At 38.6% G+C, this 72089-nt stretch overlaps 2 protein-coding genes across 2 annotated transcripts in view; both read left to right on the plus strand.

Annotated features, from left to right (window-relative positions):
• The first annotated feature begins 23279 nt into the window (after positions 1–23279).
• On the plus strand, positions 23280–49807 carry LOC140238593 (telomerase protein component 1-like). Its single transcript, XM_072318494.1, has 23 exons — positions 23280–23353; positions 24964–25201; positions 26526–26594; positions 27704–27810; positions 28440–28573; positions 29070–29203; positions 29795–29890; positions 30929–31081; positions 31578–31714; positions 32439–32547; positions 33151–33258; positions 33865–34038; positions 35586–35773; positions 37112–37287; positions 38511–38806; positions 39434–39562; positions 40631–40743; positions 41889–42021; positions 42776–42892; positions 43447–43590; positions 45187–45267; positions 45985–46143; positions 49589–49807. Exons 2-23 carry the CDS (start codon positions 25010–25012, stop codon positions 49805–49807), a joined length of 3168 nt encoding a protein of 1055 aa, XP_072174595.1. The 5' UTR covers positions 23280–23353; positions 24964–25009.
• Positions 49808–66689: 16882 nt separating this feature from the next.
• The window catches only part of LOC140238976 (N-acetylneuraminate lyase-like), a 17185-nt gene continuing 11785 nt past the window's right edge, over positions 66690–72089 (plus strand). Inside the window, exons 1-4 of the mRNA XM_072318871.1 lie at positions 66690–66772; positions 68423–68480; positions 70874–70949; positions 71545–71640. Coding sequence (XP_072174972.1) covers positions 66714–66772; positions 68423–68480; positions 70874–70949; positions 71545–71640 — 289 coding nt within the window. The 5' untranslated portion in view covers positions 66690–66713. The remainder of the gene's footprint in view (positions 66773–68422; positions 68481–70873; positions 70950–71544; positions 71641–72089) is intronic.

A 72089-nucleotide genomic window follows, 5' to 3' on the forward strand; every position in this document is an offset into this window, starting at 1 on the left:
TTCTTCTTGCTGGAGTTATGGCAGATTCCTGCGAGGAATTAAAGTCAGAAATATGGGGGGAAAACACATCTCACTGTGGAGTCGTCTTTTCAGCAGTCTGCACAGATAAGAGAGACACTATATTTGTAAGACATTCAAGTCAGTGCTTTCTGGTAAAGCCAAGACCTAGGAAAATAAAGCCCACTTGGACTGACACAACGCACAACACATAAATCTTGAACTCGAGATCTCGATACTCGACCTCCAGGTGTCACTGATATGGGAACATTATGATTTGAAATAAATTCGTTGTACAATAGAAGTAAATGAATTCTGTGCTGTGTTTGAACTTGGCGTGACTGACAATTAAGGGGACTCTGCTTGAAAAAGTAGAAAGAAATGCAGTACGATAGATAATTACAGGCAGGTATGGTTGCTTTGGCTGACAAAGAGAGAGGGGGAAATATTACAATGCAGCTGAGAGATTGGAATGGAGAAGCAAATCATGTATATCACAATAGAGCTAAGAGAAAGGCGTTTATAATTTTGAAGAAATGTAAAAACTACTAACAATCTTCCAAAGGAACGCAAACAGTCACACATGTCATGAAAAAACGGCGCCGCTGCATGACTTCCACAATAATTGCACTTTTTTTTCTCCCGCATTTTAGAGATTATAGGAAAGCTTGTAATCTGTTGGAATCAAGCGTTAAGTGTTAAAAACAGAAAAATAAATAAAGGACGAAGTCCTTCACAGACGAAAAAAAAAGTATACAAAATAACAACCCACAAGGAATTCGAAAAAGATATCGAAGGCACTGGTGGAAGAAGTAGAAGATAGTGTTCGCAGATTGTTTAAAGCGGTGCAAAAGAATAAATGGAGCTTTATTATATGCATTCGGGAACAAATCATAAATTACATGGGTTTTCTAATCTATAAACCGTCTCGCTGGATATGTACGTTCACAATATTGTATATAAAACAATTGATAGAAAAACTGATGGTTGTTTTATAATATCGATATTGAAGACTGTTCTTTCTTTATGCAGCTCCAAAGTTCATCGCAATAAATGCAACCTATATATCGAAAGAGTATTAATAATGAAAAACAGATATTGTTTTCACACCTAAGATATATGAATTTTAAGGAAAAATTTGAATACATCGATGTGACTGTAAAGAATATCAAAAGAAACGCTTATTGGAGATCTTAGAGAGCAATATTATTTGGTATCAGAACATTGCTATAATATCAGTACTGACAGTAAAATGATTGGCAAAATCAAAAAGAAGCCAGACAATTACGTACATTATAGGCAAAATGACATTTGAAAGGTATTGCAAATTGCAAATTCAAGTGTAAACGTGAACACTGATTATCATACAGTTGAAAACAAAGAAGCAAAAACAGGTGCATAAAACATACATTTGCATGCAGGCGATGTGTATTGGCTAACACAGTAGAGGGCCTTCTTTACAGACAAGAATCCAGCGCGCATGAAACTTGGCACTTGGTGCGCGCACCTACAGATAGCGCTGATGACGAAATAATGCTTTGCGCCTGCGCCTGTGACCCAGCAAGCAGGTGCGCAAGAATGTGCTATTTTGATTGGCTCGCGCGTTGTCTGGTTACCATCTCCCTGGCACACATTGCACAACAAACATCATTCACTAATGATCTACCGTGCTTGAAAGTACACACTTTTGGTACTCTCCTGCTCCTCTCGGTTCTTTCATAGTGCAGATTATCTTGAAACCTTGCGATTTGTGCTTCCATCGAGTGATTCTGAACTGTATAGTCAGATAACACTTGCATGATGTCAGCTCAAAGAGATCGCCGAGCTAAAAGGATGGCATTGCGACACGAACGGCTTGCCCTCGGGCCGGTCTCCGACCACCAAGCCGAAATCGCCCAAGCCATTCAGGCCTTCGCTGCAATGGGTGACAAAGTAACTGTTCCTCAATATGACGCGGAGGATCAGGCCGATTTGTCGACTCAGAGACTGCGGCGTGTTCGTTGGATGGAGAGAAGATGTCAGAGATTGCACCTCAAGCCAAAATCGCCGGACGGCGATGCAATAAGGCAGGCCATCCAGCTCCACCTCGCCCAAATTTCAGAGTCACAATGTCATAAATCCCTGACAAATCAACACCCAGTCAATGATCAAAACATACCTGCTACATCAGCGAGCAATCATGCCGACTCTGATGATCAGTGGGTCATGAGGAAAGCTTCTAAGACTTCAGGTATAGCTTATTTTACCTTGCAAGCCATGCGGTATACTGAATCTCTCTGCATGGCATTGTCTTCATGATTTTGGAATCCGTTTTTAAGTTTTCCAGATTTTGTTGATCAATTTCATTGATCGGGTCTCCATAAGATAAAGGTCTCTAACGTGTATGATGAGGAAAGAAGTGTCAGCCGTTCCTGATGAAATGCAAAACAAAATATTCGTTTCCATCTCCTATTATAGCCAGTGGTTTTCATAAAAGAAAGCCTTCAAAGCTGACTTGCCCGAACGAAACAAAATAATGTAAACTGGATGATTATTATTGATGAATCTGATATAATCTCTTGCTGTTATTGAGCATGCCAGGCACTTGAAACAAGAGTCAACCGCCTTTGTATTGATCCTCAATTTCCCTGATCTTTTCTTCTATTCCCTTCTCTCATAATAGCCCGCTCTTCAAGCAGAGAAAGAAAAGCTTCTTCTTGCTGGAGTTTTGGCAGATTCCTGCGAGGAATTAAAGTCAGAAATATGGGGGGAAAACACATCTCACTGTGGAGTCGTCTTTTCAGCAGTCTGCACAGATAAGAGAGACACTATATTTGTAAGACATTCAAGTCAGTGCTTTCTGGTAAAGCCAAGACCTAGGAAAATAAAGCCCACTTGGACTGACACAACGCACAACACATAAATCTTGAACTCGAGATCTCGATACTCGACCTCCAGGTGTCACTGATATGGGAACATTATGATTTGAAATAAATTCGTTGTACAATAGAAGTAAATGAATTCTGTGCTGTGTTTGAACTTGGCGTGACTGACAATTAAGGGGACTCTGCTTGAAAAAGTAGAAAAAAAATGCAGTACGATAGATAATTACAGGCAGGTATGGTGGCTTTGGCTGACAAAGAGAGAGAGGGAAATATTACAATGCAGCTGAGAGATTGGAATGGAGAAGCAAATCATGTATATCACAATAGAGCTAAGAGAAAGGCGTTTATAATTTTGAAGAAATGTAAAAACTACTAACAATCTTCCAAAGGAACGCAAACAGTCACACATGTCATGTAAAAACGGCGCCGCGGTATAACTTCCACAATAATTGCACTTTTTTTTCTCCCGCATTTTATAGATTATAGGAAAGCTTGTAATCTGTTGGAATCAAGCGTTAAGTGTTAAAAACAGAAAAATAAATAAAGGACGAAGTCTTTCACAGACGAAAAAAAAAAGTATACAAAATAACAACCCACAAGGAATTCGAAAAAGATATCGAAGGCACTGGTGGAAGAAGTAGAAGATAGTGTTCACAGATTGTTTAAAGCGGTGCAAAAGAATAAATGGAGCTTTATTATATGCATTCGGGAACAAATCATATATTACATGGGTTTTTTCATCTATAAACCGTCTCGCTGGATATGTACGTTCACAATATTGTCTATAAAACAATTGATAGAAAAACTGATGGTTGTTTTATAATATCGATATTGAAGACTGTTCTTTCTTTATGCAGCTCCAAAGTTCATCGCAATAAATGCAACCTATATATCGAAAGAGTATTAATAATGAAAAACAGATATTGTTTTCACACCTAAGATATATGAATTTTAAGGAAAAATTTGAATACATCGATGTGACTGTAAAGAATATCAAAAGAAACGCTTATTGGAGATCTTAGAGAGCAATATTATTTGGTATCAGAACATTGCTATAACATCAGTACTGACAGTAAAATGATTGGCAAGATCAAAAAGAAGCGAGACAATTACGTACATTATAGGCAAAATGACATATGAAAGGTATTGCAAATTGCAAATTCAAGTGTAAACGTGAACACTGATTATCATACAGTTGAAAACAAAGAAGCAAAAACAGGTGCATAAAACATACATTTGCATGCAGGCGATGTGTATTGGCTAACACAGTAGAGGGCCTTCTTTACAGACAAGAATCCAGCGCGCATGAAACTTGGCACTTGGTGCGCGCACCTACAGATAGCGCTGATGACGAAATAATGCTTTGCGCCTGCGCCTGTGACCCAGCAAGCAGGTGCGCAAGAATGTGCTATTTTGATTGGCTCGCGCGTTGTCTGGTTACCATCTCCCTGGCACACATTGCACAACAAACATCATTCACTAATGATCTACCGTGCTTGAAAGTACACACTTTTGGTACTCTCCTGCTCCTCTCGGTTCTTTCATAGTGCAGATTATCTTGAAACCTTGCGATTTGTGCTTCCATCGAGTGATTCTGAACTGTATAGTCAGATAACACTTGCATGATGTCAGCTCAAAGAGATCGCCGAGCTAAAAGGATGGCATTGCGACACGAACGGCTTGCCCTCGGGCCGGTCTCCGACCACCAAGCCGAAATCGCCCAAGCCATTCAGGCCTTCGCTGCAATGGGTGACAAAGTAACTGTTCCTCAATATGACGCGGAGGATCAGGCCGATTTGTCGACTCAGAGACTGCGGCGTGTTCGTTGGATGGAGAGAAGATGTCAGAGATTGCACCTCAAGCCAAAATCGCCGGACGGCGATGCAATAAGGCAGGCCATCCAGCTCCACCTCGCCCAAATTTCAGAGTCACAATGTCATAAATCCCTGACAAATCAACACCCAGTCAATGATAAAAACATACCTGCTACATCAGCGAGCAATCATGCCGACTCTGATGATCAGTGGGTCATGAGGAAAGCTGCTAAGACTTCAGGTATAGCTTATTTTACCTTGTAAGCCATGCGGTATCTCTCTGCATGGGATTGGGTTCATGATTTTGGAATTCGTTTTTAAGTTTTCCAGATTTTGTTGATCAATTTCATTGATCGGGTCTCCATAAGATAAAGGTCTCTAACGTGTATGATGAGGAAAGAAGTGTCAGCCGTTCCTGATGAAATGCAAAACAAAATATTCGTTTCCATCGCCTATTATAGCCAGTGGTTTTCATAAAAGAAAGCCTTCAAAGCTGACTTGCCCGAACGAAACAAAATAATGTAAACTGGATGATTATTATTGATGAATCTGATATAATCTCTTGCTGTTATTGAGCATGCCAGGCACTTGAAACAAGAGTCAACCGCCTTTGTATTAATGCTCAATTTCCCTGATCTTTTCTTCTATTCCCTTCTCTCATGATAGCCCGCTCTTCAAGCAGAGAAAGAAAAGCCTCTTCTTGCTGGAGTTTTGGCAGATTCCTGCGAGGAATTAAAGTCAGAAATATGGGGGGAAAACACATCTCACTGTGGAGTCGTCTTTTCAGCAGTCTGCACAGATAAGAGAGACACTATATTTGTAAGACATTCAAGTCAGTGCTTTCTGGTAAAGCCAAGACCTAGGAAAATAAAGCCCACTTGGACTGACACAACGCACAACACATAAATCTTGAACTCGAGATCTCGATACTCGACCTCCAGGTGTCACTGATATGGGAACATTATGATTTGAAATAAATTCGTTGTACAATAGAAGTAAATGAATTCTGTGCTGTGTTTGAACTTGGCGTGACTGACAATTAAGGGGACTCTGCTTGAAAAAGTAGAAAAAAAAAATGCAGTACGATAGATAATTACAGGCAGATATGGTGGCTTTGGCTGACAAAGAGAGAGGGGGAAATATTACAATGCAGCTGAGAGATTGGAATGGAGAGGCAAATCATGTATATCACAATAGAGCTAAGAGAAAGGCGTTTATAATTTTGAAGAAATGTAAAAACTACTAACAATCTTCCAAAGGAACGCAAACAGTCTCACATGTCATAAAAAACGGCGCCGCTGCATGACTTCCACAATAATTGCACTTTTTTTTTCTCCCGCATTTTATAGATTATAGGAAAGCTTGTAATCTGTTGGAATCAAGCGTTAAGTGTTAAAAACAGAAAAATAAATAAAGGACGAAGTCCTTCACAGACGAAAAAAAAAAAGTATACAAAATAACAACCCACAAGGAATTCGAAAAAGATATCGAAGGCACTGGTGGAAGAAGTAGAAGATAGTGTTCGCAGATTGTTTAAAGCGGTGCAAAAGAATAAATGGAGCTTTATTATATGCATTCGGGAACAAATCATATATTACATGGGTTTTCTAATCTATAAACCGTCTCGCTGGATATGTACGTTCACAATATTGTATATAAACAATTGATAGAAAAACTGATGGTTGTTTTATAATATCGATATTGAAGACTGTTCTTTCTTTATGCAGCTCCAAAGTTCATCGCAATAAATGCAACCTATATATCGAAAGAGTATTAATAATGAAAAACAGATATTGTTTTCACACCTAAGATATATGAATTTTAAGGAAAAATTTGAATACATCGATGTGACTGTAAAGAATATCAAAAGAAACGCTTATTGGAGATCTTAGAGAGCAATATTATTTGGTATCAGAACATTGCTATAATATCAGTACTGACAGTAAAATGATTGGCAAGATCAAAAAGAAGCCAGACAATTACGTACATTATAGGCAAAATGACATTTGAAAGGTATTGCAAATTGCAAATTCAAGTGTAAACGTAAACACTGATTATCATACAGTTGAAAACAAAGAAGCAAAAACAGGTGCATAAAACATACATTTGCATGCAGGCGATGTGTATTGGCTAACACAGTAGAGGGCCTTCTTTACAGACAAGAATCCAGCGCGCATGAAACTTGGCACTTGGTGCGCGCACCTACAGATAGCGCTGATGACGAAATAATGCTTTGCGCCTGCGCCTGTGACCCAGCAAGCAGGTGCGCAAGAATGTGCTATTTTGATTGGCTCGCGCGTTGTCTGGTTACCATCTCCCTGGCACATATTGCACAACAAACATCATTCACTAATGATCTACCGTGCTTGAAAGTACACACTTTTGGTACTCTCCTGCTCCTCTCGGTTCTTTCATAGTGCAGATTATCTTGAAACCTTGCGATTTGTGCTTCCATCGAGTGATTCTGAACTGTATAGTCAGATAACACTTGCATGATGTCAGCTCAAAGAGATCGCCGAGCTAAAAGGATGGCATTGCGACACGAACGGCTTGCCCTCGGGCCGGTCTCCGACCACCAAGCCGAAATCGCCCAAGCCATTCAGGCCTTCGCTGCAATGGGTGACAAAGTAACTGTTCCTCAATATGACGCGGAGGATCAGGCCGATTTGTCGACTCAGAGACTGCGGCGTGTTCGTTGGATGGAGAGAAGATGTCAGAGATTGCACCTCAAGCCAAAATCGCCGGACGGCGATGCAATAAGGCAGGCCATCCAGCTCCACCTCGCCCAAATTTCAGAGTCACAATGTCATAAATCCCTGACAAATCAACACCCAGTCAATGATAAAAACATACCTGCTACATCAGCGAGCAATCATGCCGACTCTGATGATCAGTGGGTCATGAGGAAAGCTGCTAAGACTTCAGGTATAGCTTATTTTACCTTGTAAGCCATGCGGTATCTCTCTGCATGGGATTGGGTTCATGATTTTGGAATTCGTTTTTAAGTTTTCCAGATTTTGTTGATCAATTTCATTGATCGGGTCTCCATAAGATAAAGGTCTCTAACGTGTATGATGAGGAAAGAAGTGTCAGCCGTTCCTGATGAAATGCAAAACAAAATATTCGTTTCCATCGCCTATTATAGCCAGTGGTTTTCATAAAAGAAAGCCTTCAAAGCTGACTTGCCCGAACGAAACAAAATAATGTAAACTGGATGATTATTATTGATGAATCTGATATAATCTCTTGCTGTTATTGAGCATGCCAGGCACTTGAAACAAGAGTCAACCGCCTTTGTATTAATGCTCAATTTCCCTGATCTTTTCTTCTATTCCCTTCTCTCATGATAGCCCGCTCTTCAAGCAGAGAAAGAAAAGCCTCTTCTTGCTGGAGTTTTGGCAGATTCCTGCGAGGAATTAAAGTCAGAAATATGGGGGGAAAACACATCTCACTGTGGAGTCGTCTTTTCAGCAGTCTGCACAGATAAGAGAGACACTATATTTGTAAGACATTCAAGTCAGTGCTTTCTGGTAAAGCCAAGACCTAGGAAAATAAAGCCCACTTGGACTGACACAACGCACAACACATAAATCTTGAACTCGAGATCTCGATACTCGACCTCCAGGTGTCACTGATATGGGAACATTATGATTTGAAATAAATTCGTTGTACAATAGAAGTAAATGAATTCTGTGCTGTGTTTGAACTTGGCGTGACTGACAATTAAGGGGACTCTGCTTGAAAAAGTAGAAAAAAAAAATGCAGTACGATAGATAATTACAGGCAGATATGGTGGCTTTGGCTGACAAAGAGAGAGGGGGAAATATTACAATGCAGCTGAGAGATTGGAATGGAGAGGCAAATCATGTATATCACAATAGAGCTAAGAGAAAGGCGTTTATAATTTTGAAGAAATGTAAAAACTACTAACAATCTTCCAAAGGAACGCAAACAGTCTCACATGTCATAAAAAACGGCGCCGCTGCATGACTTCCACAATAATTGCACTTTTTTTTTCTCCCGCATTTTATAGATTATAGGAAAGCTTGTAATCTGTTGGAATCAAGCGTTAAGTGTTAAAAACAGAAAAATAAATAAAGGACGAAGTCCTTCACAGACGAAAAAAAAAAGTATACAAAATAACAACCCACAAGGAATTCGAAAAAGATATCGAAGGCACTGGTGGAAGAAGTAGAAGATAGTGTTCGCAGATTGTTTAAAGCGGTGCAAAAGAATAAATGGAGCTTTATTATATGCATTCGGGAACAAATCATATATTACATGGGTTTTCTAATCTATAAACCGTCTCGCTGGATATGTACGTTCACAATATTGTATATAAACAATTGATAGAAAAACTGATGGTTGTTTTATAATATCGATATTGAAGACTGTTCTTTCTTTATGCAGCTCCAAAGTTCATCGCAATAAATGCAACCTATATATCGAAAGAGTATTAATAATGAAAAACAGATATTGTTTTCACACCTAAGATATATGAATTTTAAGGAAAAATTTGAATACATCGATGTGACTGTAAAGAATATCAAAAGAAACGCTTATTGGAGATCTTAGAGAGCAATATTATTTGGTATCAGAACATTGCTATAATATCAGTACTGACAGTAAAATGATTGGCAAGATCAAAAAGAAGCCAGACAATTACGTACATTATAGGCAAAATGACATTTGAAAGGTATTGCAAATTGCAAATTCAAGTGTAAACGTAAACACTGATTATCATACAGTTGAAAACAAAGAAGCAAAAACAGGTGCATAAAACATACATTTGCATGCAGGCGATGTGTATTGGCTAACACAGTAGAGGGCCTTCTTTACAGACAAGAATCCAGCGCGCATGAAACTTGGCACTTGGTGCGCGCACCTACAGATAGCGCTGATGACGAAATAATGCTTTGCGCCTGCGCCTGTGACCCAGCAAGCAGGTGCGCAAGAATGTGCTATTTTGATTGGCTCGCGCGTTGTCTGGTTACCATCTCCCTGGCACATATTGCACAACAAACATCATTCACTAATGATCTACCGTGCTTGAAAGTACACACTTTTGGTACTCTCCTGCTCCTCTCGGTTCTTTCATAGTGCAGATTATCTTGAAACCTTGCGATTTGTGCTTCCATCGAGTGATTCTGAACTGTATAGTCAGATAACACTTGCATGATGTCAGCTCAAAGAGATCGCCGAGCTAAAAGGATGGCATTGCGACACGAACGGCTTGCCCTCGGGCCGGTCTCCGACCACCAAGCCGAAATCGCCCAAGCCATTCAGGCCTTCGCTGCAATGGGTGACAAAGTAACTGTTCCTCAATATGACGCGGAGGATCAGGCCGATTTGTCGACTCAGAGACTGCGGCGTGTTCGTTGGATGGAGAGAAGATGTCAGAGATTGCACCTCAAGCCAAAATCGCCGGACGGCGATGCAATAAGGCAGGCCATCCAGCTCCACCTCGCCCAAATTTCAGAGTCACAATGTCATAAATCCCTGACAAATCAACACCCAGTCAATGATAAAAACATATACCTGCTACATCAGCGAGCAATCATGCCGACTCTGATGATCAGTGGGTCATGAGGAAAGCTGCTAAGACTTCAGGTATAGCTTATTTTACCTTGCAAGCCATGCGGTATACTGAATCTCTCTGCATGGGATTGGGTTCATGATTTTGGAATTCGTTTTTAAGTTTTCCAGATTTTGTTGATCAATTTCATTGATCGGGGGCCCGTTTCATAAAACTTGTTATTAGTGACAACTGCCACATTTCTATGACAAATTTGCTCTCAGCCAATCAGATGCAAGGATTTCAGTAGCTTGTCACATCTATGACAACTTGTCACATATGACAAGTTTATGAAACGGGCCCCTGGTCTCCATAAGATAAAGGTCTCTAACGTGTATGATGAGGAAAGAAGTGTCAGCCGTTCCTGATGAAATGCAAAACAAAATATCCGTTTCCATCGCCTATTATAGCCAGTGGTTTTCATAAAAGAAAGCCTTCAAAGCTGACTTGCCCGAACGAAACAAAATAATGTAAACTGGATGATTATTATTGATGAATCTGATATAATCTCTTGCTGTTATTGAGCATGCCAGGCACTTGAAACAAGAGTCAACCGCCTTTGTATTAATGCTCAATTTCCCTGATCTTTTCTTCTATTCCCTTCTCTCATGATAGCCCGCTCTTCAAGCAGAGAAAGAAAAGCTTCTTCTTGCTGGAGTTTTGGCAGATTCCTGCGAGGAATTAAAGTCAGAAATATGGGGGGAAAACACATCTCACTGTGGAGTCGTCTTTTCAGCAGTCTGCACAGATAAGAGATACACTATATTTGTAAGACATTCAAGTCAGTGCTTTCTGGTAAAGCCAAGACCTAGGAAAATAAAGCCCACTTGGACTGACACAACGCACAACACATAAATCTTGAACTCGAGATCTCGATACTCGACCTCCAGGTGTCACTGATATGGGAACATTATGATTTGAAATAAATTCGTTGTACAATAGAAGTAAATGAATTCTGTGCTGTGTTTGAACTTGGCGTGACTGACAATTAAGGGGACTCTGCTTGAAAAAGTAGAAAAAAAAATGCAGTACGATAGATAATTACAGGCAGGTATGGTGGCTTTGGCTGACAAAGAGAGAGGGGGAAATATTACAATGCAGCTGAGAGATTGGAATGGAGAAGCAAATCATGTATATCACAATAGAGCTAAGAGAAAGGCGTTTATAATTTTGAAGAAATGTAAAAACTACTAACAATCTTCCAAAGGAACGCAAACAGTCACACATGTCATGAAAAAACGGCGCCGCGGTATGACTTCCACAATAATTGCACTTTTTTTTCTGCCGCATTTTATAGATTATAGGAAAGCTTGTAATCTGTTGGAATCAAGCGTTAAGTGTTAAAAACAGAAAAATAAATAAAGGACGAAGTCTTTCACAGACGAAAAAAAAAGTATACAAAATAACAACCCACAAGGAATTCGAAAAAGATATCGAAGGCACTGGTGGAAGAAGTAGAAGATAGTGTTCACAGATTGTTTAAAGCGGTGCAAAAGAATAAATGGAGCTTTATTATATGCATTCGGGAACAAATCATAAATTACATGGGTTTTCTAATCTATAAACCGTCTCGCTGGATATGTACGTTCACAATATTGTATATAAAACAATTGATAGAAAAACTGATGGTTGTTTTATAATATCGATATTGAAGACTGTTCTTTCTTTATGCAGCTCCAAAGTTCATCGCAATAAATGCAACCTATATATCGAAAGAGTATTAATAATGAAAAACAGATATTGTTTTCCACACCTAAGATATATGAATTTTAAGGAAAAATTTGAATACATCGATGTGACTGTAAAGAATATCAAAAGAAACGCTTATTGGAGATCTTAGAGAGCAATATTATTTGGTATCAGAACATTGCTATAATATCAGTACTGACAGTAAAATGATTGGCAAAATCAAAAAGAAGCCAGACAATTACGTACATTATAGGCAAAATGACATTTGAAAGGTATTGCAAATTGCAAATTCAAGTGTAAACGTGAACACTGATTATCATACAGTTGAAAACAAAGAAGCAAAAACAGGTGCATAAAACATACATTTGCATGCAGGCGATGTGTATTGGCTAACACAGTAGAGGGCCTTCTTTACAGACAAGAATCCAGCGCGCATGAAACTTGGCACTTGGTGCGCGCACCTACAGATAGCGCTGATGACGAAATAATGCTTTGCGCCTGCGCCTGTGACCCAGCAAGCAGGTGCGCAAGAATGTGCTATTTTGATTGGCTCGCGCGTTGCCTGGATACCATCTCCCTGGCACACATTGCACAACAAACATCATTCACTAGTGATCTACCGTGCTTGAAAGTACACACTTTTGGTACTCTCCTGCTCCTCTCGGTTCTTTCATAGTGCAGATTATCTTGAAACCTTGCGATTTGTGCTTCCATCGAGTGATTCTGAACTGTATAGTCAGATAACACTTGCATGATGTCAGCTCAAAGAGATCGCCGAGCTAAAAGGATGGCATTGCGACACGAACGGCTTGCCCTCGGGCCGGTCTCCGACCACCAAGCCGAAATCGCCCAAGCCATTCAGGCCTTCGCTGCAATGGGTGACAAAGTAACTGTTCCTCAATATGAGGCGGAGGATCAGGCCGATTTGTCGACTCAGAGACTGCGGCGTGTTCGTTGGATGGAGAGAAGATGTCAGAGATTGCACCTCAAGCCAAAATCGCCGGACGGCGATGCAATAAGGCAGGCCGTCCAGCTCCACCTCGCCCAAATTTCAGAGTCACAATGTCATAAATCCCTGACAAATCAACACCCAGTCAATGATAAAAACATACCTGCTACATCAGCGAGCAATCATGCCGACTCTGATGATCAGTGGATCATGAGGAAAGCTTCTAAGACTTCAGGTATAGCTTATTTTACCTTGCAAGCCATGCGGTATACTGAATCTCTCTGCATGGCATTGTCTTCATGATTTTGGAATCCGTTTTTAAGTTTTCCAGATTTTGTTGATCAATTTCATTGATCGGGTCTCCATTAAGATAAAGGTCTCTAACGTGTATGATGAGGAAAGAAGTGTCAGCCGTTCCTGATGAAATGCAAAACAAAATATTCGTTTCCATCTATTATAGCCAGTGGTTTTCATAAAAGAAAGCCTTCAAAGCTGACTTGCCCGAACGAAACAAAATAATGTAAACTGGATGATTATTATTGATGAATCTGATATAATCTCTTGCTGTTATTGAGCATGCCAGGCACTTGAAACAAGAGTCAACCGCCTTTGTATTAATGCTCAATTTCCCTGATCTTTTCTTCTATTCCCTTCTCTCATAATAGCCCGCTCTTCAAGCAGAGAAAGAAAAACTTCTTCTTGCTGGAGTTTTGGCAGATTCCTGCGAGGAATTAAAGTCAGAAATATGGGGGGAAAACACATCTCACTGTGGAGTCGTCTTTTCAGCAGTCTGCACAGATAAGAGAGACACTATATTTGTAAGACATTCAAGTCAGTGCTTTCTGGTAAAGCCAAGACCTAGGAAAATAAAGCCCACTTGGACTGACACAACGCACAACACATAAATCTTGAACTCGAGATCTCGATACTCGACCTCCAGGTGTCACTGATATGGGAACATTATGATTTGAAATAAATTCGTTGTACAATAGAAGTAAATGAATTCTGTGCTGTGTTTGAACTTGGCGTGACTGACAATTAAGGGGACTCTGCTTGAAAAAGTAGAAAAAAAAATGCAGTACGATAGATAATTACAGGCAGGTATGGTGGCTTTGGCTGACAAAGAGAGAGGGGGAAATATTACAATGCAGCTGAGAGATTGGAATGGAGAAGCAAATCATGTATATCACAATAGAGCTAAGAGAAAGGCGTTTATAATTTTGAAGAAATGTAAAAACTACTAACAATCTTCCAAAGGAACGCAAACAGTCACACATGTCATGAAAAAACGGCGCCGCTGCATGACTTCCACAATAATTGCACTTTATTTTCTCCCGCATTTTATAGATTATAGGAAAGCTTGTAATCTGTTGGAATCAAGCGTTAAGTGTTAAAAACAGAAAAATAAATAAAGGACGAAATCTTTCACAGACGAAAAAAAAAAGTATACAAAATAACAACCCACAAGGAATTCGAAAAAGATATCGAAGGCACTGGTGGAAGAAGTAGATGATAGTGTTCACAGATTGTTTAAAGCGGTGCAAAAGAATAAATGGAGCTATATATGCATTCGGGAACAAATCATATATTACATGGGTTTTTTATCAATAAACCGTCTCGCTGGATATGTACGTTCACAATATAGTATATATAACAATTGATAGAAAAACTGATGGTTGTTTTATAATATCGATATTGAAGACTGTTCTTTCTTTATGCAGCTCCAAAGTTCATCGCAATGAATGCAGCCTATATATCGAAAGAGTATTAATAATGAAAAACAGATATTGTTTTCACACCTAAGACATATGAATTTGAAGGAAAAATTTGAATACATTGATGTGACTGTAAAGAATATCAAAACAAACGCTTATTGGAGATCTTAAAGAGAGCAATATTATTTGGTATCAGAACATTGCTATAATATCAGTACTGACAGTAAATGATTGGCAAGATCAAAAAGAAGCCAGACAATTACGTACATTTTAGGCAAAATGACATTTGAAAGGTATTGCAAATTGCAAATTCAAGTGTAAACGTGAACGCTGATTATCATACAGTTGAAAACAAACAAACAAACAAACAAACTGAGCAGCTGCAAGAGGACTTAGAGGCACTTGAGTCATGGGCAGATAGATGGCAGCTTCGTTTCCACCCTGACAAATGTGTTGTAATGAAAATTGGTCGGTCATGTTCAGACTCCCAATATGTCATGAAGAAAGGGTCTGACACAATTGTCTTGGCTCAAACAAAAGCTGAGAAGGATTTGGGTGTTTTAGTGGACTCACAATTGACATTCAAGGACCATATTTCCCAAGCTGTTGCAAAGTCAAATAAGCTGTTAGGAATTATTAGGAGATCCTTTGTATATTTGGATGAGGGTACTGTTAAGCTCTTGTTTAAAGGCATTGTGAGACCCATCTTGGAATATGGTCAAGCTGTGTGGTCACCTTTCAAGCTACACTCTAAAAAATCCCGAGTCAGAACTGACCCGGAACTGGGTCCGTTGGGGTCATACACCGTTCCGGGTCAGAAATGACTTGGAATTTGGTCATGGAGACCCCGAATGGGGTCACCCTGACCCAATTCATGACTCTGAATGGGTCATATCTGACCCCATTCCTTGTCATTTCTGACCCGGAATGGTGTATGACCCCAATGGACCCAGTTCCGAGTCAGTTCTGACTCGGATGTTTTTAGAGTGTAGGTGAACAAAGAAGACTTGAAAGTGTTCAGAGAAGGGCGACTAAAATGATTCCGGGGATTAGGCATTTGTCCTACTCTGAACGTCTACGCCACCTTTCACTGCCATCTCTCAGTTACAGGCGAAAAAGAGGGGACATGATGGATGTGTACAAGTATCTACATGGACACTATCACACAAAGGTTGACATGTTCTCTCATAATAGTAATGGACGAACACGTGGTCATTCTATGAAACTGGGAAAACGGTTTGCAAGGTTAGATGTCAGAAAGTATTTCTTTGCTAACAGAGTTGTTGGTATGTGGAACTCTCTCCCAGAAGAAGTGGTCTCTGCTTGTTCCATAAATGCCTTTAAGAATAGCCTAGACAAGCACTGGAAAGGTGTTGTGTTTGCTTATGACTGATTGGGATAGTCATTACATGTATGTGTATTGGTACATAATACATGCTTTTGGTCTCCAGTAGCTGTCAACTCCTGCCATACACTGTAGGTCATTTTTGGTAATGACACAAATACGCAATAGAAGTTGAGCTGTTAATTGTATTAGAAGGGTATGAGCGCTGGACAATTGCTTGATTGGAAAGAGAGCATCAAGAGAGAACTCTACCTGATCGATGAACAGGCTCTGTCCTACACCATCGTTCCGGAAAAGTAAAAAGTAAAGTAAGTAAAAAAAACAGGTGCATAAACCATACATTTGCATGCAGGCGATGTGTATTGGCTAACACAGTAGAGGGCCTTCTTTACAGACAAGAATCCAGCGCGCATGAAACTTGGCACTTGGTGCGCGCACCTACAGATAGCGCTGATGACGAAATAATGCTTTGCGCCTGCGCCTGTGACCCAGCAAGCAGGTGCGCAAGAATGTGCTATTTTGATTGGCTCGCGCGTTGTTTGGTTACCATCTCCCTGGCACACATTGCACAACAAACATCATTCACTAAATCGTCGGTTGAGAATGATAAGGGCGTTAAGTTGCCACAAAACGCCCTTCTCATTCTCAACAGACGTAATGATCTACCGTGCTTGAAAGTACACACTTTTGGTACTCTCCTGCTCTGATCCTCTCGGTTCTTTCATAGTGCAGATTATCTTGAAACCTTGCGATTTGTGCTTCCATCGAGTGATTCTGAACTGTATAGTCAGATAACACTTGCATGATGTCAGCTCAAAGAGATCGCCGAGCTAAAAGGATGGCATTGTGACACGAACGGCTTGCCCTCGGGCCGGTCTCCGACCACGAAGCCGAAATCGCCCAAGCCATTCAGGCCTGCGCCTTCGCTGCAATGGGTGACAAAGTAACTGTTCCTCAATATGACGCGGAGGATCAGGCCGATTTGTCGACTCAGAGACTGCGGCGTGTTCGTTGGATGGAGAGAAGATGTCAGAGATTGCACCTCAAGCCAAAATCGCCGGGCGGCGATGCAATAAGGCAGGCCATCCAGCTCCACCTCGCCCAAATTTCAGAGTTACAATGTCATAAATCCCTGACAAATCAACACCCAGTCAATGATAAAAACATACCTGCTACATCGCGAGCAATCATGCCAACTCTGATGATCAGTGGGTCATGAGGAAAGCTTCTAAGACTTCAGGTATAGCTTATTTTACCTTGCAAGCCATGCGGTATACTGAATCTCTCTGCATGGCATTGTCTTCATGATTTTGGAATCCGTTTTTAAGTTTTCCAGATTTTGTTGATCAATTTCATTGATCGGGTCTCCATAAGATAAAGGTCTCTAACGTGTATGATGAGGAAAGAAGTGTCAGCCGTTCCTGAGGAAATGCAAAACAAAATATTCGTATCCATCTCCTATTATAGCCAGTGGTTTTCATAAAAGAAAGCCTTCAAAGCTGACTTGCCCGAACGAAACAAAATAATGTAAACTGGATGATTATTATTGATGAATCTGATATAATGTCTTGCTGTTATTGAGCATGCCAGGCACTTGAAACAAGAGTCAACCGCCTTTGTATTAATGCTCAATTTCCCTGATCTTTTCTTCTATTCCCTTCTCTCATAATAGCCCGCTCTTCAAGCAGAGAAAGAAAAGCTTCTTCTTGCTGGAGTTTTGGCAGATTCCTGCGAGGAATTAAAGTCAGAAATATGGGGGGAAAACACATCTCACTGTGGAGTCGTCTTTTCAGCAGTCTGCACAGATAAGAGAGACACTATATTTGTAAGACATTCAAGTCAGTGCTTTCTGGTAAAGCCATCAAGACCTAGGAAAATAAAGCCCACTTGGACTGACACAACGTACAACACATAAATCTTGAACTCGAGATCTCGATACTCGACCTCCAGGTGTCACTGATATGGGAACATTATGATTTGAAATAAATTCGTTGTACAATAGAAGTAAATGAATTCTGTGCTGTGTTTGAACTTGGCGTGACTGACAATTAAGGAGACTCTGCTTGAAAAAGTAAAAAAAAAAATGCAGTACGATAGATAATTACAGGCAGTTATGGTGGCTTTGGCTGACAAAGAGAGAGGGGGAAATATTACAATGCAGCTGAGAGATTGGAATGGAGAAGCATAATCATGTATATCACAATAGAGCTAAGAGAAAGGCGTTTATAATTTTGAAGCAATGTAAAAACTACTAACAATCTTCCAAAGGAACGCAAACAGTCACACATGTCATGAAAAAACAGCGCCGCTGACTTTCGCAATAATTGCACTTTTTAAGTCACAGATCAAACAATTTGCACCTGTATCCTGTCGGAATTGAGCGTTAAGTTTCAGAAACAGAAAAAAAAAATGGAATTGTAGGTACTATAGAAAAGAAAAAAAATAATAACATCTTGCAACGAATTTTAAAGAAGATATCGAAGGTACTGGTGGAAGTATTGTAGTATTCTATAAGCAATGGGCCTACTGATCCATATAGGCCATAGTGTTCGCAGATCGTTTAAAACATTGGAAAATAATAACTGGAACTATAATTATACAATAGGAGACAAATCGTATATCACATGTGGGGTTTCTTTTTCATTTATGTAACCACCTCTCTGGATATGAACGTTCACAATATTGTATTATAATACATATACATAATTATGCATACATATACATACACACATACAAGACTAAGAGCCATTTCCGTTCTGGTTAAATGCTCAAGGCGCTTTACACCAATGCAAAAAGACTGAAAAAATAAATATAGGCCTACCATAAAAGAAGAAAAAGAAGACATGAATGTTTGTCTTCAAAACTCACTGTTAAACAAGGTGTTTCAGGTTAAAAGACGTTATGGAGCTTGAGTCTTTCAGCTAATATGATTGATCGAAAAAATTTGATGGTTTTATGATATCGATAATGAAAACTGTTCTACCCTTATTCAACTCCAAAGTTCATCGCAATACATGCAGCCTCTCAAAAGAATTGGAATAATGAAAAAATATCAAAGTGCTTTGACACATAAATGGTATGATCTTTAAAGCAAAAATTGAAAATATTGATGTGATTGTATGGCAGATCCGGGGTTGGGCCGGGAACTAAGAGGGGGAGAATTGGGGCACAATTATTTTCAAATGTTCTTCTTCTTATTGAAAACGCATGGTCAACTTGTCAGCAGCTTGGCTGGGTATTTTCATTATAGGGTGGTATAGAATATACATTAAAAGGTTTGTACATCACACATGAGTATTGTAACGAGCCAACTTTCGTTACGGTCCTCTACTAGTAGTTTTATTCATGCCTTCTTTGTTTGTATTTCTTTCATGAAGCAGCGCCTTATTCTATTTCTTCACCTATTCTCTCATTCTATATCCTTCCGCCTGTTGCTATGTCTACTTTCTTCTCTTCACTCTCCACCTCTTCTCTTCTCTCACTGCTTCAGAATGTAAGATGAATTGTAAAGTCGCTAGAAGTTTATGCTTTGGCTGTGAATTGTCATAGAAGTCATTAGAGTTGCTTTAATCACGACAAGCATATAACTCATAGCATAACTGATCCGAGAATAGAAATCTGAAATTTAGTCATTGGTTAGTACTCCAATATCGAAGTTTACGGCACTAATGACCTACAGTTGACCTATCCTTAGCTGAATTTGTTTTGCTTAGATACGTGTTATAAGTATAGAAACGGTTAATGCACATTGCATTCAGCAACTTCATACATTCTATAAGGCATTGAAGAATGTAGGGAATACTCTTTTGTTATGAACTGTCGGCCAGGGATATTCTAATAATTGAAGGATTTAGTATGTGTAGCGAATATCTGAGTGGTATCTTACCCCATGTTGACAGAAATATGAAGGAATATGGAGTTTGAATACTATATCTTGTCCTGTACGAAGAATCCAAACACTGCCGATAGATGCGCGTACCATACCCGCGTAGTGTTCATTCAGGATTACAGACCGTCCCTCGTTCATTATCTTTAATATTTTGACTGTCATTTTAATTCATATCCAAAATTCCCTAAATTCTCAATCTTTCAGAAAAATAAGGTGCAAATATTAATACATGAAGAATACTTTGGTGATAGAAATGAATTTTATAACTCTTCGGAAGCTAACTTGCAAAATGATATAAGTTTGCATGCGAGCTTTGGCTTCGCATCGCTGTTATGACGTAGCCACGTCAGCGTGTGATTTGGATCCTTCGTATGTGAAAATTACTACTATTTTGTTGATTCTGGTCAATATTAGAGAAATTTGGTTCGTTATATGTATCTGGTCATTTGGTACATAACTCATAATTTATTGTAACACGGAACCCATATTATGGAAAGTGATATTTGTCGAGATAATAAGATATTTGCGACGTCTAACTAGCACAAAATCTACGGAGTGTACAAGTTCAGCGCTTAGCGCATACCGTAGCTCCCTCCGCGTAGTGATTCCCTCGACGTCCGCATTAAGCCTATATAAGCAGTAAAATTTTTCAGTTCGGGAGCTCAGGAGACTCCCGGAGTCCTGCTCCAGGTAACGAGCTACTCTCTGCTCACTCCTCAACACACTACTTTCTTTCTCCCTCCCCCTCCCCTTATATGTAGAGGAGACTCTTGGAGTTCTACTCCAAGTAATGAGCATCTGCTCACTCCTCTACATATCAACTAACCCCCCCCCCCCTTTATGTTCCTATGTAAAATTTCAATTTATATTTTGGGATTTTTCGGCAAATTCAAAAAGAGTTAGAGACATGCTTTGTATTAGTTTCATGAGATGTCATGTTAGGGATTCTGGCGAGTCAGAAACTAAGGGGAAATAGAAGAACTTGTATTCGCACGAACAATCAAACAAAGTGTATGCATGGTTCGGTATTAGAATTTACGAATTGGCTTAGGCATGCATTAATAAATGAGTATGTAACAGTGGCGATTTTGAAATGTTGTAAATGAAAGATTAAACTTTGATTTTTGTTTTTGTTGAACCTGAAATCTGAGTACTCGTATTACATCCCTGTGTCTTTCCTTGTTTCTGTGTACGACTCACTTGACTTAGTTTCTATTTTCACACACTACACAACCCATACACAACATACACATCTACTACACACACACACACACACACACACACACACACACACACACAAACTGCACATATATTCCTCCCCTTGTATATTCCATCTTCCCTCCACGGTCATATACTTTGACCAAGAACTCATCCCCACCGAGACTATTAGTTTCCGAAAGGTCGATTACACTCTGTATATGTTTTTACCGCTCGGACATTTGGGCTTAACATCTCGCCCACGGAGTTGATCAATCTTTCTGGAAAACACACAACATCTCGGACACTGCTAATAACTCTCGGTCATTATATTATATTCTGTGGTAGTGGCGACAGTGCGCCCTCGACGAACAACAAACAACAACTAAGAAGGGCGCCATACAACACAACAACCAACAACCAAGCCATCTAAGGCCCGCCACTGTATCATATGTCCCGCTTAACGCCTCCGGAGGGAGCCGTCAAGAGTTCTTTAAATGCATTATGAATATACATGTACTATGATAAGGGTGATATAGTACATTAATTTTGCATAAGTGCACTGGGTTGCACTATGCCCTACTTTGAGGGCCTTAAAAGGGTCCAAGACCCCCCATTAAATTAAATTAGTATTCCTCCTTGCTCTAAAAACAGAATTGCCTTAGAATTGAAATGTTTTGTTTGTGACACATTTGGCAGGGCCTGTTTACACATTACATCTTCTTGAAAACAAGTGGTCAAATTATTTATCACAAAACTTTTCAGGCATTATCTCTACTGTAATAAAATATCATATGAGAATTTGAACAAAAGTAGACACCATGTGCCCCCTCCTTTCCCGGGGGTCCCCATCATCGGGAATCCCAGAACCCCAAAATTAGAGACTTATCGTTGAACTAGTATATAAGATTTTACTCCTTTTTTTTTTATCAGACTAACTTGTTCTTGGACTGGATTTCCCCTTTGATGCCAAAAGACAATGTAACAAACTATTTCAATTTAATCATCATTAATATGAATTCTGTACTAGTGATTCATGCAATACCCTTAGTGTAGGTTCACACTGGTTGTAAATGCACATATTATACTGTGACTATATTCTCTGGTGAAGTAACAATTCAGGAGTAAATTTAAAACCCAAAACAAAACAGAAAACAGAAGAAAACCATATGGAATATCATATTTTTACAAAAGTAGCCACCATGCCCCCCTCCTTTCCCGGGGACCCCCATCGGGAACCCGAGAACCCCCAAATTAGAGACTATTTTAAAACAGCTCTTATCCACAAAATCAGAAATCATGTGAACGGTATTTATACCTTCATCGTTCAAGGTTTTGCGTTGTATCACGTTGACCTTTTGGGAATCATTGCTTTGTGAAAGAGTGTGAACTTTTTTCAGATTTTTTTGCTCCTTTTTTTTTAAGAGACACCACTGTGCTCAAGACATATGGCGTAAATTGATAACTGATAGTCTCATATAGTTATGCTAAACTTGTACTGTCCTCTGAATATCGAATATCCAGGCCCATCCAATTCACAACTGTCTCTGTTTTTCTTCCTTCCCCACTTTTTCTTCTTCTTTTTTGTCTCTCATCTCGGCCCTTCCTTCTGCAATATATTATTTTCACTTATTTGTATATAATATGTATCTGCGTATTCTGTATTTTGCGGGACCTTGTTTAACAAGCTCTGGTTTTGTTTTTTGTTTTTTAGGTCCCACACAACTTTCTATGTATACAATGTTTCCACGCAACGACGGGTTTGTGTATATAAGCTGATTTATCTCTGAATGTTTGTTGAAATGGAAATGTATGACTAGATTTATCAGTCAGTAGCAGGAGCCAATAAAAGGGTGTCATTTTCATGACTTGTGTCACGGGCACTGAAGAGAACTTAAAGTTGTTTCAGTGGCTATATGTAAAATCATTCGTTTAGGGACGATCGATTCATCAGACTGGCAGCTGACTACCGGAATCAACAATCACCTGTTCCCAATGACGACGAGTCGTTCGTGCGTGCGCGATGCTTCACATTCCACCTGTATTCTGCTCTTGGTCATCTCCGTTCTCATCATTCAGCGCACTCACCGAGCACTTCTCCGGCCCACTTATACACAGAACCTCTTTGGGCCCATTGTCATCACCGCACACTCGACTTCAGCGTAGCGAGATAGCGTCCGCCGCCCAGCCGCTCAGGGGGGTCGCGTTTATCGGATCGGATCGGAGATCAGAGTAGAGCATTAGCCAAAACTACCTGCGTGCGTACGAACAGCACCGTGTGACATGATAAAGGCTGAAATATACAGGGAAGTGTCAAACGTAAGTTGATGTTTTTTCCCTCTCTCTTTGTGTTTGTTGATATTAATGTAGGGTCTTAATTAGCTGTGGAGTGGCGAGAGGGTTGCATCTATGTGGGACATGGGGGACGTTTAGCCATATAGAAATCTAGCTCGTAGTCGTGTTGTATGATGCTGATGCGGCGATGGGCTATTTCATGATTTAGTATTTCAGTAGGCCTAGGCCTACATATACCATTCCATTATTGGGCATTGCCATTGGCTTGCATTAAATGTGATGTTCATCTTCTGATTACTAGTATAAAGTCTGCCTCCTTCAATAGGCTGAAGATTCTTGTTCATTGACGTCTATAAACGTCTAGACCCCCTAACCAAGTTAAGACAGTAGACCATGTCTTTCTGTATAACGTTAGTTCCACATTTTGTTTTCTAATCAAACTTTCTACCATAACTTGGCATAAATTTAAGCATTTTCAGGGGATTCGTAAATATAATTGTCCCTAGATCTGATAATGCAATAAATGGTGCCTTTGTAAGTTGAAATATTCCAGCATATGTTGAAATTTAAAGCCCAAACAAAGTTCTGGTATGCCTGCAAAAGTTGTCAAATTTTGCTCCAAAATGTGAACGTATGCCTAGGAAATGTGCGGAATAACGCTGTAATAACAAGATATTCGATGGGTAACAACGAAAATGGGAAATATTAACCAAAAACGTTCAGTCTCAGAACTTATCCAAACGGGGTCAGGCTAGACTCGGACTCGGGGATAACTTGGCCTCGCTTTGCTTGACGGCGGGATGAGTTGTATTGGTTGTCCCTCTGCACTGGATTGTACAGCGTTGTACTATGCATATGGGAACGGCCTGTATAAACTACATTGTAGCGTTCTGGCTACTCGCAGTAATGGTCCGGGTTGTTACAACGCGCGCATCAAAAACCTCTTTGCGCGTATGCGAAATTAGTGTGCGCTTCTCAAGCACCTCTAAAAACAATCAAAGACGCTTGATAAACAACAAAAACTTCAAAGACCGCGCGTCTCAGCAACTGAGGTGATGTGCGTATACTACTAGTATACGCACTTGAGGACCGCGCGCTGTCCATTTGTTTTGTACAGGATTAGCACGCACTGACTGTCTTTCCTGTCTGCTCATCAAGGCCTCGTTTGGTACCCGTAGTATAGAGTAATGATGAACATAGCGATCACAAACTGTGTGTAAATTGTCTGAAATAGGGTCGAGTTTTCCCTGAGACCGAGTTAGTCTGGAGCCTTCTGGAATAAAAGTCGGTCTACCGACTTTTATTATTTTTCTCAAAATACTCCAAAACGACTCATCGTTCCGGCAAACCGCGTCAGCCAGGTAAGTTTCTTTGTAGACTCTTTCGATATATTGCAAGCAAATATGAAATGGTGCCAGACGGGTTCTGAGGCCCTTACCAGAACTTTGTTTTCACTTTAAGGCCTTTGTAATAAACATTGTATATAGAATCTACTTTGTAACAGTTACTTGTAATCTGCTAATACTGCTGCACTAACAGAGCTGATTAAATTTACCTGTATCTGATGTTAAGCTAAAAGTGTAATTAACTATTTTTGTCCTTGTTTTACACCTTCATTATTTTACACTTTACAGCTCGACTCGGCATAAGCCAAGGGAGAGGAGTAGAGTGATATCCAGTATGGGTTGTGGTTCTTCAAGGAGTTTACCTTACGAGGTGGATCAGCAATGGGAGAGTGTAAACCGAACTATTGAATCACGTGGTCAGCAGAAGCGGGTGGTTGTACGACGATCTGGCTGGAAAACAGTACGCGTCTTTGTGTCATCCACATTCCGCGACTTCCACACTGAGCGAGAAGTGCTGATCAAAGAGGTAAAGCAAGGTGCCCATAATTCGACCATGACGCCGTCCAAAATTCGGCCACCTTCTGCATGTAAAACTTTTAGGCCCGAATTCACGAAGGTGGTACAAATGAAACCATGGTTTAAACCATGGACAAAAACCATGGAGCGCCAAGTGTCGCATGGAATATTTTTGCTACGAAATCAGTCATTTCGTCAATGAAATGATTATTTTGTAACGAAATGACAACATTTTGTAACTAAATGAACATTTCGTCCACGAAATGATAATTTCGTTAACGAGACGGTCATTTTGTCGACGAAATGACCAATGTCGTAACGAAATGTTCCATGCGACACTTGGCGCTCCATGGTTTTTGTCCATGGTTTAAACCATGGTTTCATTTGTACCACCTTCGTGAATTCGGGCCAGTGTGTTATTGTGTGCGGTTGAATTTTGGCATGGGGAAGTCAAACCTTGGCATTTTTGCTTTACAATACTGTGCAACTAATTACTGTACAAAATTGAAACATCTGTACTGTAATAAATACTTAGTCTTGCCAATCATAATGTTATTTACATGACAATTTAAAAAAAATATGTAAAGGCCTCTTTCATTTCCAGGTTTATGATCTCAAACTGGTCACTCAGTCTTCTGTACTCAAGCATTTTTTTGTATCTCTTGCTTGTTTTTAATTATATTCTATACAGTATATATGTCACTTTAATCTTGAAGTATTTTTAAAGACCTATGCTTCAATGACAAAGAAGTTGAGTTTTTTTTTAGTGTTGATGCAATATTGGCAAGTATAGTGTTGAATTTAGTTTGTTATAGTAATGCCACCTTATCTTCTCTGTGTACTGAAAAATAGCAATGTGTATGAATGAAGCATAAGCTTTGAAATTTTGCCCAAGATAGGATTATAGGAATATTTTTTGTTCCCAATACTTGAGTATTGTCCTGATTTGTTGGGTAGATGTTATCACAATGTTACATCTGTAAGTCATACCGGTTGAGCAGGACAGTTCCATGACATTTGCTTCTGCAACAGTTGGTCCTATGAAATATTTGCACGCTAAGCCAGACATAAATTTTACCCTCAAACATGACCCTAACCCTATCACAGCCCTAACCCTAAACTTAACCCTAAGTCCATGGAGAAAATAAGACCAGAGCAATTGTCGTGTCGCCCCGCAGGACATCTCTAGATTATTATTAAAAATCTGTATCAAAGTTGAATGGGAATGACAGTTTATGTTTGCCTTTTTAAATGTACATGTGGGTCTTATGAAAGTCATGATCTGTTGATAACATGTACAATATATCTGAAAAAGATTTGATGCCATTTTACAGGTCTTTCCAGATCTGAGAGAATGGTGTGAAAAGAGGAGGCTACATCTCGTCGAGTGTGATCTGAGATGGGTATGTTAAATCAATATACTGATGCATCAGAGAGAATAATACTGTAATAGACTGTGTATGTTGCTCATTGTGCCATAGGGTCATTTTTAGCATCCTTGATAGCTTTTGCTGATTACAAGTTGTATCAGAGCGTTTTTTTTTTTTTTTTTTTTTTTTTCCGTCAGCTGATGAAAGCTTGAAGTGGGAGCAGTTACCAGTTAAACCCTGAAGTGGCAGCAGAAGTTGCAATGAAGGCCCTTTTTTTTTTTTTTTTTTTGCTTGTTAGCTGATGAAACACCGAACTGGCACCATAAATAAAAACTGCCCACCCCCCCCCCCCCCTTTGAAAATGTGGTGCCAGCTGTGCACAAGAACAAAAGAGAACAGTTACAAAGTGACAAAACCAGGAAGCATGTTTTCAAATCCTATTCTGTGGAGTCTGCATTGTCATGATTTGAGAACCCATTGTGGCTCACAGGATGAAACCATGGGTTGTCAATCATAAGGTACCTGCATGGTTTATCAAAGGTTGCTGGTTTGAATCCCCTGGCTACAGCAGTTGTGCCCCTAGGTATAAGGTGCTTTATCCTAATTATTGCCTAGACCATAGTAATTGATCCTGTAGTTGGTTGCTTACAAGCATCTGTTGCTTTTTAATGCCCACAGACAATGTAAAACAAACCAATTCAATTTATTCATCACTAATCTTTAGGCGATTCAATACTCTGGGTGTAGGTTCAAACTGGTTGTAAATGTGCACATTACTGTGACTAGTTTCTCAGGTGAAATAATGGAAACCAGAAGAAAACCAAAGAAGAACAATCAAACCAGATGGGAAAAAAATGAAACAGTTCACTCTTTACCCGTGGTAAACAGTCAAAGTTGCTATTGTTATTCAACAAGTGTTTGACAGAAAAACAGTTCTACTGAATTATATCATGGCCACGTATCTAGTTGTCTTTTTACTATTAAAGATGATGCTGTCAATATGCTACTTTAGATTAGTACATGTACCACATGGGAAAAAAACAATGTTTATTGAAGTCTGGATTCTAGCAATAGCATTGGCAAAGACACTCAACTGTACCCTTCATTTACCATGCTAATCTTCTGTTTCCTTTCTTCCACAGGGTGTACCCAAAGATACCACAACTGAAGAAACACTCCGCACCTGTCTCAGTGAGATCGACAGATGTTATCAGGAAAATATTATGCCTTTCTTCCTAAACATGACCAGGTATGTACAGCTTACAATTACCAGAGAGCACTCAGCACATTTCATTTCTGACACATGTCTTGCTTAACTTGTATAATGTTAGGTTTGCCGAATATGCAATAAAGTTAACAGGGTTTTTTTCTGATGGTGTTGAATTGTTGAGGTTACCATGTACTCACTGAGCAGATTTGGTACAGCAGTGTTTGAATGTTTCAGTTTGATTTCTTGATTTAAAAAAAAGAAAGAAAGAAAGAAACTACTACCTTGATAATACAGGAGCATCTAGTATGGCATACATCAAAGTGTTTAGGAATGGGTAGGAATGCGTAGGAATGTGTGCCAAAATAGCGAGTAGGAACGAAAATATACACTCAATCCAATCTACACAAGCCACCCAAGAGACACAAAAAGAGTGGCCAATATAGACAGGTAGCCTGTTGACCAATGCATGACCGATCAGCATGGTTGCAAAGCCCCAAAACACACTGGATTATCCATTAGGCTGCTGCTCTTCATGGGTTTTTGGCTGCTACATGCAGTTGAAAATCTACCATGAGACACAAATCGGTGGTGGCTGCTGTGTTAGACAGCGGGCTGGTATGCACAGTCTCATAGTCTGCTCTTTTATCCCCCCCCCCATGTTTTTACAGTGAGCGATGCGGATGGATTCCCGCCATGGATGATGTGCCCTCTAGTGTCGCAAATGAGTACCGCTGGATCAATGGTCTGTCAATCACTGAAATGGAGATCATGCACGGAGCCTATCGGAAGGACAACCCAAATTGTGAGTCTTTTCTTTCAAACTGAAACTCTCTTGCTAAAAAGGATTGTCCTGTGATATTTGTATCAAAGTTGATGTGTTTCTTGTAAATATTCATGTTTGATGTTCTTTGAAGGTGTTATTGAAAATAACTGATCAAAACAATGTCATGTTTACTTGTACAATCAAGTGCTGACTGATATTGCAAAGTTGACTGTAAATCATATCTGATGTATTGATGTGTGGACTTTGATTGTCTTCTATGGAATGATACGTTCTGTTACGCATAATATTTTTGTAAGTCTCATCTTTGCAGTGGACATAATCTAATGTTATACCAGGCATGTATCATAAAATGTGCATTAGTAGGTATGCTGTACAGGTAGTGATGTAGCTGTACTGAGTGTATTGTGAATGTGATCAGCTTTAAATGAAAGATAGACCAAATGCCAACAGGTTCAGTGTAGTGTTTGTTTTGTTACCTTTTATTCTATGTTATTTGCATTATTTTGTCTTGTAGCTCTGTTTGCCTTGCGGGATGAATCCTTTGTGAGCTCCATACCAGACAAATATCAAGAAGAGTTTGTGGACACAAACCCCATAGCCCCACACAAGCTCAAGGTCCTCAAAGAGATGCTGCAGAATCGTTTTGGGGTGAGCCCTATTATCTCTCTCATTTGTAGTGATGGTAATAATTAGAAACCGATATTAAAATGTACGGCTGTCAATAAGGATTTGCATGTACTCGTTTTGGAAAGAGATTAATACACATACATTGTAGATCAGGACTTTTAATCAGCTTCACATATTTTTTTTTTGAAATACTATGTTTCATACAATAAGATAGATCCAGAAAAGTTAATACTGGAAAGAGTATTTTGACTCGAGCATTGATGAAACACGTAAGACTTGTTTTGCACTAATGAGGATGGTATTGAAGCTTATATATATTTGCTTTTTGAAACTGCTGGAGATAACACTCAAGAAACATATCAAGATATTATGATTATTTGACATGATACATAGCATTCGGGTATCATTTGATATAATCTGTTCATCTAATTTTCTATTCGCATGTCAATTTTTTGTTAGGTTACATACATGATGTATGTAGGGAATGATACAAGATTGGAGTGGAGCTGTTGTGACCCCACCATGTCAAATGGGGAAAGTTGTCAAGTACGACTGTGTCAACAAGAGTTAATGCCAATGTTGTATTGAAACTGTCTTTTCAAACCATTTCAGATGGAGAGAGTTTTTAAGTATGGTTGTACATACTGTGGAGTGAATGCGGACACTGGCAAAGTGGAGCTAGATGGCCTTGATGAATTCAAGAAAAAGGTAATAACTATAGACAAAAACATCCTATTGCAATCACTTAGATTTATCCATCGGTTGTTTATTAATCAACCAAATAAAGAATCACACATCAAAATAGACATCTTACCACTGCAATCTTTAGTTTGTATGTGGGGGCTGTCAGCACTCTGACTTTATACAGTCAAACCTGTCTATAGCAGCCACCCAAGGGAGACAAAAAGTGGCCTTATAGACAGGTGGCCGCTGTAGACAGGTTCTTTAACATGCTCTTTCTCTCCGAGGGAATTGTTTTTAGCGGGCATATAAGGCAGGTGGTCGCTGAAGACAGGTTTTACTGTATTTCTATAACTTCAGAGATATTCTCTCTACTTTGATATTCCATTGGGTTCCTGTGTGAATTGAATGGTGTACTTTGAGTAATACTGACCCACTTTACCAAGGGAGGAAGGGGATACTTCTCAAGTGTGGAGATGGTACACATCAGTATGTGGACAATGGGCTGGGGATATTTGTAGAGAGCGAGGATGTGGAGTGAAAAGCGGTGAAAAATGTTTCATTTATGACTGTAGTCCATGAATTGAAATGGAATCATTTCCCTCAGTTCACCTTTGTGTATTGTGTTATTGCACCACACAGTAAAGATTTTTTTTTTTTTTTCGTTCCAAATATAGATTCCCTACACTCTCACACCAGTGGTAATAAGCTGTTAGACACTCATATGTGCAAGTGGTTGGCAGTATTATAATGGTTAATAAACTTTAAGCAACTGTCCCTTTGTTATTAAGAAAGACTTCGAATCATGACCGTGAAAGTTCCAGTTCACATCTTACATAGATCAATGCAGAGATTTGTGGAAATAGACATGCTATGTGTACAACCTGCTGGAGATGACAATCTCTAATGAATTACGGAGAGCAAACAATATCAACTTTGCCATTTAGTGGCATATAACAAATACCAAACAGGACAAAACAAGCAACAATGAACCGTCACAAAGAACAAACCATTGGGTGTTATCCTCACATACAATGTATGCTGTCATTTCTCCTTGTGCCCAAGGTCTATGACTTCTTCAAGAAGGCTATTGCAGAGCAGTATCCCCTCGACGAAAATCGCCAGCTTGACCCATATGAGCAGGACAAAGAAGCCCATGACTCTTTCATGAGGAGCCGCAGTGCCATCTTGCTTGGGAGGAAAGACATTCTTGAAAAGGTGGGAGGCTATCCACTACCTGCCATCCTTTAACCCCCCCCCCCCCCTTCATTTTCTGTCAATGTTGGTTTTCAGAACTTTGTGTGCAGTAATTGCAGTGTCCCTTGTTGTATGCATGTGTATAACCTGTTTAGGACGAGTCCCGAGTATCCTTGGGCAGGAGTCTATGGGAAATGCATATTGTAGCAAAATCGGTCCATCCTCGGCGGTTTAGTATACAGCACGTTGACTTAATATTCTTTTCAGTTCTAGCCCTTGAATTGGAATAGGAGTAATAAAAGTGAAAAAAAAAAAAGGTGGGGGGGGGGGAGAAGTAATTTGTGTCGCTTTACATGACAAGAGGGTCATATGCCCATGTCAATCTGTTCACATTTTCTTGTGTGTGTGAGTGCATGTTGTGGCTCTGTTGAAACTAATATGAAAGAACATTGGTACTAAGCTAAATGATGAAGTGTATTTGGCCATTGAAGCTATGCATTATGATTTCTTTCACCAGATTGAAGCCCACATTCTTGACAAGGAGCTCTGCTGTCCCCTTCTTCTTCTTGGAGGCCCAGGGAGTGGGAAGTCCTCCCTGCTTGCTCGTGTTGCTGATGTAGCTTGCCTTAGATCTGAGAAAGGAGAGATCCCAAGGTGAGAGAAATATCTTTCAGTATCTTTCACTATAAGTAAATACTGTAAAAGTGGAAATTTTTGGTATTCGTGCAACCAGAAACTAGTGTGAAAATAAAAGCATATGAACGTTTTTGCTTGCCATATGTTCTGGTAGTTGATGTCTTCATTCCGCGGAATAAAAAAACATGCAAAACTCATCTCGACTGAGTGCAAAAACTTAGTCATGCGAAAATATCCACTTTTACAGTATTCTGTATGTGATTCATCCTTTGTCCTTCCCACTGAATTCGAATCATCTTTATCAAATTGTGTGTGCATATATGAGAATGCAGTAGATGATTGTACTCATTTGTACCGGATATGGTCATGATGTTATTTTCTTGTATGTTTTTATGCATTACTGCAAGAAAGACTTCTCCTCCTGAAAATTGGATCTGGTTTCGAATCTGTGTGTTTGTGACCAGTATTTCAGTAAGTAATGGAGTTTAACTTGTCTTTGCAGTTACAAACCTATTGATTACCCTTGATGGGAGATGGATTAAAAAGTGCATAGCAGGAAACATTCATTCGGGAAATCACTTTATATAAACTGAAGAATAAATGAATGTATGGGTAAATCTATGACATGTTTGAATTACTGTGATAGTATAAGAAATGAGAGTGTTGTGGATGCCAGATACAGCAGCTACTTTTCAGGAATAACACACAATAAATGTCCTCATAATCTTAATGCCCATGACAGCGGTGGAGGAAAGTGGCATATCTTCTACCACTTTGTTGGGGCCATCCCTGGTTCCACCAACCCTGAGAGGATGGTCAAACGGCTTCTGAGGGAACTCAAAGTCTGCAACGTGAGTGCCAGGTTTACAAGTCAATTACTTTTACAGTTGTTTTTATGTTTGGATATTTTGTAAAAGATTCATTTGCTGTTACTGAAACTGAATCAGTACAACCGTGTCTGAAGTCATACCCTATATCTTCTTTCGTACAGTTGGGAGAACGTTGTTTGATATATTTTGAATAACTTTATCTCTCATCATGTTGAAGATGTCTTTGTGCATATATGATTGCAGTTACTGTTCGTGATTGTATTTGATGTTGTAGTGATGGTGATGATGATGATTATGATGACAATTTGTTGATAGGGCTGTGCTGCCGTGTTTAAGATTACAATTTATTTTCATTGTCAGAATCAATACAGTCTGTAGATTGAGACAGTGGATAGATGTGTTGCCTGTGGAATGTATTAATATCTGACTGGAGAAATATGTTGTTAGTTTTTGTGCAGTTTTGGACATTCTGCTATTTAGTGTCCATTGGAATCTCCTTGTATGCCCACACTGAAAGGACAGTAACACTCATTCAGTATTCAAATTCCTTGTATCACTAGCAAGCCAGACTAATGTGTGGCAGTAAGACATACAATATTCTTTCAAATTTTTGATGTGAAACAGGATACCAACATGCCTAAGGATTATGAGTCAGCCGCCCAGATTGCAAGCAGTGCCCTATCCAATCCAAACACTGTGCCTACAATAATCATCATTGATGCGTTAAATCAGGTAACTCTTCAGATTCAGGCAGTAATTGCTTTAATTTTGTGTTTTTATGTTTATTTGTTTGTTTGTTTGTTTTTTTCATTTTTGAGTATGTTGCATATTTTTGGAGTTCAAATCCGTACAGCTCAAAGATATTGAAATAGCAAACGGTCAAAGTATAGCATAGGTTTCATACTCACAATACAGAAAGAATACAACTGCATTGAAAAGTTATCACTTGATTCAAGTTTGGCTTTATGTGTTTGATAACTGCATAATGATATAAGCTTACGTCGTGCTTATCATCATGAAATAAACTCGGCATGTTCTTATGCTGTGTATTTGGTTGGAAAATCCTGTGACCATTGCCATGTTCTGTCTCTTTATGTATCATGTCACTTGATGAGGATAAAGTTGCGTCAGTAAAGCAATGCACTTGACACAGCTGAATAAGAGCACAGGTACTTCTGTGATATAATGTTTCTGTTTCATGAAAAATGAAAGCCGACGACCTTTCTTGTGTTACATGTACACTATATTAGGAATAAATCAACATTTTATATCTGTTTCGTTTTAAGAATGACAGCTGGTGAGTTTTGTCATGTCATATCACTGTGATGTATCTTGTAGCTCGATGAGGACCGCACTGCATCAACACTGAGGTGGTTGCCACGGAAACTTGCACCCCAGATCAGATGTGTGTTCTCTACAATTGATGACACGCCTCCCCACAGGTTGCTGAGAGAGAGGACAGTCAAACCAAATGAAGTCCCAGTGACACCACTGGACATTGAATCCAGACAGGTGAGCTGTGAGACCAGGGTCCCAGTGCATAAATAACCAATATTAAACCAATACAGTTCGACCTCGATTATCCGGCCTCCTTTCATCCGGAAATCTCTATTATCCGGATGCGTTCACGCAGTGAAGGACTTTTTTTTTTCATCCAAAAATTGAGAAAAAACAGTGACTTTAAACTCAATTAAAATTTCTACAAAACTCACACGATTTACGCTACAATATTCTGGACAGAACTAACATAAATTCACACCACATTATCATCGTAAAAGTAAGCAGTCATGATCTATAAATTCACCATAAGAACATGGATAGAAAACTTGTCAGTAAATCACGGCGCAGTCGCGGCCATATCGCGATCGGTCATTGAGATGTGCATGATAGGTTTCTCAATTTCTAATGAGGTAAAACATGTATGATTTTCACATAAAGATATACTTTATTTTTGTGAAGAAGGGACTACAATTTTGCGCAGGCTAGCATAGATTACACCACCGTTGCGGGGTACGCTACCTGCCTAGCTGCCAGTGCACTGGGACGGCAGCTTAACTTGGACGGCAGCTATATACACTAACATTGTGTCTCCCATATCCGGCCAATTCGCTTATCCGGATGAGCGCCGGTCCCGACATGGCCGGATAATCGAGGTCGAATTGTATTCATATATAGCTTCTTCTCTGTGAAGACAGAAAGCGCTTCAGCAAATTCAACAAAATACAAGAAATCAACAATGTAACTAAACGAGAGAAAAAGAACGAGACAAAACAAAATAAACAAGTTATGACATAATAGTGAATTAGATGGAGATTAAAGGTAATCTGTTGGTTGTCCACATCAGTTATCAATATTGAGTTCTGTATGTAATTGATCATTAAGATGAGGGATTATTTACCAAGTTGTATATTGCATGTGTGTTGCATGTGTGTTTGTATGTAGAGGAATGGAGCGGTCATAAATGACCAATATTCAAATACTAAACGTCAAAATTGCACCAAGCCAAGTAGACGTGTTTGTTTGTTTGTGTTTTTTATAATAAATACCCCCGCGCAATGCAACACATGCATGGCTCAAAAAAAAATAACAAAACAACAAAAAGTGTGACTTTGCCAGCTCTAGCAATTTTCTGCCTTTAAAAGGGTCCCAAATGATGAAAAAAATTGTGTCAGGCTAACAAATTAAAAATTGCCTTTTATTTCGCATACCATATGCCCACTTATGGTGCCGGAGAATACGAGTGTTTTATATCAATGCAAAGCTTAGGAAATGGGCAATGAAATTCAACGAAAAAATTAATTTTCAAAATTCCTGACTTTTGCTTGAAACCGTTGTTGCCGGTCACATATGTTCCAGTAGTTTATGTCCTGATTCCGCGGAATCAAAACAAGCAAAATTTGTGTTACCCGGCCAAGCGCAAAAAAATTACTTGTGTGAAAATATCCACTTTTACAGTGGTCCAAATGGTTGGACATGTTTTGTAACCATTCAGAGTTTTGTACCGAGATCCATCTGGTTCTCAGTCGCTCATGTAAGAAACTGAACCTGTTGACTTGCAGGAGATAGTGTCAGAGCTGCTGGGAAAGTTCAACAAGCGGCTGGACAAGGAACAGATGGTGAGTCTGCTGAGTAAAGAGGCTTCCCAGAATCCTCTTTGGCTCTCCATTGCCTGTGAGGAGCTCCGAGTCTATGGCGTCTTTGCCAAGGTCACTGACAAAATCAACATGCTGGCCGATGGTCTTCTAGAGTGAGTAGCATTTTTTTCTTGTCACTGTACCGGGCATTCACATGTGCTGAGATTGCTTAATTTGAAACAGTTTTGTAATTAAGCAAACTTCAATCAAGTTTGCAATCAAGCAAATTTGCCGTGTGAATGGAAACTGAAATTGCAGAGGGCAATTTGAAACTTGATGACAATCAAGTTTCAAATCACGGTCTGGAGGTGTTTTTCAGTCACTTATCACCAGAATTAAGCAACAAAACTAGCACTTGAACATAACTTTAACTCCAATCATGTTTTAGGGGGCAGAGATTACGGTGACCTTCCAATCACTCTCACAGAAAAAAGGCTCAAGAGTGATTGACGGAAACTGGGCAAGAAGTCAAATCTCCCCTCCTCGCTCTGAAATTCAAAATAACAGAATCCACAAAGCTTCTTCCTCGCTGCGGTGTGAATGGACGATGATTTGAAACTTATTGCAAACAAGTTTGTAATCGTGTTTCAAATTATCAAATTAAGCAACTTGGTACATTTAGAAATTCCCTTTGTTGCTTCAATCAATATTCAACAATGTTGGTATTTGGCACTGATAGTTAACAAAAATTATGATTATAGACAGAAATGCTTTAACAGGTATATCCCTGATATTGTGGGGTCAGGTTCTGTGTATCGTCTCTCTAGTAATGGCTACATGGCTATAAAGACAAGCCAAACACATCTTCCTCAAGAACCTCTGAATGTTAAAACCAATTTTTTGATATCGTCAGATACCTGGAACAGAATAATTCATTATCCCTGGAACACACAAACAAATGAAGGAAGTAAATGAGTACCTGTTGTACCATGTCCCACATACTGGCAGTACCTGTGCACGTGCTGTTAGCATTGAGCATACATGGACATCAGTAAAAGTTTTTGTAGTGTTCCTTGATCTATGGTGATCTGGATAGTAATAAATGAAGAGCACCTTGTGTATCCAATCATGTAGAATGTAGTTGCAACAGCTTGCTTGCATCAAGACAAAGCTACGTTGTCTTAACTCACCATGGTCATTGGCGTGAAACAATTCTATAGGTGCAATCAGACTGGCAAAAGATCGAGAAGTTTAAAATCATGATCTTTAAGATCTCGATCTTTAAGATCTCGAAGTTTTGCCAGTGTGACTGCAAACTTCCCGTGAAACTTCTCGCAAAACTTCCCACCCCAAGTGGGGATAGATATTTTCCCCCATGCCAGCCCACCAAACTTCTCGATCTTTTGCCAGTGTGACTGGACGACAAAAGATCGTGAAGATTTTGCAATCTTAAACTTCTTCATCTTTTGCCAGTCTGATCGCACCTATTGTTGACTTCATGAACTGTACAGACTCCTGGCACAGGTCCTGGAGAGGTTTGAAGAGGAGAGCGGAGGGAACCTGATGACAGCCACCCTATGTCTCCTGGAGTGCTCCTCATCGGGGCTCCTGGAGACAGAGCTGCTCAGTATCCTTGGAGATGAGGACAACCTGATGCCTTGTGAGGAGGAGGGAGAGAAGGAGAAAGGTGAGTGGAGACTGTCCTCAGCCTCAATGTATGTCAGGACTCCCCCAGAAACATTTACCTCAGGGTACAGGGCAAGTAGATGCCATGTTTTGGGCAAGAGAGGTGAAACATCATAGCATTTCAAGTGTTTTGTTGTAGAGAAATGACAGTGAGGTATACAAAATCTGTAAGACGTAAGAATGGCTTTTGTAGTTTGCATAGTTGTTTATTTCTTGATTGTGTACAATTTATGCATATGATTACTATTGTATAATTATATCTTTACTCATGTCATCTGCTAATCTTGCTTTCAAAATCCAACTTGCTTTATTTTTGTCTTTCCCTCTCTTTCTGAAAAGTATTTTTGTGTCCTTTTTTGCTGTCCTCACTCTTGCACACGTTTGCTTGTCTACTCTTGAATTTCCACAGTGTTGCAGCCAGGGCTCAAGATTAGCGGTGGCCCATTGGCCCCATGCCACTTGAGATTGGTGTGGGGTCACCAAATTTATCTTTTGATGGCCTGATCGGGGAAACTAAGATTCAAAATGGACTTTGATCTGTTCGTTATTTCAAGTCACTTCTTAGATTTAAAGATTTTATAGGCAGCCAGAGAAAACAAAAGCCCACGTTTAGCCCTGCTATAGCCATGTATTTATGTGCTGTTAGGATTGTCAAATGATTTTTGCCAATATTTTGTTTCCTCAATCTTCTGATTCCTCTATGTACTAGTCTTGCCATCAACTATTCCTCAATGTTTGTGAATATTTCAGTTAATATACTGGAAAGGCTTTCAGTCAGGATCTGCAGGTGTGCGCATTTTAGAAGGACTGTACAGTACTGGTTGAGAGGAGGATTCAGGTTTATGATATATTTTTGGTGAGATAATGAGAACCACTTATGAAATATGAAAGAGCATGTAATTCCAAGAAGGATTCAACGTTTATTTGATGAAAATTGGCCATGAAATGGCTGATCGTACGAAAATTGACAGGCCACTACTTTTATTAAGACCTCATTGTATTACATTGTGTTTGGATATCTCGGTCATTTCAAAACCGATTTTCATCAAATTAATTTTTAGTTTTCCTTAGAATTGTATACACTTTAACATTTCATGGAGTGGTTTCTAAATATCTCACAAAATGCTACAAGCTGAATCCTCACCTCAGCCATTGCTGTACAGTCCCTTTAAAGTATGATTGTTATGAGATATTCCATGTTAAGTATGGTTGTTGTTTGTACAGGTGCCAGTGAGAAGGGTGAAAAATCACAGAAGATGCAGATTTTACCCGCTGTAAAGTGGGCACGAGTGTACCGTGCCCTTCGCCCTTTCCTGCGCCCCTTTGGTGACAGTGGGGAGGGCCGATTGGACTTCTACCACCGCTCTCTCAGCAAGGCAGTGCGCAAGAAGTACTTCAACGTGGAGCTTGGGTCTGGGGAGGAAGGGGCCGGGGTACCATCTTCAGAGGCTACAAGATGGTGGAACAACAAGCTGGCAAACTTCTTTGAGACGGTGCCCAATCTGGACCGGAAGTGTGAGGTACACATTGCCTGATAGAATGATTGCTTGTGGGTTACTTTCTTGAATTAGTTGTTGTTTTGCCTGTGAACACTGCAAAATACAATGCAAATATGATGCAAGTATTAAATATACCTGTGCTTTGTTCATTGTTCTAGTTGGAAGAAGTATGCAGGAGGTATATTCGTTGAATCAAAAAATCTGACTCCAGGCAAGCACATTGTGCACAGAGCCTATGCATCAATTTGGGTCTCCGTGTCGACGGACTGAGTGCTTACCAGGAACGGGAGATGGGAGATATTTAAACATTTGATCTGATACCAGTGATTCCTGTTTCATTTGTCTCTTTGGTACAGTCTGTGTGTTTCTGTGATGATGTATCAATTTTGATAAGTTGTTTTGGTTTAGATTTGGAGTTGTTTTGGGTATAATAACTATATCTAATTCCAGGAGAATTTATGCAGACATAGAGTATATATATATTTAGCAGCTGCACCATAGATCATGATGTGCTGTAAAGCACTGTGGAACAACTTATATATACATTCTGTTCATTCTGTTAATTTTATTCAGCGCTGTACAAATATAATTATTGTATTGATTGTTTCCCCAAATACATATATGCAAATCTTACTTTTGTATGAACAGGAATATCCATATCAGTTGATTAAGATGGGGGACACGAAGAGACTGACAGAATGTCTGTGTGAATGGGACGTCATGAACAGACTGTATGACACAGACTACAGCTCACAGCTTCTTACATACTGGAGAAAGGTAAAGACTGTTTGGCTCTTTGTCTGAATGAATAAACATGACTTTTCTGTGGCAGCAGACTGTACATGCCAGTCGCTAATCTATCTGAACTTAAAATGAATAAAGTGAAAAGTAATGACATTCATGAATAGAAGTTGTTGTAGTGCCTGTCCAACACTTCTGCAACTGTGACAAATATTGCAGATAGTCAGTGAACATATGTTCGGACTGCATGGTTTTTGGTGTTCAGCTATGGTGTTCGGAGAGGTCGGACTGTATGGCTTTTAATGGAACAAGAGGATAACTCAGACTTTGTATGTATATAGAGTGGCACTGGATAGATTTAATTTGAGAGTCACCCTGGTCTACTCCCTGGTGTGGAGATGATAACAGTGCAAAGATGTAGGATGCATTCTAGCCAACTGTGCGTAACTTAATAGCTCTATCATCAAAACACGCTCTAAATACAATGGTGGTCTAGGTCTGCCAAACTCTGTATTATGGTGACCTTCCATAGTTTCTTTCCAGTCATAGTCACTGTGATATTGAGGAAAAATTGTATTTCTTCCTATGCATTATATGCTGCTGTCCATTCAATTATGAACACTCTGCAATGAGATGGCCCCTTTCCATGTATTTAAAGTTGTATGACTTGTATATATGGTATGAGGAAAATACCTTCAATAGTGAAATAATCATATCAAATATGCATAGACCCGATTTCCCTTTCAGTTCTGAAATCTATTTGTTTATGCTTTGGATAAAAAAAAAAGTAAAATAATGAAGGAGCTGTACAAGTACATTGTGGATCCAAAGGGGGGGGGGGTGCACCAGGCACACCCCCCTCTTTATTTGTTGTTAAAACAAAAGAAACATAAAAGAAAAAAAAATGAGATGAAACCCAGAAGTAGAACCAGAAATATTGTTTTAACCCCCCCTCCCCCCTTTACGGAATTCCTGGATCCGTCCCTGTAAGTATATTGTAAAGTTTTATATCATAGTCCAGAGATGGAATCTCCAGCTCAAGGAAATACGTAGAAAACAGATTGTTCCAATTAAGAGAGTTTTTGTCTTTTGTACAATGCACAGGTTGATGAGAAATACGAGACCATGGTTGACAGATACACTGAGATGAGTGAGAACATGACTACAGATGACTCTCAGCAGAAGGCAGATCGACTCAAATGTTTGGCCCACATCCTGTGAGTTGACTTAGCCCATCGGGCTGTGTTTAACTAACATTGGAACTATAAATCGAGACAAGCAATGAACCGAAAATTGGGACAGGTTCAAGTCAGATCTAGTTGAGAAGGATGCATAGATATTCAAGATCTACTCAAGAATGTGGCAAGGTGGGCACAAGATGTTATCCCCAAATGGCTCTAAAGTGAAGCATTTAACTTCTGAGGACAGATTGATCCCAAAATTGTCCGTAAGATCAGTTGAATTGAACTTTGGGATTGATTTTGGAGCGTAGTGAAACAGCCCCTGGGACCCAGAAACCTCATATCTAATGTTGGGTGCTGTATCTTTTGTTGAAATTGCTGTCATTCTTGGTAAGTATTTCTTAAAGGTAGGGGATACCTTTTACAGAACTCCCAAAATGCAGCAAATATTAAATATGAACCTCAGGGGACTTGTTTAGGCCACTGCTTAGAAATTTAGAAGTCAACAGTTATCTACAATTTGAATTATGTACAAAACTCAACTACTCAGTAGTTCTGTGTGGCAGCTACACTTAAGCCTTTTTGTTGCAGTCTTCTGTAATTTTTATCTATAAACACAAATCTAAAAGTATAAGAGCTGATGTAATAACATATAGAGTGTGTGGCAAGAATGTATATAGAAATGTTTGTAAGTTTTGATGAACTTTATTCACAAAATGTACATGATGGACACACATGCAGTGCATAGGTCTGCAAAGGTAGCCTAGTAATGTACTGGAATTTACGGTGAGCCCCGAAAAGAATTCAATTCAAAATCTAACGGTCAATAAAAATGTACTAAATGTTACCTTCCACTTTCAATACGTTATGGGAGTTCCTAAAATGATACTCTCTTCAACATACCACTGTGTTTATACAACTCTTCATTTAAGGCATGCAAATGGGATTCCCTACCTTTAAGTGAGAATTAAAACCTTTTTTTCATTTGATCCCTATAGAGGCCATGTTCTGACTGTTTAATTGCATTAACTTATTTAAAGCCCCTTAATGACTAAATTCGTAAGTCAGCAACATTTTAGAAAATCAAACTCAATGTTTCTCTCTAAGGCAAAAGTTGATAATGATTGCATGTCCCCCTATTAATCTTTCTTTCTTTCTCTATTGATGTTAAATGTCCACAGCATCCAGGCAGGGCAGTACCAGCCAGCCAAGGGCATCGTTGATAACATTCTGGTGCTGGAGACAGAGGAACTGGGCTCACAGCCAGAGAGACTGGTGGAGCTGTATGACTTGTGTGGAGAGCTCTTTGATGAGGTGTGTGCTTTATTTTTTGTTTGTTTCTTTGTTTTTGTCAGCATTATCATCTGTGCTTCTGCCCATGCCCACTTCTGGGGCCTCTTGCATGAACTTTATACCTGAGAAAACTCAGGTTACGTTTGAATTGGCAGAGCTCTTTCATGTGTTTTAAGTCAATGACTGAATCATACTTATCCTTGTTTTCATTTCTTACCAGAGTTTCTCTCTGGTAGAAAGTTTTATGCATTAGGCCTCTGGTCAGTATTTTAATATGTCTGACATCTTGGTTGTCTACTTATGAGTCAATATACTTGTATATGTGACCTCCGTCTGTTATTTGTCCCTTTAAAATGGCATTCTATGGTATTTCCAGAGCTTTTTTCTGAACTTTTATACCATTGGTCATGTAGCCTAACCATGAGGCTTGAAACAGTTTCACATATTATCAATGGAATCCAGTGAAGGTCAAAGGTCACATACTGTCACTTTGATTTCAAGAGTATCTGAGTGGATTCTGATCACACGAAATCTTCAGAAATATGTCTCCAGAAATATGCTTATGGAAATCGATAAACTGATTACATGTAAAATGAAATATCAAGGTAGACTTGTTTGAAACCCACACAGGTACAGCAAGAGAGCAAAACTGATGCATGTCAATAGACAAAGAGAGCTGTAAAATCTATGTCAACAATTTCAAATTTTTGGTGAGCTCACGTATCAATGTGAATTTTACATTCTGTGACCAATGTCATGTTTTCTTTGCTTGCAGATTGCCAAACTGCATGACTTCATCACCAGGGAGCAGCTAAAAGATCTGAGGCCCACCATAGACTACTGCAGGAAAGCCATTGGAATCAGGGAAACATTAGAAGGACCCAGACACAAGGTGAACAGTTTTGCTTTTAGGACCGTTCCGTTGCAGGACACATTACATTTCTTGGTACCACCATTAGTGCCATGAGTGCCATGATGTTTATAATTCATGTGTTAGGATATGCCATCAAAACAAGAGAACCAGCTCAAATAGTGCTAAGGATTGAGAGCACATATCTTCTGTCATAAATAGAACTTACATATCCCCAGTAACATCAGAAAGTTTTGATATATGTAGCAAGCTTGGGCAGAAACTTTAAAGAGTTGTGTAAAGGCAGGGTAGGAAATGTATGCTCCTGCGGGAGATTAGAGAGAGAGAAAAAAGAAATTGCCTGTATCAAACTTTAGCTAACAGAAGGATATATCAACAACTCAACGAAAACTGTTCAGATCCAAGGTCAGTAGTATTCTTCCTTTTCAAACCAGGGGGTAGTTTTATATGAAATGTCTCTAGTAATCCATGGATCATTTCTGTTGCTGGTGAAAGAGGATGCATGGTATCTCATTGTGTTGTGCAGGCATTGTAGTAAACAAGGTGGATTGTTTCTCTCTTCATGTTTTCTGCAGTTTAAACTGGCCGACACCCTCATGCGTCTGTCTTTTGCCCTCAACACCTGGATGGAGTGTGGTGGAGATAACACCCTACTCCCAACAGAAGCTCAGGAGGAATCTCTCAAGCACATAACCACCTCTGTCAAGATGTTCAAAGAGGTATGTTAGGGACTTTTTGATTGTGTGGACATGGACGCCTTTCTCGTACAAGCATGGTTCCAAATTGCTGTAGTCCCCGCGTTACGTCCGCAGTGTTATCACCCATTTTGATTTTCAGTGTACGCCATACTGCTATGACGTCGTGGCCCGGTCCCCTCCCCGCAGGGTGGCAATTGGTGCGCCAAACGATAATGTCACTCGCATCCTGAATCTAGGGGGACCCAAATTCCTTGGAAGACGCGTTCACAATTCTGGCATTGGACGTGCTAGAGAACCTGGAGCATACACAGTTCCTTAAAATAACGTCATTACCTCGACGTCCACGTCCAGGGGATGAAATCGAAAAGTCCCTATTGCATGACTCCCTATCACTGGTCTCCCATTTCACAGTCTATGCCTCATAGGCCCATATGACGGGTGATTTAGATTATTGTTGTGCTGTGCTTCCACGGTTTCATCTCGTATATATTTTTCTCATAGGGATACTTTTTGTTTCATCTGTTATCACTAACTTATGCGTTAAAGATGTAACTGTGATTCCATTCAGACCAATAGATGAGCAGAGTAGGAGGGTAATAGTAAAGCAAACCAGTATTTCCCATAGGGCCAGGAACGTCAGTCATAGATCAGTGTGCTGATGCTATTCTACTGTTTATCCATTAGTACCAGTACAGAGTTGGTTGTCTGAGAGGAGGATCCTTGATGTTTGTTCTCATGTGTTGGAATGATTTGCAAAGCATTGGCAAGGCTTAGATTTTGTCTTGTGTAAGTCATGCAAATTTAAAGGGTGCTATCACAACAATATTTCTTTATCATATCATGCTGTAGTCTGGAGCTATATATATATATATATATATATATATATATATATATATATATATATATATATATAATATATATATATATATATATATACATGTATATATATATATATATATAAAAATGGTAGCATTTAAAGTAAGGCATTACAGAATCTTGAAGTGTAATACATGGCCCATATGCCCTTGGAGGAATATATGTACTCTATTGGATGAGAGTAGTGTATCGATTATGCCATGTGACATGTCACTATGTTACCCTGATACAAACTGGTAATCGTGAAACTGAGCAAAATATTAAAGAAGGTCAACTGAGTGAAAAGTGGAAAATTAATGTGTGTGAAATAAAAGATTGATCTCTTTTATCTACCTCATGTCCAAATATCTATATCTAACAGTAATCGTTTCTAAGTATTAACCTTTTTTTAGTTTTATCCTTTCACGAGCATTTTGCTATATTGATTTGACTTGACCTAGTGAATTTTAGTGCATTATGTCTTGCAGGCTTGACTGCATTTTAACACCCAAGCATATCAATTTGCGCATAATTGTGTTGAACTACATAGTTGCCAGCTTTCATACCATTTCTGTGGAAGGCCATCGAAATACAGTGGGACAATCTGGAGAATTCGAAAGTACCCAAATTAGGAATTTTGTGTTCATTGACTCGATTTGGCTTTCACAATGATTGGTTACATATTTTAAAAGAAAAAAAAAAAACAAACAAACAAACAGACTGAGAGGCTATACCTTTTATCTATTTTTTTTTTAATGACAGATTGGAGATTTGGGCAAAGAGGCTGAAGCCAGCATGACTAGGGCCATCCTGTATGAGAGAGGATCAGATGAACAACTAGAGGTAAGGAGGAGGTTTAGAGTGGGATCAGGGGTCAGTATGGTAGTTTTGGAGTCAGTCAATGTCACACTGTACTGGTTTGTTCAAAGCATTCTGTCCATGAGGAGTATTGTTTGTATGTGAACACCTCATGAGTTTGTTGTCATTAGCTAGTGTATTTTCTCTACCCTGTTCAGGAGTGGATCCAGGAATTCTGTAAAAGGGGGGGGGGGGGGAGCGCAATAAATATTTCTGGTGCCACTTCTGGGTTTCGTTTCATTTTACACATTCTTTTTATTTCTTTTGTTTTTAACAAAAAATATGGGGGGAGCGCGCCTGGTGCGCCCCTGTCTGGACCTGCCACTGCTGTTGCTTCAGAATGATTCCGGAGGCATTGAATCTATTGTGAATGAATGCCTTTACCTCCAGTAGACCAATTATACGATGAAAGAAAATCCCATGCATACATTCCGTCACAAAGATTGTCTTACCAGTGTGAAACTTGGCTAGCAACAAGTTACATATTTGAAGTGCATTGCAGCTAACATAAGAGATCTGAGAAAAAACAGCTAATGAAAGAGATTTGAGAGCAAGAGCTAACATTTATAAAATCAAAACCTCCCCAAGAATTCCACCAGATATTTTTGGTCAGATCCTTCCAGTCCTTCCAACAATGAGATTATTGTGAAACTTTTCTGTTGAATTAGAATCTATTTTGCTTCACTGCAATTTTCCCCCCAGTGGTATCAGATTTCAAGGGAACAGTGTCAGCAGGCCTTTGGTGAGAACTGCAAGCTCATGACACGAATTATCAGCAACACTGGGATTTACTACGAGGACATCCAGGACTACCACACAGCACATGACCACTTTGTCAAGTGGCATCAGCTGTGTATTGAGGTAAGTGCATGCCACATTTTGGATAAACTCTTTAAGAGCTCTCTTGCTTTAAAGAAGTCCACCCCAAAAATGAATTAACTTCAAAAGAAAGAGAAAAATATTCTCTACAGAATGATACAAAAATTAAAAAAATCGAATAAGAAATAAGGAAGATATGACATTTTGAAATTTCCTTCTTCTTTTTTTCGGAAAACATTTCTTGACCAGTCCTTATGAATATTCAAACAGCAAGTTGACAATGTCATGCTCTTACAATTTCTATTCATTTGTCCAACAGAACTGACACAAATCTCATATTTCAGCTGTATAAATCTAAAACTTGTCCGAAAACCACCCAAAATAAAAAAGAACAAATGCTATTAAACTCTGACATATCTTGGTTTGGGGACATGGTATTACTTGTATTAGCTAAAAATACAAATTTTTCCAAATTTCATATATACATACATTAAAAATTGTGAGGATGTAATATCATCTACTCACTCATTTGAACATTCATGAGGACTGGTCAAGAAAATCAAATTCATGAAATTCTTCTGTCGAGATGTTTTCATTTGCAACTGATCGACAAATTGCTGTACATTTCCACGCTGTACCCGCTGCATGCTATAAGGATTAGAACCAACACTTGCTGTTGGGTGGAAGCTTGGTGGTCTAGTGGAGATGACACCTGTCCAGAGATCAGGTCGTAGGTTTGAATCCTGTCGAGTATGTACGCCCATGATTTTTTTATCGTGGCTACTACTAAAGCACTGATCAATTCAGTGCTCATTTACGTCGATGTAGGGCATTTTGTCAATTAGTTGCAAAGGTCAAGAAATGTTTCCCCCCAAAAAAAAAGAAAAAAAAAGTGAGCTTTCAAAATGTCATATCTTCTTTATTTCTTATCCAATTTTCATTGTTTTTGTATTGTTTTATAGGGAATATTTTTCTCTTTCTTTTGAAGTTTATTTATTTTGGGGTGGATTTCTTCTTTGAGAAAAAAAATACAAGCAAAGTGAGCAGAGAGGTTGTATGTGTGATAGACTTAAGCAGTCGGCAAGAGGCAAGGGAGAGTTCCTTGGAGACCACCTCATGCTTTCTTGCCTTTAGATTTCTGAACTTTGCCATCTGCATTGCTAGCAAAATCAGCCACTCGGCAGAGGTCTGTTTGAAGAAGATATGCGAACACATTTGCACTTACTGTTACAGGGAAAATGTGGCTATTCCATTTTGTCTCACTTATCAATTCAGTAGGAGTATGTTAACCCGTTGAGGACAAGTCCCGAGTATACTCGGGCAAGTGTCTATGGGAAATGCGTGTTGTAGCAAAATCAGTCCGTCCTCAACGGGTTAAGCTTTCTCCTGGCTCAGGAGTAATACTCACATTTGCAGATCTTCAGACACCCTCATGCTGATACACTAGAAGTTGACTTGGTTTACTCGCAATTGTCGGTGCCAGCACTAGTGTGAGGGCCTCTGGAGGGGGGGGGGGGGGGGGGGGGGGGGCGTGATGTAAAAGTGGACATTTTTTTAGCACTTCGTGTGAGATGACTCTAACATGAAAATAAAAACAAATGGATCATGTGCTTGTTGTGTGTAATCATGCCTCCGCAACGAAGTGGCAGGAGGCATTATGTTTTCGGGTCGTCCGTCCGTCCGTCCGTCCGTCCCGTTTTGTTTTTGTCGATATCTCCAGAACCGTGTGGTGGTTTTACATCAAACTTGGTATGAGGGTATATCCTTGGGGGATAATACTTTGTGTGGATTTTAGGGTCACAGGGTCAAAGGTCAAAGGTCACAGGTTATTTTGTGAAAAAAAATTGAAATTTCATGTTTTTCTCCATATCTCGCAAATGGTTCAAGGTATCTTCATGGAACTTAGTATATATGCTTGTACCGATGGGCAGTGATTATCTAGAGAAGTTGGGGGTCATGGGTCAAAGGTCAGGGGGTCAAAGGTCAAGGTCAACTTCTCAAAATATCACTACTTTCCTTATATTTATGCAATGAATGAAGGTTTTTTTTTTTTTTTCAACTTGATGTATACATGTATTACCCAATATACATTCTGTGGGAGGTTTCTTGCCAAAAGGTCAAAGGTCAATTGAAAGTGCTGAATTGCACTTTTTCCTCCATATCTCAAAAGTAACTCAAGGTATCATCATGAAACTTACATATTTATGCATGTTCAACCTAACAGTGATTCTCTTTGGAACTGTGAGGTCAAAGGTCAAAGGCCAGGTTTAGATAATGCTATTTTCCCGTTTGATACTGAAATTATACTTTTTCTCAATACCTTGAAAAATTACTCAATGCATAAACTTATAAAAGGGTCAAAAGTCAAGTAAAAATCATCAGTTCCCCAAATACCTGCACTCTGACATTTTAATCATTCATCCAATTGAACCTAGTTCTAGGAAAGTGAACATTCAACACATTTGTGTCAAACCTGTCATTTTAATATTTTGCCAATTGTTTGAAACTGTCATCACACATTGTCAAGACATTGTACTATAGACCTATTAGGAGAACCATGCATTATGGCGGAGGCATATCAGTCGCCGTAGCGATATATCTAGTATTTTTTGTATGTTTTGATTCTGCAGCATTAAAAATCATACTATAATTCGAGCAACGTTTGTCTGTCTGTCTGTCTGTTTGTTCCTCTACTCCTCCCAGGTCCTTGGTCCGATCTCCATCAAACTTAGTGGGTGGATGCAGGTTGACCGTGAAATTGCCCTTGAGGGTTCATTTTTGAAAAGGTCAAGGTCACTGGGGTAAAAGGTCAAATAACTTCTAATCTTCGTCAGCTGCAATCAGACACCCGATAGAGGGTGCTATGTAGGCCTACTTATATGGGGATTCCCCCAGAAATATAATCAGACACCCGATAGAGGGTGCTATGTAGGCCTACTTATATGGGGATTCCCAGGTGTACGCCTACTGAATAAGTAGGCGTACACCTGGGAATGCTTCAAGCAAGTTCATCATCATGGGTCATCATAGGTGATTTTTATTTAATAGTTCAATCAAATTAAATTCAATTTTATTCAAAAACCGAATATAAATAACAAGATAAGCAAGTTTGGCCAAGATCGGACCAAGGAGTAGCGCAGAACAGTTATTTGACCTCCGTAGACGTATATAGAGGATTTCTGGTACTCCACGGGTACATTGACTAGTGTGCAAAATTCATCTTACTGAACTGAGCACGAAAACTACATGCCCAAAAGTTTACACTTTTACAGCACATACCCTGCATAGACATTTACCTACCGGTATTCTGCTATATAGAACAAGAAAGATACTGAAGTGAAAATGCATGCATATACACTATTCCAAATGTGCATACATTCAAAAGCAGTGTTCAATCTGGGTGAAATTACCTTATTTGAGGGCAACTGCCATGATTTGGTATGTCCCTTGAGCATTTTGATGAATGCAGCATTGTTTTCTGATGCAGGTCTTTGGAGAGACGCATCCAAGAACCATCTCTGCAGAGAGCTGCCTGAATGAACCCCGCTACCGGCAGATAGCCAACTTCAAGGCACGCCAGGCTGCGATGAATGAACGGAACGCTGACGAAAATGTCGCTGTAGAGGAGGGAAGGGAAATTGACTATAACGATGATGATGACGATGATGGTGATGATGGTGATGATGCTGATGATGCTGACTTCTAAAACTATTCCTAAGTTTTAGAATGGCATTTTAGTCACCATTAGGTGTTGAGAATGTTGTTGTTATTTTTCCAGTCATATTCAAATGTTACACAGTCCTACCTCTCTTATCCGGACATGCCGGGACTGGCACTCATCCGGATAAGGGATTCGGCCGGATATGAGAGACTTGATGTTTAATACATGCAGCTGTCTCCACAATTGCGATAGGCCTACAAGTAATCTATTGCAGGTAGCGTACACCACAGTGATTTAGAGGGTAGTGAATGTGTTCATGTATGATATTTAGATGAAAATTAGAAGTAAATATATGAAGAGTTTGTTCGTAAAAACCGATAAGTTCAAAATTGTCAAATGGAGATATTTGCAATTAAAGGTCAAGAAAAGTAAAGAGAATAATAAGAAAATTTGTGCTTCTTTTGACAATAACTTCAAAAATGTACCTTTATATGTAGTGACCAATATGTTTAAAAGGTATTATTTTGTACTTTATGACCGAGACTGTGCTTCAAAATCTTCAAAAACTGACTTATCAGTTTTTGCAAACATACTCTTCACGATATGTTGATTATGTTTGGAATAATTATGTTATTCATATGAGTTCGTGTAGGAATTTTGTTGAGTTTGAAATCCCGCTTTCCCCCGTAATTATTAGATTGAAAAAATAAATGACGCCGAGATTGCATCCGGATAATAGAGAAATCCGGATAAAGGGAGGCCGGATAGGAGAGGTCGGACTGTACTTACTTAGCATTGATTATCATGTGAGGTCACTGTCATGTTATATTTTATGCTTTCTATGCAATTTGCAGTACCGTTCATGAAGTGAAATAGCACTGCACATTTGTCACAATGACTCAAATGAGCATTATGTGCAGTGCAGCATCCCTTCTATCAGGTCATTTGGTTACACACTCTCTTGGAAATATTATGGCTGGTGTTCTTTGTAACTTGTTCTGATCATTTTGTACAAATAATTGTTTCTACTCTAGTTGATTTTTAAGATGAAACCTTTTTTTACAAGCTGCAATTTTCTGTGAGTTAAGAGAGAGAAAGAGGGGAGGGGGAGAGAGAGTAGAGAGAGAGTGAGAGAGTGAAGGAGATGGCTTACAGACAGTATTTTGCATGAAAGTAATGTCTCCAAAAATATTTTTACAACATTTAGGGAGGCAAGTTCAGTAAAAGATACATTCTTAAATATTTGAAAGTAAGGAAATCATCTATGAAGAGCATGTAGTATGTGTGTTTTTGTTATACAAGTCTTTATAACAGGTTACACTGCTGAAATTCTTTCAAAATGAAACACCTAGTATTAAAGAAGAATATGTCTTTGGGAAGGGCCTTATGCCATCACTTGTGGCCTGTAAGGTGTGATAACAGTTTTGATACCATTGTCAAACGGGTAAGTGTGAATGTCTTTCAGTTCACTCATTGTCTTTCTCTGCAATATAATACTGATTGTGACTTATAGGCAGACGTGATGTTATTTTTCACCTAAGAAAGCTGAATGCTGCTGAGGTCTGTGTTCAAAGTTGTTGGGCATTTATATGCTGTATATATTTGTATATAGAAAATGCATTGTAGAGTGAAATACGTATTTTGTACCAGTCCAAAGAATTGGACCATATCCAGCATGCATTCAAATCCATAGCAGCAGGGGGACTATTCCTATCCCTTCTTCTCCCAGTCTTAGCTGGTCAAAAATACATAGAAACAGAGAGTGGAAGTATACTCATTCAGTGACTGATAATAAAGTAGCTGCCTCAAATATGCCTTAACTAATTTGTAATGTCGTACATATGATCAATGCTAAAAATGCAGCACTACTAAGTGTTTGCAATGTCTCAAGATTTTGTAAGAGGGATAGAACAAGCTTTTTGTCAGAGGTCATGTGGTGGAGGAATGCTTTCTGAGTGGTCTTATCAGATTTCAAAATTGTCTGATGCAAAAAAAAAGAAATAAAAAGAAAAAGAAAAGTCCTTCCTGTGCACCAAGTTTACTCACCAACATTTACGATCTCTTCAATCATTAGATTTATGTCCTAGAATACAAATGATGTGCAGCCCGATGCAGACAGCCACATTAATTTTTGTGAGATTAGTCTTCACTTTACAAAAAGAAATATTGAATTATGCAGAAAGTTGTATGAACAGTACACATACAGGAAGTGCACTCAGCCAGGTAGATACTCAAGGTTCATGCAGTAGCTCTTGATTTACAGATGCGAGATCCTATATAATCTTCCTTTCGGCAGGATTTTTAGAGGTGTGAGAAAGGTGGTGTGATTGTTTAAAGAATTTTGCAAGTATGATGTACTGCCATTTTTGTAGTAAGGTGCGTGTCAAGCTGAATTGAGAAGCTTTAGTATTGCCAGTGTCTTTTAAAGGTTGCGTCTGTGCATTCCTATGATTTTGTAGAATACTCTCTGGGAGAACATTTCATACACAAGTGTAAGAGAATCAGTGGCAAAGCTGTTTATGGCATAGAATTATGATGTCATCCCTCAAGGTTTTTTTTTGCTAACGTGTGTGCTAGTCCTATAAAGATTTATAACTTGATAATGATATGAAAGGCTGCATCAATTTTTATACAAGAGACATAGCTTCCCATGTATTCTTTGTCCACAAAGATTTCGAACGAATCCAAAGTTCTGATAAAGTGTGATTATATGAATAATGCATTATTCATGTCTTTCATTGTACTTTGGTTACAAAGCAAACGATACACTTGGTAGCATAAAAACAACAACAGAAGAAACCTAACATCTCAGGGTCTTATCTTTTATGCACTGTGATTACCAAAAAAAAAAAAAAATGTACTTAGTGTTCATTATTTGTTGCAATGAACACATTTGTAGTTAAATGCAATCGTTGTTAAAGAATAGTGCGGTTACAGAATGATTATCTTTATCTCATGCATAAAGCATCAGAATATGATGCTTGTCTGAGCATTATTCTACAGTGATTGTTTTCGACAGGTAAGTTTGATATAGTTGTTCTAGGTGATTAATCATGTAGAATTGCTAACAATGTCGATTTTGTACTTGATGGTGAATATTTTTGCACATGTGGTGAAGTGATTTTGTAATGCTTTCTGCAACTTTTCTACTTTGGTTATAACATTTGACTTTGTAAGATATAATGTGAAATACTAAACAAAAAAAATGTGCTTGTTATAGATTGGAATAATCTCCTTGTTCCACTTGTCATTCTGTCATGTAAATCCATCACCAACATAGATTATTCTTCAGTATTTTTATCAGCATCAGGTTGTGTGTTCCCCTTCAGCTGTTCGCCTTGTCATTAGAAATTCAATAGCCTTGATATGCAAACCGTCCTAATTTTCAGCACCCATGTGCAGAAAGTATTATCATTTTGTTTGGGGTCAGGAAGGCGTGATAAAAGTCATATATTCAATTAGACCTTCTATATGGCAGTGATAACTGACAGTATTCAGTTGCTTTTGATCTGTCTTCTGCATAATGAGTCAGCCATGTGGAACCTATATTTCCACTTAGGATGGCTATGATATTTTAAGATTGAAATGTAAATATAAAGTGTTGTGCTGTTTGACTGAATATTTTGGCAGGCAAGTATTTCACCCATGAAGTCCTTAACCCCAAATTATGATCCTGAGTTCCTTTGTTAGTGAGGACTACTGGTCAGTGAGATTATATGCTGCTACCCTGGGGTCCGTTGCATAAAACTCCCAACCAGAGTTTTTATGCAACGGATTTTACATTCTTAGATTAGCAACCTTAAAAAATTCAGGTTGGGCAAATCCCAAACTGAATTTTTTAAGGTTGCTAAAAAAGTTTTATGCAACGGGACCCATGTATGCATAATGGTGTCTTCAGAGCTTCTGTGCAATATTTAAACTGGGGGAAGACAGTTGCCCAGAGGGATGAAAAGTGGATGTGTTGATGTGTGTGGTACATGTATTTTTTTTTTTTTTTTTTTTTTGAGGATGCTTCAGAGATACATGTACTTCAAAGGGAATTTCAATCAACTTTTAAAATGAATGAAATTGGTGAACTCCGGCAGCAGATCAGTAATATACAATGCTTAAAATTGAAGAAATCCTACAAACGCAAGTATGAATGTCGGTAGGTCAAGTAATGAACCCTTGTATGATTATGTTTAAAGCCACAATATAGTTTGGCTCAAACATTTCATTTCAAGAAAAACTAAAACCTAAAATCCACTTGGAATGAACTTAGTTGGTATGATATGATGTAATTTGCAATGGCAAAATAAATTCATTCAGGCTGTTGGTTGCTCAAATATTGTTCTTAAAGGGATTTCCCTCCCCCTTTTTTATCCAATCCTTCCTTGAGCATGTACTGTAGTATCATAGTTACAATGTATATTCTCTCACATGATTTGATGAGAAAACAATTTTTAAAGTTTCAAGTATCAGTATCATGTACTTGTAACATAGCTCAACACCCATGTACAGCAATGCAAATGTCACTTATTGAGGCTTTCTGTTGCAGGGCAGGTGCTACATTTTTAGAAGTGGGGGGATGGGGAGGGGGCTGTTTAAATTTCTGGTGCCACTTCCAGTTTTATCAGCCGACAAGCAACCCCCTCCCCCCCCCCCCAAAAAAAAAAAAAAAAGAAAAAGAAAGAAAGAAAGGCCTAATCACTTTTTTTTTTTTCTGGTGCCACTTCTGGGGTAAAAAAAATAAAATGGACTAAAAGTGGAGGGAGGAGCTCAAGTAGTTAGACCCTGTATATTCCTATGTATTATGCAAAAATAGTTTGGGGAGGGGGGCACCAGCCTGTCTTGGTCAAAGGTTTTGATAGTATCCCTGTTTTTTAATGTATTTAGTTAACAAAATCTCTGTATCAGTATGTCCTGATTCTTTATGTCAGATCACTGTATTATACACTGTGTAGATATCTGAGGAAACAGTTTATATATCTTGAGTGTGGCATTACTGTGGTTTTTGCTCTTTCTGCAGGTCCATTCCTATAGCTGAAGTATATTGTGAGATATTGAATGACATTTATTAAAGTTATTCAGAGCTGTGTTTGTAGTTTCATACTTCTTTGAATTCCATTTTGTGTCCTGTTTACAATATCTAGTTTGTCTTTCTTTGTTGCCAATGCTGAACTGTCAACATTTTTTGTGTGTTTTTTTAACATCACCAAGGCTTATAATATATATGTTTCTGTCAACACCACTTTTCTCTTATTTACCTTGCATGTTATTTTTACTGGGCTGTTTACATAATTGTAGATATGTTTAGAGAGACATAGGAGAGAAGAGGAGAGAGAGAGAGAGAGAGAGAGAGGGGGGGGGGAGGGGGAGAGGGAGGTAATTAAGAGCTGAATATAATGAAGATACCATGATATATTAAAATCAATGGTGTGTGTGTGTCCAAGATGGTCATAACATCTCATCACATGGAAACCTTATACTGTAAAAGTGGATATTTTCGCGCGACTAATTTTTCGCGCTTGACTGGGTCAGAAGAGTTTCACGTGTTTTAATTCCGCGGAATCTAGACATCACGCACAGGAACATATGGCAGGCAAAAATATTCATGGGATTTTATTTTCGCGCTAGTTTCTGGTTGCGCGAAATGCGCGAAAATTTCAACACCGCGAAAATTTCCACTTTTACAGTAAGCTCCCATTGTTTTGCTTTTACAAATTTCATTTCATTTCATTTCATCCCTTTTTCTTGGTATATGCATCTGTGGCAGGGTTACCACAACATATGTGACACCAATTTTGCTGGGATGTATGCAAGTTTCAATTATTTATTTCATCTTAAGTGGAAATTTATTATAGATTTGTGTGGTAGGTCTGTGGGAGACATACCGCATCCCTATCTATTCTGACGCATGATAATATACTTGTATTCTCGCGTTAATTGTGAATAATAAAAATGTATTTGCAACTTAGTATTACATGTAACTGCAACTAGCGTCCACGTCTGGCATCTGGATTTCCGCACCACTTCATCACCAGAATGGATTTTACCCTGTCTGTCCTCAGCTGAAGGTTTGTTTCAAGGTCATGATCATCGGAGACATTGCTGAGGACTGTTCTGGGATCGCAATCTGTACATGTTATCAAATAACTTCCTTCAGGTTGGCTGCTCAGACTGCGTCGCCGTGATAAAAAGGGCGAGTCAGTCAGTATCGATTCATAGATTTTCCTTTCATCGATCGTATTCCCACGTCCCACTCACTCGTATTGAAATATGTGTTATAATGTATGTCACGACACACAGGTTTCAGTTGCCTTTGAGGTTTTGTTATGATGGGGGTTTTGGAAGGGGGAGGGGGGAATGGGGTAAGGTAGTAAGAGGGAGAATGGACGGGGGTATATGATGGTCGGGGGGGGGGGGGTGCGTGTGGGTTTTTTGTTTTGTTTTTTAACAATTCAATAAACTTCAATCAATGGATATTGATGATATTGAATGAATGCTGAAAAGAAATCATTTTTGGGGGTAAGTGATTTAGTCAATAAAATTTGTAATGTAATGAAAGAATGAAATTAAAAAGAGAATGAGGGATAGTAGTGTAAAAATAGAAAAGAAGAGATGTGTATATGGACTGTGTATATGGATTGTGAAAAAAAAATGTATCAGAGTGTATCAAAATGTATTAAACTGATGTAAAGTTTTGGTATAAATTTTGTATCCATTGATGAAAATGATTATGAAATTGGTCCAGAGAATTTTGTATAAATTTGTTTGTATATTATGTTTCCTATTGATGAAGAATAAAATATTCTATAAAACACACACACACACACACACACACACACACACACACACACACAAACCGTCCTCCGTGGGCCGTGTACGCCAAAGCAACACACGCACCAGCATCACACAAAAGATCGCAGGACGTACACATACAAATCATCGTAGACATGATTGACAATCGTCGTGTCGCGTATCTGCGTACACAGTGATGGTAAGCCTTTTCTCGTTTGAGACAGTTAATAAAGAAGAGGGTGTAATATACGATTTGCTCGACTAGTTCGGCAGAGAGGAAAAACAAAACTGGCAGAGGTAAGTGACGCGAAGATGGATTATATTACCGGTATACTGGTAGACTATACTGGCGCTGGCAGACGGTCTATTTGTAGTCTTGATTACGCAATTCGCAATCAACCTCCTGCTGACTGTTGAGCCACGAACGGCACTCGTACTCGGCTGACCGGCCGGCTAGGCTAGCTAGAGGGCCATGGGCCCTGTTTCATAAAGCTGTTCGTAAAGTTACGATCAACTTACAAGTGACTGGTGATCAGTTCTTGTGCTGAATTATTGAAATTCTGATAAGTATAGCACAAGAGCTGATCACCAGTCGCTCGTAAGTTGTTCGTAACTTTACGAACAGCTTTATGAAACAGGGCCCAGGGCTGCTTCCGGCAGGGACTCTTCCCCTTATCGCACAAGAAAATCTAGCCTTTGTTGTTGGGGTTGGGCTACCAGGTCCAGCAAAGCTAATGCAGTGGTAAAACTGAGCCAGCGCGGGCCGCGAAATTACGGCCAGTAAAATCTGTTCACCTCCATAACAGCGGGATACCATCGATGGATACCTTGAGCTTTGTCATGTTTGTAGTGTAGCTACGCTAGCAAGGGTAGGGTTCTAACACTAACAGTTAGACTGTCTAAGTAATACTTCATAGACTCTACTTGGTAACGTTTAAGTGATAGATACAACACCAACAGCAGGTAGACCCTCTAACCGTGGTTTGTGTATGGTATAACCGGACAGCCCTGATATTACAGTATTAAAACAATTCCGGACACGCACATTTTTGCGTACTGTTGACATTCAGTACGCGCGAGACTGCGTAGATTAGCTTCACAGAACAACGTGTGGATCAAAATGAAAATCGCAAAAAACGCGGCATAAAAAGTCTCATTTGCTGATTTTTTTTTTTCTTTGTCGTTTGCTCGGTGAGAATGTGTACGATGATTTATGGAATGAATTGTGGTTCTGGTTCAAGGACAAAGTGCGAAAGAAGTCGATTATTTCATTGCAAAAATCGTGTCCGGAATTATAATCTGATTTTACGCCGCGCAAAAAGACAACTTTTTGGAGAGGGGTATATTTAAAGTTTATTTTCCAAAAATCGGAGTGAGGAATTTTCAAAATTTTGCCAAATTTCTAATTTTCAAGACTTAGTGAATAACTCAGGCAATTTTTTGCCGAAATTTTCTCCTCTAAGTACGGAATTCAGAGCCACAAAAAAAAAAAAAGAGCGTCCGGTAATACGATCAACTCTCCTACCCTCTGTCTTTGTTAGACAACACCCAAAGCTGTAGTGAAGATCCTGGGTTTTAGGGGGCTAAATCATTTTAGGCTTGTAACTTCAGCACAGCCCCTAGCCTAACTGCGACCAGCCCGAATGCTCCAGGAGCACCCCGAGGTTACCCCTAACCGGCTAGCCCTTTACCTGCCCTAACCTACTGTGTGTGTAACTGCGACCAGCCCAAATGCGAATGCGAGTGTGTACAAGGAGCGCTCCAGGTTAACCTTAGAAACCCTAACCCTACCTTTAACTCTAAACCGTAAAGCCACCTGAATTTTGATTATCGGAATATTACTTGATACGTAAGACCTTATCACTTTTTTTTTTTTTTTCAAATTTAGCGGGGGTAAATTAAATATTCCTGTGCTGAAGTTATTCTGAAATAATTTAGCCCCCTAAAACCCAGGATCGCTCATATAGAAAATTATGTCTGATTTGAATAGGAGCCTTGTAGTATGATCATTAAACTTATATAAGTGTTGAAAATTTTGCAACCGTTCTTGTGAAGGGAATGGGCTGAATACTGTAAAACGAATGTTTGCGTGCGTTTTAATTTCCCGAATTTCGTGAGCGCCAAGATTTGCGAAATTAAAATGCATGCATGCGAAATTTCTTATCTACACTACATGCATTAAACGCAAGTGGCAATTCGCGAAAATTTCTTGCCACGAAAAAGGCCGTCGGCTCCAATTCGCGAAAATTTAGTGCCGCGAATATATTATGTTTTACAGTACGTAATATTTTGCAATTTTTCCCAAATATTTTTTGGTTGCAACTTACAATGTGGCATCCCTTTATGAAAAATTCATCATGCAATATCATGTACAGCCTATTACTGGGTACTATAATAGTACGCAATAAAATTAAAATTCATGGAACAGATTCATAAAATTGATACGATATCAAAGAAGCACTCCAGTGCCACCTCCGTTGTGATTAGCTGCACATCACACCACAGTGTTGAGTTATTTTTACCCTAGATTCAGTTTTTCAGTGTATATCATAATATATTGTATCTTTCGTGCAATATCTTTCGTCAAGAATGTACATTTAAAAGATCACAGTTATAAACTTCATAGTTCTTAGGTACAACTTTTGTCACCAAAATATGCGGAACACTAGAGATTGTATAATCAATACATTGATCATACAATAAAAACAAATATAAATATATATACTTTTTGTATATATATATATATATATATATGATATCTACATGGCATAACTGTGGCATAATTATGACACGATTATAACCTGATCTTAACTCAAATGACACACTTCCCAGGAAGGTGTATCAGAGTCCATCACACCATGAGGTTAATATGGGAAGTAGACTTTCCTGCATTGCACAATTCATGCACCCAACTGTTTGCAAACTGTGTGTAAAACAATGAGACGTACCTGGTACTAGGTAATTTGTCTCAAGAATGCCAACATTACGTTACATAACATTATATCACATACACTGTTTTTAAACAATCTCTAAAATTATCAAGCTGAGTGTTCATGCAGTGTAGCTACATTGTAAGTGTTTGCACATTAAAGATGTGAATAGTTGACAAGTCAATGATCAAGGCACAAGGCTGTTGGTTATTTTAGTTTTTTTTTTTTTTCTTTCTCTCTCTTGTCAAACATAATACATAGATGTAGAATGCAGGGGTGTATCCAGGATTTTTTCTGGGGGGGGGGGGGGGGGGGGGGGGGGGTCGTAATAAAAATTTTTGGACCTTTACCTTTGCGAGGGAGCGGGGGGAGGGTGTGGGAGGGGGGTGTCCCCCCTCCCACGGTAGGGAGTTTTTGAATTTTATATCTTAAAATGGGGCCATTTGGTGCATACAAAAGTGACTTTTTCGGCATGGCAGTGTGGCTTAGAAACAAGGTAAATTATGGCATATTAAAACTAAGTTACGAAATTTACACCACCTTGTCACTATTTTTTTTCCTGTTGTAGGCCTATATAGAGTAAAAAGCCCTCAAAAAACAAAAATGTCTTTTACAAAAAGTGGACCTTTTGAAAATTTGGGGGGTCGTACGACCCTCCCGACCCCCCCTTGCATACACCCATGGAATGCACTATGTAAACAAGGGCAGCTGAAATTATAAAAAGAATTTGTAAATAGATTACCATATATTTTCATGTTTCTAGCATTTCTTCTCTTTCAGAAGGCAAGAAATAATTTCCTCTCATAACATGCCAGTAATGAAAAGAGGATTGTATTTATCTACACTCAACCAAAAAAGTAAGTTCCCCCTAGCATTTTTGGATATATCTCAAAAAGTATACCAATTTTCATAATTCAAATGGGAATGGATAGGGAATTTTATTACTCATTACATGTATGTATGGCATATCATTGCAACCAGATATCATTATTGGTGTGAAGAAATTCATTTCATGTCAAAATGCATGGAAAAAAAGAAAACTGGGGGGTTCCTGCATTAACAGCTAGTAGATTTACCAAAAAGTGCATGTACTGACACTCATATGGAAATGCAAAATATACCTTTGTTTGGATACATGTATGTTTGCTTTAGTCCATGGACTACAAGTTTAAACTATGACAATTTGATTGCAGACTGTACCTTTGTGAATTAAGGCCATATTGCTCCAGATACAAAGCAGTGCTGTATTATTACTCCGTGATTTACCTGTCAGGGTGTTAGATTTTTGTTTCTTTGCCTTTTCTTCAATCGAATTATTTATGTTTGATAGCAATTCACAATGATAATTATATTTAAAAAAATCGTGACTTTGTCTTTCCTGATAATTCGTTCTGTTTTTGTCAGGGATTAAATACATCTTATCTTGATCCTATAAAGGTGTGAGTGATGTTAACACACATGGTTCACAAATTTATGTTTCTGCAGAGTAGGCATAAAGGTTTCTAACCTTTTCTGCTTTTGTTGTGTTCCCCTCTCATCCCTTTCATGCTTCACTGGTTTCAGCGTCACTGAGGAAATTGGATCTTTCATCGCATACTTGGACAATCAGCAGCAGATTACCATACAGAGTTTCCCAGACGTAAGGAAGAAGTGTGTGATAATTCCAACAAGGCTCCTGTTCAAACTGTTGCGAATGCACAGAAGCCGCATTTGAGAAGAAATATGGGATCCAGTGCTAAGGTGAGCTGGATGTGTTCAAGTTCTTTACTTATACCAAATTGCATCCATCTTAAATGTGGTTTTGGTGTTCTCTTACCAGCACATTACTTTTTTTGTGTCATTCATGTTGCAAATCAAATTGCAATTTTCATTGCATTTTCTGTGCTGTTTGATTTTTACAGTCTACCATAATACATGTATAGATGCAATAGGGAGAATTATCCATGATGTTAAAAGTGCATCCAAAGGAAAATTTTACTATGCAGTAACATGCAATTTAATTACACCCTTTTTAAACAGGATAGTGAATACCTTCATTCATCGTATACATGGCTTTGTTCACTTCAGTGCTTCTGGTCAACATATTTCAGCTATTTTTTTTTTCCCTCTCTCTCTCTTCCAAAGTATTCTGAAGGTCATGTATTGTTGCTGCATTCCACATCATGTAGGCTTCCATAGTGAAAGTTCAACCATGGAGGTGCAAGCTTTGTTTGTACCTTCATGGTGCAACCATGGTTTCAGATTTAAGTGAACAACAATAGGCCTACTCCTTTGGTCCCTTTGCTTTTGGTCAACATTGTGGGATAAGTGAACAACAATAGGCCTACTCGTTTGGTCCCTTTGCTTTTGGTCAACATTGTGGGATACACCCAAACTTCCTCTTTGCAAAGAATATAAGCTATACAGGGCCCTGTTCCATAAAAGATGTGAGGATAGTAACTCTTGCTGGAATAGCAACTTCCAGTGGCAACACAGTCAGGAAGCCGGATTCTTACCGTTACCATGACAATTGCAAGAGTTGCTATCATATCAATTTTTTTATGAAATGGGGTTGTAATTTCATTCTGTTCTCACTGAAAATTTGGTTTCATGTCAGTCCAGACAACCCAAAATATATCTACACCTTCACAATAGATTCATCAAAGAAGAATGTCGTAATTTTGATCTAAATATCAAACATCTTGTTTGCTATTTCATCATTTTCTACATATCATTTTTAGTTTAGTTATTATGTTGCAATCATTTTTCCTACTGTACTACAACTACTACTGTGCATACTACTGCTGCTATGTCATTGTTATAGTTTATCAAACAATGTTAATAGTTTTATTAATTGATTAATCATAGTGAGCATGGAGAGTCTGTATATTAAAGGTGATCTGAACTTCAGTATTCAGTGTTTGCTGTTCACTGTACATACATGTACAGTGTACATGTAGTCATATTATTGTTCCTAGCCCCAGTGTTTTTAAAATGCAAAATTCTTCAACACTAATGCTGTTTTTTTTTTCTCTGATTTTTATTAAGTGTTGTTATCAAGTTGAAATATAGATTTTACTTCAAGTACTGATACTTGGTATTGTTTGCCTTCTGCTAATGTTTGTGACGATAAGACTCATCAGGTACATTTACAGTCGCCCCCACTTGATTTGGACATCCCTGAAGTAGGAGCTTTATGCAGATCATTATCAAAAAGCTATTATCCCAGTTAAAGGAATCAAAGATCTGATATTTAATCATCTGCATAATCACAAAGTTCACTACATTGGGCCAGTACACCACACCACAACTTGAACACACTTGACGCGATGTCCCTAAATCTCAGACTATTTATTGTGGTCTGTAGACCTTCATCAAAGACATTCATTTATTTTTTAGTTTTAGTTTTGGCAGCAAATTTTGTTTTTATAGACCTACAACCATTAAATGGGGTTGATATGCACAACTGTAAAACTAACATGTTTCATCAACCTATGTACTAGAGAAAAAAGGACATGACTGTCTTCTAGCACTACTCCAAAAGCTTATCAGTTGTATTTAGTGTAACTGTGTGCAACACACCTAGTTGATAACCGTATGTTTTTTGTTTTGTTAGTTTTTGAAGACTATAGCCATTGTCCCTTGCTTTAAAGGGTGTGGAGGCTGTTATGTAGTCGACCAATAATGTTTGAGTTGATGGATTACATAATGCATTGGCCAGCAAGAAATTCTCAGTCATCATACATGTATGTGTACAAATAGTTTCAATAGTTACGTTCAGATGGTGATGCTTCACCTCAAGAAGCTAACCTTGAGGATAAGCTCTGTGGGGCATCATTGAACTTGGCGCCCTATGGCCTATAGCACTTATCTTTGAGGTTATAGCTACATGTATCCTCGAAGTTAAGGATCAAGGATGTTGTACTTTCAGAAATTATATTCCTAGGTAATGTAAGGTAAATGTGTCCTACTGTAGTATTACCAGAATGCATTCCTCTTCAAGCATTAAACATACTGTTATACCAGAAATGTTGGCATACATTTTAGTTTCGTGAATTTTGTGAGAGCCAAGATTTGTGAAAGTTAAATGCCTGGGAAAGTCTTGTCTGCACTATATACATTGAATGCCAGTGGCAATTTGTGAAAACTTCATGCAATGAAAATATCTTGCTTTACAGTAGCCTGCTTGTAAAATTTTGCTTCACTTTAAATACATATGTGCAAGCAATATTCCTGTTTATTTCAATCCCAGTTTAATCATCAGCAGTGACTGTCCTCAAGATTGAGTTCATACAACATTCATTGACTTACAATGGTGCAGTTTCATAGAAAAGGAAAAAAAAGAAGATTTAAAGATAAGGGTCACTCAGGTGTGCTGTGCAGAAGTATCAGTGAAAATCACAGTGAATTGAGCAATGCCTGGGCAAAAAAAAAAAAAAATACATTAAAAAAAATTAGGCCCAGAAAAACCACAAATTTATCAATTTTTGTTTGATTTTTAAGCCACCAAATTATGACAGCAGGTAGAGAAGTGATTACTGTCCCAGGTAAGACAAACTTTAAAAATTTGAATCAGTCATCCCATGACTATTTTTGTCCATTATAGGAAAAGCTAATTTACTTTTTTTGTGTGTGTAGGTTTTGAGCCATTTGGTCATACGCTGTATAATATTATGCTTTCTACCTATTCTACAGCAATTCATAGCACTTGGGTGGTAATATATCACGTTCTCAGGAGTGCAAGTCAGAACATGGTGTGATAGCTGATTTTAACGGCTTCAGATTGTGTACTCTAGCTCTAATCTTTCATATTTTATTCTTGTGCTTGCAGGATGTGTCATCCTTTCGATTGAAAGGGATCATTGCCGCCCCTTTCACACCGTTTCTTCCATCTGGGTTAGTAGTTGCATCCATTCATAGGCCTTCTCTAAATCTTTGGAATTTTACCTCTGCCAAGGAGGTTATGGTTTTGCCAGTGTTTTTTTTTTTTTTTTGTTGTTTTTTTTTGTCTGTATGCAAAATAACTCGAAAAGTTGTGAACAGGGGGGTGTTTCATCAACGTTTGTCGGCGCTGACAACTTGAATCACCATAGTAACAGTCAGTGACCAGAGCATCTCAGCCAATCAAAACCAAGGATTTTGCTGAAATTGGTCTGACAAGCGTTGATGAAACACCCCCCAGATTTGGAAAAAACAGGAAAGGTTGGTAATGACACAAGGAACAGCTTATTAAACTTTGGTAGTGATCCAGGAATTGATCCAGGAATTTTTATTGATTTTTGAAGGATTTTTTTTATCTTTTGGCGGACAGCGTCAATGAACTTGTGAGTATGAGCTGCGCAATATACGGTTTGAGGCGCACTCAGTGAAACATATTTGTTCCTCTTGCCCAAATATGGGCAAAAGTCCAAAAGTTCAACAGGTTGGTTTTTATTCATATCACTTGCCCTACAGTAAGTTGTAGTAGCTAGAGGCAAGCAGATATTCTGGTTTGTAGCACTCTGACAATGGTAGTATGTGTGTCTTTGTTAGTGGCAGTGTAACATCAATACAAAATCCCTTTTTAAAGAAAAGTTTGATTTCATTTCTTGTTTTAAAAAAAATAAAAATCGATGAAGAATTTTCCAGAAAGTGTTTAGTCACTCCAGAATTAAAATGTCTTTGTATACCAGTAATGAAACAATGTGATATGATGACTTTGACAAAACAAGTAAAATCAATTGTTCCCCTAACATTATGACCATGGACAAAGACCGTAGTTTTGTATGAGGCACCAAGTGTCGCATGGCTTATTTCGTTATGAAATCAGCCATTTCGTTGACAAAATCAACAAAATGATCATTTCATCGATGTAATGTTAACATTTCGTAATGAAATGAACATTTCGTCGACAAAATCAACAAAATGACCGATTTCGTAACGAAATAGGCCATGCGACACTTGTCACCCCATACAAAACGACAGTCCTTGCCCATGGTTTAAACCATAGTTTCAATTGTACCACCTTTGTGAATACGTGCCTTTGTGTGTGCTGGTGGTTTAAGTATCAAGGTAGCTATATAGTTATGCAATACCTTCCCACGTGGGTATATCACCTGTTCTCTACCTGCTATAAACCTGCTGCAGTTGTAACTTAACCAGTGAACTAAGAGTACATAGTGTATCTTTTGACATTGGTATCACGCAGGATTTATGCTGACTGAAATTAAGATAAATTGATGTCACTTGAAATTGATATTTGTTCTCATTCTTTTTACTCTTCACAGGGAAGTAAATTACGACATTCTAGAAGCATATGTCGAGATGCTGTTAGCCAATGACGTGTCTTGTGTGTTTGGTAAGATGACAGAAATAGAATCAAAGAGAAAGTACTAGAATGTAAGATATTGTCATAGAAAGGTTCATACGCTGTACTACAGCTTGTAATTTTGATATGCAAAGAGGTACACCTGGTGTGATATTTGTGAAAATTCATTGTTAAAATTGTCTGTCCTTTGTTGAATTTGACTGGGTTTTATTCTAATTGTAAAAATGAATTTAAATTGTTATTCAGTGCTCTTAAATGTTGTGCAAACCTATTCCTGATAAGTGAATGAAAATGCTTGCTTGGATTTCATGGACTTCTAAAGTGTGAAATAGAATACTGTATACACCGAGTATTTTGCGAGGTTTTTATTTTCACGAATTTCGTGAGTCGGGTGCTATTTGCGAAATTAAAGACATGCTAAAATATTGACTCTTATCCCGATTTGAATGTGACATACGTGTGTACAGTTCTCTGTTCAGTAAAGGACTCCACGATCGTGAATGTAACCACTTGCAAAATCGTCGGGAATTCCCGGTTCGCGAAGATTTAGACTCGGGAAATATATGGCGTATACAGTAGTAAAGGGCTATTAATCACCTTTGAACTACTCCACCACCCCCAGTACAGAGAAGAGTAAAAAGAAACAGTGGTACTGCTGTTGTTTCACTAGTACCGATTTCTAGCACTGGAATCTGTAAAACATGATATTTTCATGGCATGAAATTTTCGCGAATGGGAGCCAACAGCCTTATTCGCAGCATGAAATTTTTGCGAGTTCCCTCTAACATTCAGTGCAGATTGTGTAGACAAGGTCTTTTGCGTGCATTTTAATGTTGCGAAACTTGGCTCTCGTGAAATTCGCAAAATTAAAATGCACGGGAGCATTCCTCGTTTTAAAGTATGTCACCTCTTCTTCTGTCCTATAGTGAATGGAACCACAGGAGAGGGTTTGTCAATGACTATTGCAGAAAGAAATAAACTAACAGAAAAATGGATATCTCTCGGGAAGAACAGGTAAGGAAATGATTTCCCAAAGCTCAATGTTGCACTCAGCCATTATTCTATCTAACATTCCTATTGTATAGTGTCAATAAAGACTGCCAGCCAGCTTTGGATTTATTTTATGCCTCTGCATATACCCTAAATTAGGAGGATGTTAACCATAAGGGGCCTGCAGCAATCTCGAGCCTTATTCACTCACAGGAGTTGTCGGTTTTATTTAACACCATTCACTCACGCCGCGCAGCATATTGTCTTGAGAGTTTCAAACAGTCAAGCTGGAATGAAAAGAAAAAAAAAATCACTGTGCTGCAAATGAAACCACGCAGAAACAATGACCAGAATGTGACCCCAGCCAGCTGAGTGTGCAGACTTGGATGAATTGCAAATGGATATAAAAATCAATGTCTTTTGTTTTGTTTTTGTGTATGTGCATATATATGCTATTCCCACATGTCACTCAGGGCTAATAATATAGGTTTGTGTCAATACAGCTTCTGAATCTCAACATATTTGCATAGATTGCCTCCAGTTAAGGGCAATGAAGGCAAAATGCACTGCTTTGGTGAGCACTGCTAGGTCTTTTTCTTGTGTTCCTGGTGTACAATTTCCCTAGTCCAACATATTAATATGAATATCAAATGCTTATTGGCTCATGTACACATTGTGTGAATTCACTAAAGATAGACTGTTAAGGGTTCAAAGGTACAATACATAGTAATATACAATGGCATTGTGATGTTGCACATACGTTATAAATCTATATAGAATATTATGTGCCAACACATATGTACACAACGTAGGAAAATTCCATTTGTTGCATTTGTTATATTATTTACTGAAAGAAGTAAAAGCAAGAGGAACAGCACTACATATGAATCTAAATTGTCAAGTCTGTAGAAATGAAAGAAGTGATCAATTACTACATTCTATGATGAATTGTGATGGATTTTCAGCAATTGTGAGTATGCAGAGATCATGACACTTTCATTACATAGTGTATTTATAAAAGTAAATGTAATATTTAGAGTGAATGCATGTTATCAACTTGTTAACCCCGTCAAGTGAATAAATGATCCACTTCAAATCTTTTAGGATTGTGTGCAGTTCTATGTAATGCTGATGATTCAAACATGCCGTCACTTGGTGATATTATGTCTGTAAAAAGAGGGAAAAATGTGAGGAAAAAGAAATGAAAAATGAAATTTGTAAGATTGCAACTGCTGATCTGTAATTCAACAAACATGTTGGAAAAAAGGAACCACGAGACTCGAAAACTTGTAACGGGAGACGAATTGAAGAAAATTCACACTTCAACCTTCACACCTCTGATTAATATTCCCTTGCTTTCAAAATGTATACATGTTGCTCGGGGTCTAAAGAGGGTAAAATTACAATATTCAGTTGTTTTCTGCAAAATGTTCCCTTTGCTTTTTACCTTGTTATCCCAGCATAGTTGGTTTCTTCCGGCTGAGTGCTTCACTGTGGTGAAGATTGTGGGTACAGGAATTGTTAGGCTTGGAACAGACTATTTTGTAGGGAATGTCAAATATAGATATTCTTCCTCATAACAAGGTCATCCATGTTTGTAGAAATGATGTATTATTAGCCTTATGCCGCTCCCTCCAATGACTTTATTTCTGTGCTGTGTTTACATATTGACAGATTTCAAGCAGTGATCATCCATGTGGGTGCTACGAATCTGAAAGACATGGAAGAAATGGTCAGATATAACAATACTAAGTACTCTGCTCGTGTGTGGTTCACTTTAACCATTCCTTCTCATGTAACATCTAAATTACATTCTAAACTTTCTACCCAGTCAAGAGTTGTATGTCTTGCACACTTCCATCATTGTGTTTAGTCCCATTGTCCATAATTTCTTATTACTTTCAGCATTTTTTTTTTAATTTATCAGTGAGAGAGCATGCAGATGATTGATAAAGCATGTGTGCAAGATTTATATGGTTTGTGTTGCCTTTCGTCTGCTAGGAGTTTTTCGTTGTTGTTGTTTTAATTCTGATGCAAAAGCCTTTCAACCCCATTGATGTACAGTATGTTACAATGCATTAGAAATGTTTCATTTGAATCATACCATACCACATGAACATACATGCTACATGGAATGAAAATATGATGAATTCATTTTGAAATTCCCTTGAATGCAATTACCAGTTTGTTCAATTTTGCAAGTTCAAGCACAATTGTTACATGTCCTTGAGATAGAGACTTTATTTTTTTTAGTATTTTCCATCCCTTGTGTCGCCCTACCTAATCCTGAATATGTCATGCTCTGTTTAAATATCCACCTCCAGTAGACCTCCCACTCTACTGGAAATTATGTGTTTTGTATAACAGCAGACAAGGGAGTGCCACATTCTTATTTTTCACACAGTCAGCCTATAAAGCAGTGTCTGTTCCTATGTATGAGTTTCCATATGTCTGATTCTTATATGTATTTTTTTTTCTGTCTCTAAATTCCCCCAATGTTCTGCATTTTACATGTTCAAAGTTTGCCATCCTGTTTAATGTTTTCTTTTTTTGTGTGTCAATGCTCTACTATGCTCATTATTTGATGGATTTTTTTTTTTAATTCTTGTAGAGGTGCTTTATAGTGAAACTTAACCCCCATATTTTTTTTTTATTTTATTTTGTATTTTTTGGTGATGCTGCACCTAGTGTTCTGCCTTGCATAGGATCAAAGGTCATATTTTAGTTGCTGTCTTGAATGTGACCTATGGGCTGTATTTCTTGATGGATTTTATCAAAATTCTGTATGGTCATATTTTAGTTGCTGTCTTGAATGTGACCTATGGGCTGTATTTCTTGATGGATTTTATCAAAATTCTGTATGGTCATATTTTAGTTGCTGTCTTGAATGTGACCTATGGGCTGTATTTCTTGATGGATTTTATCAAAATTCTGTATCATTTAAATCAAGCTGTCTATAACTTTTGGTGATAGTGCCATGACTTGTTCCAGTCCATCTTGTTTTACACCCAAAGAGGTTCATTTTGAGGGTCTTCCTGTTTGCATTCTACTAGCTAAGTTTCTAGACAGACTTTTTTCAGATTTTGTACAGCTTTTATCATAGTTACACCTAAACCCTACAATTTTTGGTGACACTGCCCCCAATTTTCTGCCTTCAATGAGGTCAAATGTTGCCACCATAAGTTATTTCTTGTGTGTGCTTTACTATCCATGTACTGTATACGCCGAATATTTTGCGAGGTTTTTATTTTCATGAATTTGGCAAGTCAGCTGCTGTTCGCGAGTCCTATTGACTGATCCCGATATGAATGTGACGTATGCGTTTACTTTTCTGCATTCAGTACAGACTCCATGATTGCAAATTTAACCCCCCGCGAAATTGTCAGGAAGTTTAGACTTGATAAATATATGGTGTATACAGTATATCATCATTTGTTTTCCTACAAAGATTTGCATGGAAATGCCTCGCGGTAAAACACAGTATTGTTTTTGATGGTGCTGCCTCCTTTTGGTGACAGCATCTTCACTTGTTTTACAAAAAGCAAAATATACAAAAAACTTGGTTTGCTTGTGTGTGCTCTAGCTGCATTTCTTGAAGGATTGTACTCATATTTTGTATAGATATTTTTCATGGTCAAATTAGGTTATACTGTGCAGCAGAGATTTTGCAACAACCTGGGGGCTACACTGCTTCAGTTGTGTGACAATAGACATTTCTAGCTGTTTACAGTTCATTTTTATTTTCATTTCATTTATGTATAAAAACATGGTATGGACATTTGGTTTTGTTATACATTCATCATGAATGTGATGGGATAAATATATGTGTGTATATATATATATATATATATTATATAATATCTACTATACATATATACATACATACATACACAGAAAACTGTACAAAGAATCAACTACTGCAAAAAAAACAAACAAACAAACAAACAAACAAACAAACCAACAATGGCATACATAGGGATAGACCAAGAGAAATATATGATTTCAAGAGAAAACTGATTTACATTGTACATAGAGGAAAATATGTCAAACTGACACCCCTGAGATAGAATTGATGTCATCATTTTGTTCCCTTGTGCTTTTTTATTTGTCTCCATGACGATGCAGGCCAGACATGCTGAGAAACATGGAGCAGATGCAATAGCCACCCTCCCACCCCTCTTTTACAAGCCTTCAAATACGGGTGAGTTGTATAACCTGCTCTTACAGTAACTGTAATATCAGGGCCCTGATTTATGAAGAGTTATGATTGATTATATGGTTGATTTCTATCATAAATCTATGGCAGCCTGTGTGTTAAAGAAATTTATAATCGATTATATCTTTTGATAAAACACGGCCCAGGTAAATGAATAAAAATGTCTGCATATAGACATTGAAATTATAAAATGTTAATACCCAGTCTTTAAAAGAGAATTTTGGAAGCCAACTTATATTTCCTGTTTTTGCAATTTACTAAACAGTTTTCTAGTCTGAGATTGTAGATGTTTGTTTGTTCATGAGTTTGATTAAAAACAAAATCAGTTTCACATAATTGAATCTTTACTTTTGAACTTGCAGTTCCCAGAAAATAACAAGTGTTAATTGACCTTCCGGTTCCAAATAATGTTAACTTGTTGAGGACGAGTCCCGAGTATACTCGGGCAGATGTGTATGGGAAATGTGTGTTATAGCAAAATCAATCCCTCCTCAACGGGTCAATGCCGTAATATGTAAGAACCACCCCTGTTACACAGAGAATAGATGGTAGTTGAGACTTTGTTGAATTCAATTCTCAGATTCGCTGGTCAAGTACCTTCAGCAAGTGGCATCCGCTGCACCGCACACGCCGTTCTTCTACTACCACAACCCCTTCATGGTGGGCAACATGGCAAGTAAGTGGGAAATACTCTAAAATCTATATGATTCTGTTTGTATTTCTCCTCAGTGTCAATATGTATGAATGTGTGTGTGTGTGTGTGTGTGTGTGTGTGTGTGTGTGTGTGTGTGTGTGTGTGTGTGTGTATCCCCAAACATCTATGTCAATATATGTGTGTGTCCCCTATATTTGGGCTGAATGCTTCAAATATATTGTCAGCTGAGAACCAGAAGGGCGCTATTGCATTTTAAGATTTGAGTGTAAGTAAAAACAAAAATCAATTTTCATTAAATAAAACAGTTTATGTGAACAAAATTTTGAAGATTTATAAGCATTCATTTGTTCCATATAGAGGGGTTTTCATTTTTATTTTCATTTTTAACATTTACTGAAAATAAAGATGATTAAAAATTGACACTATAATGTACAGGAGATCGATCACTACAACATAATACTAGTAACTCA

Source organism: Diadema setosum, chromosome 15, assembly GCF_964275005.1.
Source record: "Diadema setosum chromosome 15, eeDiaSeto1, whole genome shotgun sequence".
In the NCBI taxonomy this organism is placed as follows: domain Eukaryota; kingdom Metazoa; phylum Echinodermata; class Echinoidea; order Diadematoida; family Diadematidae; genus Diadema; species Diadema setosum.

Excerpts from the sequence above, each read along its gene's own strand:
- LOC140238593 (XM_072318494.1), top strand. The coding sequence starts at position 25,010 with ATGGGTTGTGGTTCTTCAAGGAGTTTACCTTACGAGGTGGATCAGCAA. Across the intron at positions 28,574-29,069 it reads TCGGAAGGACAACCCAAATT|CTCTGTTTGCCTTGCGGGAT; the intron begins GTGAGTCTTTTC and ends TTTGTCTTGTAG. Across the intron at positions 46,144-49,588 it reads GGCATCAGCTGTGTATTGAG|GTCTTTGGAGAGACGCATCC; the intron begins GTAAGTGCATGC and ends TTTCTGATGCAG.